Raw genomic sequence first — 72,089 nt, 5'->3', positions numbered from 1 at the left:
GTGACTGTTTCATTCGTCTTATAAGAAGAAACAACGTAAATTCTTTATTTATATTATTAATTTTATATCTCATATCTTTGGAATAAAATCGTAAATGGATGATACATTATACGAATCAGTTCATGAATCCATGTTGTAGACTAAATATTACATTCCAGAGTTACGAAATGACCTCAAATACATGTTATAAGTCAATGTTTCCAGGGCAAGATTTATGAGTGTGTTCTACATGCATTTATTTGTAGGAAACTGGTAGGAAAAGGAGCAAATGAACGCATGGTATTTACAGGAGGATGTATATTTTATCACAAGAAGGTTCAATGTCTCCACATCGATAGTTCTCCCTCAAGGCCTCGCGTCCTCAGCGCAGCTGACATATTGATCGACTAAGCCTCGATATAGAGCACGCCCATGCAGAACCTTCCTTTGCAAATAGTTCCTGATATTCAAGCAAACACCATCAGGAGATTTGTCCAATTCTAACAAACAATATACATGTATTTATTAACACATCTTGAATGAATTCTTTAGTGTAATGAATAAAGTTTTTGGTCAAGTACAATGGTGAATGGTATTGAACTCACAGATGTCCATATTTTGCTTCGTATAAAGTGTCTGAAGTAGACCCTAAAGCAACCCCTATTAAATGCTTTATAGTTCAGGTTATTGGATTATGGTAATGAATAATAAATTCACATATAAAAGACGAATGGGAAATGTTCCCCCATATGCTTGGTCTTAGAAATATTGTATGAATGTATTCTTGTGTTACATGTCATTCTAATGCCTTGAAGCCTTTTTTCGTCGTAGTAATCGAAAGGTTCAATCATATTACCCGTAGCTGAATTATTTCATGTTTGATGTTCAATTTTATTCTTTCATTTTTCTGAATTCTCTTCCTTTATTTGTTTCTTTCCTTTGTGCCTTCACCGTTAAACTCATCGTTTCTTTTGAACAATTGAACTGATATAAAACCATCAAAAATCAAGCAAAGGAAGGTTCCTCTATTCGATAAAGAAAAATACATCATCGAGCGCAACCCATTCTTCTCTTGTTCTCTGTTGCCCTTGGTTTATTTTTATCACTTCCTATTGGCCACAAATAACCCCAAGCCTGTGATTGCAAACAAATTGAACGTGTAACATGTGCCGATAAAACTATCGAATGTGTTCTTCCTCTGTTATGTTAGGTTTGCATTTGAGCGCAGGTAATTATAGGTATGAAATCTTAAGAAGTTATTAAGCTTATACTTGTAAATTGATCTTGCCCTGTAGACAACACCTATCTGTGATGAAAAAACCCCATATCCATCGCTTTGTATTCTATTTTTTATGTTAAACCTTTTGGCGCCGTTATCAACTTGTTGAAGAAACGATGAATTCATTCAATGTGCTCAGAATTGTATGTACATTTTATCGACGCTTTGTGTGTCTAAGGGGGAAAAGCGACATTTAAGGAGAAATAGATGCCTCTGGATATTATGAGTCTATGACCGCGTACAGCTAACTACTGATTAAAGAAATATAAGAAAGGGATTTGTATCGCCATTAAACATCAGGTAGACAAGCAAATAAAATACATCAGGAACAATGAATTGAAACAGCAAATTTCGATAACAATAAAACAGAAAAAGCGCCATAATAATTATTTGAGCTTGCTACTTCCATCCAATTCATAAAGTGTTACACAAGCTCTGCATTTTATGGCATAACATAATCCATGATCATAATAAAAGTGTCCAACTCGCCGAGGTCATGACCATCCAAAAGAACATTGTGATATGTAAGGACAGTGGTATTTAGTTCCTGCACATATTAAACCTGCCAGTTGACCATGCAGGCCAACAAGTTTGGACCTTTAACGTTTTTGATGCACCTTGCGTTTTAATAAAGCAACAACAGTGTCACCTGAGTGAAGTTTATAATTTGGTATCGTCTGCATTTATGTGATATTTTACTACGTCCTCACGCTCACGGACACAACCCCTCATAAAATGTCTTCAAACTTTGCCAGGTGATGGACCTTTAACCAGGATGTAAGAAACATATTAAGAAAATCAGCAATAGTCCTTTGTTCTTTTGATGGTTGAAGGCAAAAGAAATCACTCTAAATATGCCATTTTCCACACTAAAGGATGTATTTTTTCTGGCTAAATGACTTTATCAATGAATAGACCAATCTTTTGACCAGATGAGACAGAATTGTCATAGACCAGTGTGGCGGTTTGGTAGCTTGTTGCCACGTTAAAAAGTGACAATTTCGGAAAGTACAAAAATTCCTTCAAATTATATGCCGAAGTTTTAACTAATCAACATCAATAGGTCTGTTGCATGTTGTTATAGTGTACTTTAATTGAAATCCTCATGGCACCTATTTTGGACGCCATTCTGAAAATGTGCTTCTTCTAAGTTTCTTGTCTAAACTTGGCATATATAACATGAAAATACAAAGTAACTATGTAAAGAGTCTTGTATACCTGTATACCAGTACCTGTATAAAGCGTTATTATGTAGCTGGGATAAAAAGCCGTCCATCATTCGAAAAGTTTGACCTTTCGTATTGAAGATATACATTTTTGTCCCCAAAGATCTAAGATCTAAAAATGTGTAGGTTTTTTGGGGAAAATGCATATCTCATGCCCCCACAAACACACTGTGGTGACCGACCCCTTAATGTGGCAACAAGCTAAATAAACACCTATCCATGACAATTCTGCACATCTGGCCAAAAGTTCTATGTATTGATATTCATTTGGCCAGAAATATTGCACCCTTTATGTACATTGCCCGAGACACCGTTTGTACTGTTGAAAATGACATATTTAGGGTGAATTTTTGCCTTCAACCACTAAAAAACAACAAAGGAATGTTATTATAGCAACAGTCTGTTGATTTTTTTGATATTTTTTCTTACATACAAAGGTCTATCACCTGATAGATCAAGTTTAAAGAAAATCCATGACGGGTCGTGTCTATGAGTGTGAGGACGAACCAGACACTCAAAGGCCATTTTGATGAATAATTTGGCCGTCTGGGTAAGTCCCGGGGGGTAAGTATACTTTATGAACAGACCTGGACCCATGACTGAACCCTTATGATTATATTACCAACATACATTGTATGCTCATCAGATACATTGTATTCCTAGATATTAGGACACGGTTGGTATGGTCTTATGTCATGTGGTGTCCAATTAAGAACAGTGCTAGTGAATAAAAAATACAGCAAAATCCTTGAGTCATTTTATGAATCTTCAAGATTTATTCTCAATGTATCTAGTGACTTCATATAAAGATTAAAAGATATCCACTGCCAAGGTCTTCGTATACTACATATACGTCGCATGTTGCAGGTTTAGAGGCTATGGCTATTCCATTCGCGCATGTAGCATATACCAAGGAGCCTCAATGGACCCCGCAACTAGTAGTACATCTACGTGTCCATTTGCTTTTGAAATGAAATTTCTATGATAATTTCAATGGGATAAGAGATAGGCTATCTATTTTAAGAAACCTCTTCATGTTTTTTAAAAATAGAAATGACGAACTTTCTACGACCAGACCTTTACCAATTACTATAATGACGATTCATCATGCTGAATGCTAATGCAAACTTATTTACCTTCTCTCCTGAATTAAAAAAACATCAATGATATATTTGTTTACTTGGTTCTTTGTATGTTTGTGTCATATTATCAAAACGCACAGCCGGGAATTTGTATGCAGACAATACATGATGCCATGTTCCAGATGTGAATCGCTTGTTTATGTCTGAAGCGTTCAGTGTTTCGTACTTGCCCACAGCCAAACGAAAACTAGATCTACTATAATTGCAGTTTGTTTACTGACAAATTTCCGATTATAAAATAAATTCTTATCAACCGACTTTGTTCACATTAAACAAGCATTAATAGTTTGAGCAGCGCATTTAACAAGAAGACTTAACCTTACGTCAGAAGTAATTTTGTTACAATATATTGTCCTTTTCTGAGCAAGGTACATTTCTGCCCCCAAAGTTTTTCAATTCTTTATTTAGTTTATTATACCACTCGCATCTTTGAATTTGGTAAACATCGCACACGGATCATACTTTATAGGCACCAGTCCATGACACCATGTTCTAGACTAAACAATACATTCCAGAGTAATGAAATGACTTTTGAGATTTATAAGTGTGTTCTACGTGCATTCATCTATAGTAAACTGGCAAGGAAAGGAGCAAGTGAACGCATGGTATTTACAGGAGGGTGTATATTTTATCATCAGAAGGTTCAATGTCTCCACATCGATAGTTCTAACTCAAGGCCTCGCATCCTCAGCGCAGCTGACATGGGCAATTCCAAGGAAGCGTGCCCAAATTGCCCAAAAAAATGTGAAAAGTCATGTCAAGTATGTGATTTTGGTCTTAATTGTAGCTATTAAAGAGGCTACATTTTCTGAGAGCGTACTTTTTGTATATATAGAAAAACACCCTCATTTGCATAAATTTGCATATTTTTAACTAGTAAAATCAGCAAAACTAAAACACAGCAGTTGCTCTGCACTGTAAAATTTTGGAAAAAATATGCATGTGACCTTGCAACACAAATTACTGATACAAAAAATCGGGGATAAATACCGGATATTTGTCAGCTAACATAATTAGCTAATAAGTATATGAAACACTGCAAAATAGTGTATGCTTTAATTTGTTAGTAATTTTGCTTGTTGCCTAATTTACACTGAATATTTTGGTCTACAATATCATTAATGCTAAAGTAATGGTTTGCGTAATCGAATTCACATGGAGGAAACGAATAGGAACTCCTGGTTCTTAGAAATATAGTAGGAATGCTATATTATATTACAAGTCGTTCTGATGCCTTGAAGCGTATTTGATATAAAACATCCATATTAATAAATCACGTGATTTTTTTCGTCTTAGTAATCGAAATGTTCTTGTTCGCATTACCCGTAGTTGTGTTATTTCCTGTTTGATTTTCACTTTTGTTCTTTCATATTCTCTTCCCCTTTTTTTTCCTACTTTGCTTTCAATGGGAAATTAACTTATCGTTTCTTTTGAACTTATAAGTACATAAACATCATCAAAACGCTCAAGCAAAAAAGGTTCCCCTTTATATAAGGACCAATAGTATAATACCATCGAATAACCCATTCTCCTCTCCTTCTCTATTGTCCTTGGTATATTTTTTTGCCCCTTCCTGTTGGCTACAAATAACCCCAAGCCTGTGATTGCAAACAAATTGAACGTGTAAAATGTGCCGATATCTATCTAATGCTTTCTTCCTCTGTTATCATTGTTATGCCAGGTTTATTACATGTATCAATTCTTAGAAGTTCACACTTGATCTTGCCCCTGCAACACAGACCTTTTTTTCTTTGTTTTTCCTGCATTGGTCCATGCTGTTGTTTTGCACTGGCATGTTGGCCATGTCATGGGCTTTGTGTGTATTAATAAAGTAATAAGAAGAAACATATGCTCAATTGCTCAATTAGTTTGCTGCTTTCCAAATAAGCTGCTCATGATATTTGACCCAGTCTGTTAGTCCATAGTCCTTATTCATGGTACATGTACTTTGGATTATGTTTTTATGCCTCAAATCGCATCCATTAGCCAGCCTGTCGGTTTGAAGGATACTTGGTCAATAACAATTTACTTTCTACAACTCATACCTATCTTTTTGAGGAAGAAGAATGACATTCTTGCTTTTTACGCTCACTTTTTACTGTGAGTGTTTTATACAGTCTACTATTCATGTCATCAACTGACAACAAGTATTAACCGAAATGTTCATAAAATTATATTTAGGTGTAAATAAAATATAAATTGTGTTGTTTAAACAACAAATTTCCTCTCCAGCTAATCAATGACAGTCAAACCATTGACATGTTCAACAGCCTTATTTATTATCGACAAAATATCAAGGTAAATACCATCATATAATTCCTAAAATCAAATTAAAACATAATATGATCAAGTTAAATAAGCGCAGCCATCATGTCGGTATTGAGATAAGTCAATTTGAAACGATTTTGTAGTTTGCTTTAATATGTCGTTCTAACAATCATTACAACATGTACAATATCTTAATGTTGGAATGATATTTTTAGGGTGAGAAGTTACTTTTCAAGAAATTTGCATTTCCCGCCTACTAAGACATAAAGGAGATAGAGTCCAGCAGAAGCTACTTTTTCTGGTTAGAAGATTTTGCCAGTTAACTTTTTTCTTTCCTAATAATTGGTTTGTGAGTGGTTTATACACTGACAATTAGATTATTTTCAAAAACGTCCCCATTTGTTACGAGATCATACACAATGACCAATGCTAGCCATATCACACAGTACATACCAAGTGAGCAAATGAACCATGAAAGTGTTCCGTCTTTCTCAGGAGACGTGTCTATTCCGCGGACAGGGAGCTATGCATAACTATGCATTCAACTACACAGTCAGTTTCTACAAGAGTCGGTATTAGCCTAATTCGTTCAAATTGATATTTAAATGTCAGTGATTTTACACACATGACATGCGATAAGGACTGCTGTACGTGATGACACTGTTAGGATGTGCTTCCTTCTGGCCCGCCTTAAACCAATACCAAAATATACATCTTTATATAATGGTCCGAGTACCGTAGTATGATATTCCTATGATCAACAGTTCCGGCGCTATGAGCAAAGATGCCAAAAGTCGAATTGTCGAACAAATCCATTATATAATGTGTTTTTTAATGGTAAGACAATAAGTACCAGTACCACGTTTCTATATACTATTCTGTAATGTGCCAACATGTTGACCATCGTACATCAACATACTGCGTGGATGAAATAACACTTATCACAACAATCGTGGGACAAAATCAACACTAGACGACACTGATATATTCCTCTACGTATGTAATATACCATGTTATCGCCAGTGTGGTGTCAAATTTTCAAGCTCATGATAACACAAAGAAAGTGAAAAACAAGGAGTCTTGGTTTACAACATTCAAAAGACAGATAACACCAGACTAGACTTGGTGTGACCAAAGGGAAGGGATATCACGTTGCTATGCGACGTGTCCAGTAGCTTGTCTTTGCTATTGCTACAGTATAACACGCAGTTTATAGTTTCGACAAGAGTCGGTATTAGCCTAATTCGTCCAAATAGATATTCAAATGCTAATAATTTTACTGACATGACATGCGGTAAGGACTGCTGCACGTGCAGACACTGACCCGCCTTAAACCCATACCAAAATGTACATCTTTACATACGGTCAGAAGTGTGTGGTATGAACTTCCTATGATCTTTAGTTCCAGAGCTATGAGCAAAGAGGCCAAAGTTAAATGGCAAGATCCCTGAAGTTTCTCATTTTATTTCTCAATATTGTCGAACCGTCCATAATGGTGGTTTTTTATGATGAGACAATAAGAACCGATGTACCAGTTTCAGGATTCTATATACTATTCCATATCTTCCATACAGAATTCAGATGTGCCAACATGTTGACCATCGTCATCAACGTATTGCGTGGACGAAGTAACACTTATCACAATAATTGTGGGACAAAATCAACACTAGACGACACTGATATATTCCTCTACGTATATAATATACCATGTTATCGCCAGTGTGGTGTCAAATTCTCAAGCTCATGATAACACAAAGAAAGTGAAAAACAAGGAGTCTTAGTTTACAACATTCAAAAGACAGATAACATCAGACTAGACTTGGTGTGACCAAAGGGAAGGTATAGATATCACGTTGTTATGCGACGTGTCCACAGTATAGCTTGTCTCAACTATAATTGTCCAGACTTGGGAGAAATCGCGCGAAATTTTCATCTGTTAATTCTTATATTTGGTTCAAATATATGTGTTTATATCTATCTTTTCAAAAACGTCACATGTTTTCACGAGAGCATACACAATTACTATAGCTAGCCATGTCACACGGTACATACCAAGTGCGCAAATGAATCATACAAGTGTTCCGTCTTTCTCATGAGACTTCCGTGGACAGAGAGCTACACATACCTATGCATTCAACGCTCAGTCAGTGTCGAAAATAATATCCCACATAATAACACGCAGTTTCGACAAGAGTCGGTATCTTACTATAATTTGCCTAATGTTGTATGTATGTAGGGGTGTATGTATGTGTGTGTGTGCCAAAAGCTCCGTCAGGTTTCATCCGAGCCTCGACAAATTCGCACAGGCGATAAAGAAAAATACGGGGGTCGGAGGTCGAAGGTCAAAGGTCAAATTATAAACTTGGTCCGATTGGGCTGTAATTCATACAGGAGATCAAGGAAAATACAGGTAGTGTCCTAAGCTACCTTCGGTCGAAATCGGAGGTCGAAGGTCAAAGGTAAAATTTTAAACTTGGTCCGATTGGGCTATAATTCATACAGGAGATCAAGGAAAATACGGGGAATGTCCTAAGCTACCTTCGGTCGAAATCGGAGGTCGAAGGTCAAAGGTCAAATTATAAACTTGGTCCGATTGGGCTGTAATTCATACAGGAGATCAAGGAAAATACAGGTAGTGTCCTAAGCTACCTTCGGTCGATATCGGAGGTCGAAGGTCAAAGGTCAAATTTTAAACTTGGTCCGATTGGGCTGTAATTCATATGGGAGATCAAGGAAAATATGGGGAGTGTCCTACGCTACCTTCGGTCGAAATCGGAGGTCGAAGGTCAAAGGTCAAATTTTAAACTTGGTCCGATTGGGCTGTAATTTATACGGGAGATCAATGAAAATATGGGGAGTGTCTTTAGCTACTTTCGGTCAAAATCGGCGGTCGAAGGTCAAAGGTCAAATTTTAAACTTGGTCCGATTGGGCTGTAATTCATACGGGAGATCAAGCAAAATATGGGGAGTGTCCTAAGCTACCTACGGTTAAAATCGGAGGTCAAAGGTCAAAATTTAAACTTGGTCCGATTGGTCTGTAACTAGGTGGGTGGAATCCTTGATGCGAGGGTAATGCGGAGGTCACATGTGGTCGAGATCGGTAAAGATGTGGATCTTTGTTAAAAATCCAAAATCCATAGTGCCACCCTGTGTGCACTGTCTGTTCATCTATAAATAGCTATGATGCATTCTGTACATGTATGCACTTGCTCTATACAGTGTTTACATGTATATTAACCCTTTAAGTAAGAAAGGGAGTAGTCAGTAAAATAAATACATGCACACATTAATTAAGTTAATTAATTAATAGATTAATTAATTAATGTCATCCAAGATCAAAGGTCATCCGGGGCCAAAGGTCATATGGGGTCAACGGGGTGAAACAGTATCCTATCAGCTGAATTGCGCTTAAGGGGGAATAATACCCTGATTTTCATCAGTACCCCTCTTCTTTTGTTTCTTGCAAATTTATGAAGTACATAAATATGTTCATCACCTCATGTCCTGAACTTATAAAATATATCTACATACCGGGTGTCCCAAAAGTCCCTTAACATTGTGAATTTGCCATAACTTGCGTTGGGTTAATAGTGTTGTTACAAAAATTGCACAGTATGTAGATAATTCTTTTAGAAATGTTATGATACCAAACATGCCTATGTGGTCATGACCCTTTGGCATGAAATTAATGGATATCTACCGTACCGTAAAACCCACTTTTATAAACGCAAAATAAGTCCCGTCATTTGAGACGTGAACACGATATAACATGTTATCATTTTAAAATCTGTTTTGTTTAATTTGGCTGTGTTTGTTTGTTTGATTGTTTGTTTGTTTGTTTTCAATGCATAATCTTCATTTTCTGTTTTATCTGGGTTTTATATGGAAACTACTAAAGATCTTTTCTGAGGATTCGATGAACAGTTGTACGCAGTACGTTGTTCTCCATTGAAAGTCGAAGTACTGATCACCTTGGGCTTTTCGCCACCGCTCTTCGTATGACATCAATGTTTGTAGCCGATCTTCCTGTTCTTCCACGTCCTGCCCGAAGTAGATCATGAACAGATCCAGTTGATAGGAATTTCAGCACTAGTTGCTGGATTGTATTTCGGCTGGGTAGTGCATAATTTACATTAAACCGTTCCCTAAACATCGCTTCAGTGAGTTTGTCCGACTTTGTCTCGGCAAAGAACCATACGACCTGAATCCGTTGATCTATAGGAAATTCATCTTCACTTCAACTGTTTTAAAGTAACGTTTACTATTGTCAATATATCCTAATTATAATCTAAAACAGCAGTCACGCTTACGCTAAGCCATGTAATCCATGAATGTTCATACCTAAATGTAGCGTGCGCAGTGAGTGAACCAACTCTATATTTGTTCAGGGAAGCACATTATTCATGTTCTTGAACAAAGAACACATGAGCTTGCTTTTGTGGGTTTGATACACACATATGTACAGTCGCACAGTAAGGTCAAAGGGTCATCAATAATGCTGTTTTGGGTATCAGAATAATTCTAAAAGATCAATCTATATGAATATGTTCTCCATTTTGGTATGAAGTAGGAAATATTTGAGATATGGCCAATTCACAATGTTAAGTTACTTTTGGGACACGCTGTACAAAGTGTTTTTAAACCATTTTAGTAAGCCATTTTAGCCCTATATATTTTTTGCTTACTGTATCCTAGTAACTCAGATGCGTGTTTCATAACAAACCATAATTTATTCTATTCAACATGTTCAAGTAGGGCACATGAATAGAATACATTAAATTCTTTGTTATACTCTCTATAGAAAATCTAGTGGTGCATGCAAAATATATAACACTGAATAAATTAAATAAACACTTACACAATGGATGCATAGTCATTAGTCAATTTAATACTATAATGTGTTGTTAGGAGAAGAAAAGGCTATTAGGTCACCGTATGTCAGGTTATAGGTCAATTGGTTCAGGTCAAATTTAAGCATCAATTTTGAATACACATGTGAGAGTCTGTGATATCATAATGAGGCATAATTTTGATATTCTGTCTTTAACTGGATATATGTCGAGAAGTGCAAGGTGGATATACTAATATACCTTGGGATGTAAATGGTGAGTACAATTTAGAATGCCTAGTTGAGATGGATTTCACAAATAAATATAAAATAGTTACCAAAATCACAAAAGTTAAGCTTACGGAAAACTACCCAATATGGTGGTATAGGTGACAAGAAATACAATTTTTTTCAATATTGCTGTAGTATGGTTGTGGTAACCTGTTACCTGTGGCTTAATTAAGTTTCAGTGAAATAATGTCGCTAGTTAAAAATACAAAATATAGCTCAACATTGAAAATAGAAGCATTTTAACCAGTTCCTTTTTTGATAGTTGTGGAGCACCAAGTTCATGAAGTCATAAAAGAAATCAGGAACCACTTATTCCCATTTTACATATCAACTTTATTTTCCTAATGTGTTAGCAACACATATCCAAAATTTTAACGAAATCCGTTGATAGTAAGCTTTCCAAAATGAAGTGAATTTAAATCATCAGTGATGTACCACCTTTTGGCTTCTACTTTTAAAAGCATGTAAGCTACGTTGATACCGATGCCACCAATAAAACGAGAAGATTTGCCCCTTCATTTTGCATACCACTTCAAAAATCAATGGGTGTAGTACCCCCTTAAACTTGGTAAAATAAATCGGAGGAATCGGGCTCAATAAAAGTCCCTATGATTAGGCCTATACCAATTTGTGCTGGTGATTGCATTATATTAACCCTTTAAATGAAGAAAGAAACATGGTCAGTTAAATAAATAAATAAATTAATTAATCTCATCCAAGGTCAAAGTTCATCAAACAGAGGTTAAAGGTCATGGGTTTATGCTATGTTGCTGTTATGCATACGGGCATATTGAGCTTAATAATCATTTACGCATACGGGTATAGCTCTTTAACCTAATTCGGCCAAATTGATATTAAAATGTTAATAATTATACAGATATGACATGTGGCAAGGACTGCTGTGAAGAAGATGCATTTATTCTAATATTCAGTAAGAACAGACGACTTTAAATAATGAAATAAATAAAATACCTAGGGTACGACAGCAAGTGGTATTGGTAGTTATTAATACAACTACAGCAAAGTAGTTTGTTGATCAGTCAATAATGGTGATATCCTGTGAGATGCCATGATATTTATGTTTGTCAAGAAAAGTAGGACGCGATACGAAATAACAACGTAAATATAACTAATATGCTTGCTTTTTCGAATAGTATTATATTTAAAGGAGCATGCATTACAATTTATATTGGCTTATGGTGTATATTAGGTAGTCAACATGTTTTTGATTGTTTTACGTATATACTAGTTTTTGTTTTTAGTCCTTAGACTTGTGATGTGCCCTGAGTAATTTGATTTAATTTAATTATTTAACTTTGTTTACAAGCTGAAAGTATTTCATGAGATGGGAAAACCCCTTGTACGTGCAAGATAATGATGTGGAAAGTCGTTTTGAATTCCCCAAATTATTGTAAACAAAGTCAGAGCTATGTTTGGAACTTGGAAAGCCCCAGTTCATTATTGCACCATCAGGAAAACCCCCCAGGAAGTGATGTAATGTGAATGTGTATAATTAATCTTGGGAAATCCCAAGATTGCAGCAATGTTGTGAAAAAGTGATTGAAGTAATGGTTTATTAATAGATGATGGGTTTTTTGCATGAGTACTGATATAAAAAGCTGGAGGCTTTTGTTGGGACTTTACAGAATGTCATTGGAGATTGAAAACTCCACATGTGTGTGATGGTCTTCGTGCTTCAAAAAAAAAAAAAAAATACATTTTAACCAGTTTATATAGCCAATAATTGAGCTAATTTTAATACAGCAACGAAGAAGACAGCGAGCACACAAAAGTGCTCTTCCTCATCAAAGGATTAAAAGTTCTTCTGTCAAATTGCTGGAGTTTGCTGGGTTTGTGAAGGCCACGCATCTGTCAAAAAACAGCGGAGCTGTATTAAAGAAACCTATTCCCTGGAAAAAGAGTGATTGGTGAAAGAAACACCATTTTTGGAGAAAGCAGCGCAAGGAGATATATTTGTGGAGAAAGCAGCGCAAGGAGATATATTTGTGGAGATAACAGCGCAAAGGAGATTGGAGAAAGCATCATCATTTTCGTATGAGGATTTTATACGCAAGGATTTATAAATGCAAGTGTACAATGGACTTCTCTGATTTTCGCAGGACAAGTGAATAAGGATATATTACATCAGTCGTCCAGAACATTGCAAGAACTCTAGGATCACCAACAAGAAGACAGCTGGTTAAGTACTGATATAGTAAAACTGTCATTGTGTGATTTTATTGTATATGCGATATTGTTATTATATGTACCAATCATACTCTGTTTTCAATTAAAGACTTAGATTTTGTTAATTTAAAGAAACAGTGTATTTGTGTTGTGCATTCGTGTGAGTTCGGGAAAAAGGTGATTTTGGCCTTGAGTCAAGTACGACTCGTAACAGACTGTAATTTTTCATGTCAATGTTATTAACAGATCTATTGACATTTTTCACGGACTTGATAGATCTGCTTTGAATCTATTTTTTCTTTATAACTGTAAAAAATGCATTAGAACATACATGATGCAAAAGAAGTATGCATTTCCTCTGCCATGATTATGATACTGTATAACACCCAATCGAATATTTATGATTTTCCTTCAAACCAGAGAGTTTTCTATCTGAAGATGTTAGAAAGTACTTTGATTCCAGAACATCTAACCCGGCATGTAAAAAAATTGTCAACCGATTTATAGCAACGGTATAGAGCGCTTTCGGATCTGGTTTTTGGTTCACGTTTGAACTCGTGAGAACTGAATTGCTCCTGGCGTTGACACCATCCGTCTCAATACTCATGTATTACATAAGCGGGTGACGGAAGCCTTTATTGGGTCTGGATGAATCTAGATTATCTTGTGTGAATCGCTATAATGTCCATTATAGAGCAGCAGTAGACCACACTCGATCTTTTCAGTAATAGTTGCAATAGTTTAACTCGACATCAACTCAAAATGTAACGAAGTAATTCACTGTAAAAGTTCATGTTAACTCGACTCACTTATCACATTAGCACATTTGTCAACTCTGTTCAGCAATTCTCCTTGTCATGTTGGGTGCTTAACATGCTAAGAATAAACATTAAGTAGTTGTGGGTGTTAAATAAGTCGTGCTTGACGTAGCTGCCTTGCATGTCCATTTTGTACTTTAATCGCCTTGAAAGGGGGAAAATCAAATTGGGGCTAGTTTTTTAGCTCAATGCCTAATCAATGCCTGTCACTTACATGTATTTTTATTGTTTGGAATATTTCTAACGCAATAACTGGAACAGTTACACCGAAACCGTCACTGTTGTAGTTATAATACCATGACATCACCTATAATCATACCCAGGCATTACGACTAAAGGTGTCAAAATATTCACAAGCGATACGGAAACGTAAACACAAACACACATCCGCGGAAAACGCGCACATGCAATCGCATACCATTTGAGGTACGTAGCTGTGAATCACTTCAATCTCATAGCAACAGGAGTTTGAGCGTTTTCAATTGCGGTTCTAAAAGCTCGTTAGTTTGAATTCGTCAAATTGCTTGTTTTGTCAATTTCGTCTGCGATTTCTCAGCAGATTTTGAATAATTCAGTATACTCGCAAATTTGTGCTTGATCTTTGAGAGCGATACAATTTCGCGGTATCACAAATGCACCGTTTTAAATATTTCTAACACCACACTGGACCGTTACTGTTACAGTTATGGTTATGATACTTATAGCCATAATTATAATACCCGAATTATGATTAAACTTTCACAAACGAAGCACCAACGTAAACACGTACACACATGCGCGGAATCACATTAAAATTAAACGCGCAAAAGTACGTAGCACATGGAAGTCTACGATACGGTGGTAGCGTTTAAAAAAAAAATACCACAAAGCAGCCATCAGACCCGTGACTTTTCTGATTTGGTAAGAAAACAGACAACACCATCCGATGGTATTTACCAAATGACGCTTACTCAAATGACTTGTGGTCGGAGAGCGTTTTTATTCATTAAATAATGGGTTACCTCTGACGTGTGAAAAATGTAAGTATAAGTTAAAAGTGACAAATGATGCCAAGGGAAGCTTATTCTGCTTTGTAACTTTCAGGTTAAGTATTAGTTCACACAAACCTGAAAATACGATAAGGTAGATGTACTTTTCAAAATGCAATATGTTTTACTTGATACAATATTTGGTTGGTGTAATGCCTTCTGTATAATACATACACAGTACCTAACCCGAAGGGTCTTATTTTTTTAATATATATCTGCTTTTGTATACATACAGGGTGTAACAATAAAATTTGTACAATTTTGAAAATAAAATGACACAAGTATGCTGCTTATTTTTTGGTTTGATATTTATATGTCTATCAAGATCATTTCTTTAGCCACCGGCTAAGCTTTGTTTCAATAAAATCGACGGTATACAAGTGAAGATATGGCCAATTATGCAACCTAGTCTTAAAACCGCTTGGGCCACTTTTGTCTAAGTGTTACAAAAGTGACTGAATAGAGTTGAACCATGGACCAATTGGACGATGCTCTTATGATAGGTAGTTTTAAACAATGGGGTATTCGAAGTGGTAGAAATGATTGCATAATAGAATATCTCCTTGAGTTTTTAAAAGTCACGACTAAGCACTGACATAACAACCTCATTTACTAGAAATCGTGGCTGCAGCTCAACAACTTCAACCCCAATTCACGTTGGAAGAGCGTATTTTTATGGTTGTGACATTCGGTAGCACATGGAGTCAAGCAGAAACCATAAGATTGTTTATAGCTCATTTTCCAAACTCATATCTTCCATCAAGGCATACAATTACATATAACAATGAGAAGTATGTAGAATTTGTTAACAGAAATGCTGGCAATAGTGGTCGCCCCAGAACAGCTAGAAGCCCAGCTGAACTAAATTTCAAAATATTATTCTTTTGTACTTATTGATGCAAAAGCTGTTCTTAGTTTTACCAATGATATCTCAGGGATATGAGAAATTACTTTATTTATAAGATAATTTGAAAGAAATTTCATGACTTCATTTAAATAGATTTTAAAGAAATATCATATTATTAATAAGTTCATGTTAATTATATGAAGAAACGCCACTTATAATTCCTTTGTGCCAGTTCTTTGATGTTTAATGCACGATAAGCATATACGCGGTTCAAACTTGATATGCGTAAACAGGGCAAAAGTGGCCCAACACGTTTTCCGGACGATTTAATTAATCGGACATAACTTTTGAAGCCAAGCTAGTAAAGAAACCAACTAAACGTCTTCTTTTAGCCAAGATATTACTGATTGTATTGCATATAACATTTGTGCCATAACTGTAATTGTATAAATTTTATTGTTACACCCGGTATTGCTAGATTAGTTCACACCGTTGTGCAATGAACTATTTGTTGGACACTCTTTGATAGCGAGAACCAATCAGAGCAAGCGTTAGAAAAATACGAAGCATTCATTGATTGTGCATATTGTGCACTCCGCGTACTACGCGCAGTGTTTCTCGCGCGTTCGCGTCGCGTAGGACTGAATCATTTTTCGGGCGGGTTGATGCATTTATATTTCTTTCTATTATCCAACATATTTAGTGATAATTCGTTATAAAAACAGAAAAATCACGCATTTTTCTTTCTTCTCGTGTATGAAATAAGTCAATGAATGCGTATTACTTGTTGCTCGAGGAATTAGACAAAATAATGTACTTGCGCTGATGTTGATGCGTCTAATGCACGAGCCCCGAAGCGCGCGTGCATTATTTTGTCTAATTTCTCTCCCAACAGTAATACGCCCTCATTAACCTATAATTAGCACGCCATAGACCCTAGAATCTGTGGCCTAACTTGCATTGGACAAAAGTAATACGTACACATAGGATGAAACAGAAGGGCGTTTAGTATAATTAGGGAACTCCAAGGTCAATCAAGTTGTGTTCTTGTTACCGGCTGGATCGAGACCATGCTTATGGGAAATTGCAACATTTACTAGTTTTAGGGAGCACGGTTTGAGAGGAACATGAAATTAAAATTAAAACACCTTAGAATACGAACCCTTAAAGGAAATGAGTTCATGTATTGCCTTTAAAAATATATGTACAAATGTGATATGAAACTGCAATGCTAATAGATTTCAAGGTTTGACTCGCACATTACAAATAATGAAAATTTGAAACTGTGATATACGGCATTGATGGTTAGATGCCCCGATAAGAAATCTTATGCAAGTGATTTACTTGATCTCGGGAAATAAATTTTCGGCAAGACTTTAGAATAAGTATGGCCACCCACAGATTTTAGCGTTAGGGTTAGGCTTTAATGTTAAGGTATGGATTATCGACAGGATAAAAGAGCTAGAACAATATGAGTATAGATAAAGGTAAGATATGGTTACAAATTTTTGATATATAACAGTCCTCGAAATAAAATTTTATAAATCTAATGATATATTCTTAAAGTGTATGTAGCTGGGAGGAAAAGCCGACGATCAATTTTTTTTTGGTGTTTTGGGAAAAACAAACCAATACTTCAACACGAAAGGTCAACATTTTCAATTGATCGTCGGCTTTTCATCCCACCTACATACACTTTAAGTATAAATCATCAGATTTATAAAGTTTACTTCAAGTACTGTTAAATATCAAAAATATCAATTTTAATGATTTGCCATAAAATGTGTATTACATTGCGAATTTCAAAAAATCAAAATTATTTGATATCAGAAGGACATTCTTCGTATTCAGAATGCAATTCGATATGTCTGATGTGCTCTAATGTCCCACAATAAATACTGTCCAAACGTTCATACCCCTTCCCTTAATTGGGTAGCGTTTATTAGTGAGAAAATACGACAACCAGAACATGCAGGAGTCCATGATTCTGTTAGTAAGCCGTTGTAACAGTACACAAGGTCGTTGGCTAACACATTGAGGAAGCGATACCTTACAAGATTGTTTTTATCGGACACATGCCCACACAATGTGAGCTTACGACCAGTGAACAACACTTCTAACCTGGCCTTTTCTAAACGGAAATGATATTTGAATGACCTAGGAATAGAAGTGATGAAAGCTGGAGGGAAGATGACCTGTAGAAAACACGTAATGCACCACATGTGGATATAATAATTACTTTTAGTATACGAAGGGTACTCTAATCTGAGGATGTTTCCAAATTAGAAGGAGCCGATGAATGAAAAGCTGAGACAGCGATTGGTTGGATTTTGACAACTTTAAAGTTAAGTAAAATTCTAATGCGGCTGTAACGGATTAAATTCATTGGAAGTAAACAGCCCTATGCATGGTGTACGCGATATCACACGAAAAGGTTTAAATGATGTCAAATGCCTATAGCAATTATTACGAGACAACTATGTGGACCGCTAATGTAATTTAGATTACATTTCTCAATATATTATCTGTTGATTCTGGACTGGCCAATGAAATCGGATAGTTCAGTCACCCGGAGCTTATGTAAACTACCTCGATAGGCATGAAAGTAGGTTACATGTTTGCGCCATTTTAAAATTGATTTGCAGCGGGATATGGAAACAAGAAAAAAAAAAAGATTTCAGATCTAAGATATATTTTCACTATACAGCGGGTCATCAGACCTTGGTATGGAAGAACCTTAGCATTATTTCATTTAGTTGGTAGTTGCTGACAAACAGTAAACATTTTGGGAGTTTGTGCATTCCAAAGAGGCAAACCAAATCCTGGTGGAAAAGGCTTCTGAGCAAAACGTATAAAATGTATCTCCATCGAGATTGTACAAACTTACCGAGCAATTGAATAGTTTTATGATGTTAGCATACAATGGAGCCTCCTCCATTTTATTAGGACCTCAATTACTTCCCTAAAATTACGAGGTATAATTTAAACTAAAATTACAAACTCTTTATCATATTTATACAAATAGAATGTTGGTCATAATACAATAACAGTTAAGCTTGGTGAGACTTTTATGTATCAAATATATAATATGCAATAATTATACATATTTATGATGATGTAGTTAGAAGAAGAAAAAAACCCATTTTAATTCCCAGTAATTTGATTTGTACCTTGCGTGGTGATTTCGATGCAATTTAAATTGTAAACATACAGCCAATAATTTACAAGCTATTCATCTGTGTGAACCCGGGATCTGGAAAAACAACGTAGCACAGCCATTTTATCTCTAAAAAATAAACATGCCGTTTGTTTTACAAAGATTTGCTCATATTTATATCACAAGCATATGATTTATATTCTTCAATTTCATCGGCAGATATTATGCCGATGACTAACAACAACAGAATTAAGTATAATATCAATATCAGTAGAATACTACGCATGCTCATACGAAACTGCAAGCAACAAGTAGCATTGACCGTATTTTGACCAAGTATAGTCTGGAGGGTATCATTGGGTACGATAACAGCTCGCTCATGGCTATGTATCGATGTGTTTGTCGCTTTAAATTGACGTGCCTAGCTGGATCATCTAGGAAAATCACCTCGTGGCCAAAATAATCCTGGACAAAGACCACAGCTCTGGCTAAATATCTTTGGGCCAAAGAAGGCCCCGGAAGCTTATTTCATAATCTATACTCTGTATCCAAATTAAGCCTTGATAGTGTAAAAATACATTTGGATTTCGTTTCACATTATACATTTGTTCCTCTAAAGAGTGTATCCTTGTCTTTGAGCACAGGTGGGAGATGTCGGTACCAGTAAAGTGTTTCGAGTGTAAAATTATCCGCGTTACATAGTTTCCTATAATTTCTATATTTAAAACATGTTGTGCCGTAGGGTTACGTGCCAGATGTCGGGTAATGAGCGTATGTCGCCAACCACAGTTGTTATTTTGTCCCACTTTTCAACTGCTACAAGATATTTGTTCTTTGGCAAAGCATTTTAATCATGGCTTTACTATTACCATTGTATAATTTTGTTTTTCAAAATGTCCTAAAGTAATGGTTTTAATAAAAGTGAGCTTAGTTTTACTGCCACATAATTACTTTGAAATGGTTATTTCGGCTTATGTAGGCCGGATATAGACCAGTTTGCTCAAGATATATTATACATAATGGTATTATAAAGCGGTAAGACCTACTTCGAATCAGCCACATGCACGTCTTTCAAAACAAGCTTCCCATGATTTATTAAACTGCCTGTCTGGGCGTTTCAGAATGAAAGCTGCATGTTTCGGAAAAACACTTCCTATCCAACAACTGAAAAAATAAGTTAACATACATCTGTAGGCTAGAATATGACCAAATTTATATGTGACGCAGCATCGCCTTGTCTTGTTTTTATATCTTGTGGATAAATAAATAATAAAATAAATGTAGGCTTGTATATAGCGCCTTAGATCCGCAATTAAAGGGAAACGGGTATTAAATATATATGCTGCTGCCACTAGGATATATCACACCACTTGGCAGCCACAAATGACGGCGCTAGTATGACTATAACCATAACAAATCCCCATTTTACACCTGGGAGGAGTGGGACAAGCGCGATAAAGTTTCCTGCCCACGGATCCAACCCGCTGGCCCTGACGGGTTCGAACCCACAACCTTGCGGTCATGGGCCGAACCGTAGGCCACCATGCTCTTAATACAGGCTATTATGTTGATTTGTTGATTCATGGTCCTTCACTATTATATGGTTGAATGCATTTTGTCTCTCCAAAGATAGCCAAAGATAGTGAAGTCACCATCCATGGTCTCTCCGTTCCACCTGTTTCAGGAATATAATTGCTCTGTTAGGGGATGGAGTGCAGAATCTTCCTTGGCAAATTATCATACTGATGAGTCTGCCCAAGGGACATGAATGGATGATAAGCATCTGTCGTGTGCACAAAACCCGGGAGTGACCTTCAAAGTATGTAATACGTTACTATAATGAAATAATATAAATACAATTTTCTGCACTGTACTCAATGGTCAATTTTCAAAAGATAGTAAAGATATCGTTATTGTATGTAATATAATATCAAATGTTTTTTCAATACATAAGCATATACATACAAGCTGAGATGAATAAAAAATAACATCTTTCATGAAGTGAAATGAAGAATATTATCTTCATATGTAGCAACTTATATCGATTTATAATTCCCAAATAAAAACACATTGACTTAGCTAGCTATATATATTTTTGGTAACGTCAAAGTGCTAATCAAATATAATATTAGACTTTATATGCATATTTTTCACATTCTTTTGTCATGTTTTATTTCCATTAAAATCATTACATTAAACAAAATACAAAAAAAGAAAAGAAAAGAAAACAACAACAACAACAACAAAAACAACAACAACAACAACAAACCCAGAAATTGTGTTTGCTGTATTCTTTCTAAAGTTGTATGATCTAGTGTGATTTACAGGTCCTGATTTATCGATATCATTTTGGGTGTGCCTAGTATCATCTAATTTGTTTTGGTGACCAACTACTTCCTTTAATTCTTCATTAACAATGTTTGTCTGGCGTTAACGTTTTTATGCGAGTACAAAATGTTGGTATCGTCTGCAAGGAGGACAAAATATAGTACTTTGATGTGTTAGTAACAAAAATTATAAATAGAAGTGGCCCCGGGATTGATCCTTGCAGATCACCGCATATAATCTCTTTTTATTCTGAGTTATAAAAAATTATAATAAACATATTGTTTTCGGTTGCTTAGATCGTTTCTGAACTATTTTAACACAATACCATGAAAGCTATAGTGTTATGTACGAGTATATTATGATCGAGTGTATCAAAGGCTTTTGACAAGTCCAGAAATATTCCAATTGTCGTTTTATTTATTTTCACTGCTGCAGTAACTACGATGTCTACCATACTATATAGCCCTAAAGATAGAATGCTTTGACCGAAAACCGAATTGCTTGGTGTTAAGAATTTTATGACTAAAATGAGCGCAAAGGATGGATCTACGATTAGCTTAGGTCGTTTGGGCGTAAACGCGTGCGGTTTTTATGACGGATAAAAAATCTTGGGGGGGGGGGGGTACAACTCTCCTCGTAGTGTGCTGGTGTGTTTCACCATCCGTCCTTAACGTCGTCTAATGTGTTGCATGTTGCGATTGGTCCCGGCGATTGGTATCTGAAATATTTAGGTCGAAATTCCGAATGTGGGTCAATAGTCAAGGGAGCTAAGAGAACACCGGCTTCTGAGAATATAATAATAGATCCAGACTGGCCACGATAATTTGTCAATGACAGATGCAGTCTTCCGGTTGCTATCAGTGTAGCGTCATGTCGTTAATTAATCACATTACGTAATGAGACGCGAACCGTGGACCTACTTTCAATGTAAACAATACAACATCATCTTTTGAGATCCAAAATTGTGGCTAAATTGCCCATGGAAATTCATATCTGTTTAATTTTTTGAACAGTATAATTCATATACTTTTTGGGGTATGAACAATATTGAAATCGTCTCACAAACGGTAAATAAATCTTTGAATATTACTCATGTACTATCTTAGAAGTTGTACTTAAAAATGTCACTAAAGAGTCACTTGCTGGATAAATCTGACAACTTGAAATTCTTCCTGGAGCTTCCATTTTGAAGTGCATGCAAAGTTACAGCAAAAATGTATTTTGAAAACGGATTTTCCGCGTTGCTATGGTAAAATACATTTAATATAGTCAGTTTCCTCTTGTAGCGAGCAATCATTCCCCATTGTGTTTATTTGTTCTTGTGCAGGATGCGTATCCCCATTACATACTTTACTTACATCATATTGGCCAAACGATTAAGCATCGGTATTGATTTCCTTCACTTGTGTACTTTCGTAATATTTGTTTGTGTGTATTGTATATATACTTCGACTGCTTACATTAGACCCAGTTTTAACCACCGTTTATCAGCTGGTAGCCTAATGGATAGGGCGTCCGTCTAGAAATCTGAAGGTCGCGGGTTCGATTCCCATGCCGGCACATTCCCTTGGTTTCTTTTTCAAGTTGGGTTGTGTGCCGGTCGGGATTTGTATTTATTTGTTGTCATGTTTAATTGTAACACTTTGGGTTGGTAAACTGTTCATTCTTTCTTATTTAATATACTTTAGTATTCAGTTTCCTCTCGTAGCGAGCAATCGTTCCCCATTGTGTTTATTTGTTCTTGTGCAGGATGCGTATCTCCTTTACGTAAAATACATTGTCAAAAATACATTCATTTCTATGTAGTGGACAGACCACATGACGTGTTGGTCAATCTATTCATGGAAGAAAGAGATGCATACCTTGCGTAGTATTGCAATGTGTGAGAACAATAATGATGATGCCCTATATTACATCATAACATGGAAGAAAGAGATTTCTTTCTTGACCATAACCGACGATGCTTAACCGGGGGTTACACATTTTTGCAAGTAAATATGGAGGAAGACAAATATTTGCCCAAACCAGTATATTGCATTCTTATCAGAACTGACATTATATTCTTATCAGAATGCATCTTTTGTCTAATACAAGGTTTATTACACCTGACTTTGGCATTTGAATATTGGCATGTTTAGAAATAAGACGAGTTACCAGACCACAGAATAATTTAACTGTAACAATACCATAATATATGTGTCAAACCGTCCATCCTAACATTTTACGCGACTGAAATGGTGACATTTTATGATATTCACGAGAAATATGAATCCTGATGCTCAATACAAACGCTAGTGTTGCATGTTTGAAAACCTTATGTTTTTTGCCATGTTTATGTACTTTATTCAAAATGTCCTCAATCGATGAAAACCAAACCAACGCATAATAATACAGAAGCATAAGACGATACCAACCTATAAGTTTGAATGAAATATTTTTCTTTATTAATTAAAATACGAAACCTAATAAAATCACCATATCATCACCCGGCTGTTGTATGCAGTGGTACTGATTTTATTCAAAATGAATGGTCTCGCCTTTCAGATGGGGCTTAGCAACTGTAAAACTGGATGGGCTATCTAAATTCCATCTGTCAGATGATTGATTATAATGCTCATAAAATATTTAGTATTTGTTTATTACATCTCATACATAATGAGAGAATGACACCAATTCATACATTAACGTAAGAAATATGAAGTTACTTATCCTCCGCATGGTTGTTGTTATTTAAAATAAAACGAACGGAGATTGGAAACAGTTATACATTAGCAGCAAATTTTGGGTACCAAGCGTACCTTCTTCAGGCTTTATTATAAAATGACACAAGAAAACAATCTAAAAACAAACAAGAAAATTAATATGCGTAACGCGTATAAAAACAAGCATGAAAAAATCGCGACTTAAAAACGTCGCAGCGTGAAGGCGCAAGTTGTTGTTATTTGTTATGGATGTTTTATCACGGGAATCCATGATACAACGTGTCAAGTTCAACCTTTGGCGGTTCGAAAATTATGTTTACGAAAAATGAATATGAATTGTTGTCTCTAGGAATGGTTAAAGTGATAGGGAGTACTCTATATACAGTAAGATACATGTAGCTCATAGGTCAATCTACTTAGTAGCGTCAAACGATCAATTAATTAGTACAATTTTCTTATATATGTGTAAGATGTAATAGTATATAATTGCTACGCGGTTTAGGGAAATATGGCTAACCTTTTTCCCGCTTTTTCCCCAGGTACATCATGTACATGGCTTCTGAGGTTGATAATCCCGTGGCCAGTAGCCTACTAAAGGGGAAAAAGCCCTATTTGTCCAATATAAACCATGAAGTGTTTGTTTTATTGACAATAAGATGAAGTAGGGAGTGAAATAGGAAAACCGTCGCCGTACGTGGAAATAGGCTTTGTCGTTTGCACTTAACCATGAGATGAAGTGGCATGATTTCCTCAAATTATCTGTCCCATTAAAGATATGTTTTTATTCCTAGCATGCATCATACAACATGTACAAATCTGTTAAGGCATATGTTACAACGATGAACGTGTGGCTAATATGTTCATGTCACGTAGAGTCCAGATGATGCCCTTGGGCATCAATGCCGTTGAACTTGGTGCTATTGCTGATCGGGTCAAGAAATTAGAGGCTATTTGTATTGGACATATATACTAAATTAGGCTTGTGTGACCTTTCATTTTACAATGATAATTATGATTTGATAATTTCCCGATGTCTAATATGATATGAATAGGCACACTAGAGCCAAGGCAGTTAATATAGAGTCCCGTGTCATTACCAGACATCGCCCACGGTTGTTTGATGGCATGTAAAACTGAGTAATTTTTAACAAAAGTTGAACAATGATGGCGCTATTTATCTAAAATCTTGTTTGCATCTTTGTATGGGATAGAAACTTGTAAAACGGTATTAGAACATCACCAAACAGACTAACAAATGGCAAGGGAATTTTCAAAAAACTTTTTATCATGAAATGTAAGGTATAGCTCATATTATTTGGCTAATTTGAATTTAAAATATATGTAAATAGCGCCCTCAATTTGTACAGTTTATAGTGTTAAAATTACCACAAAAAGCAGAAAAGGGTGAATATTTTGATATAGAAACGAAAATCTATGATAAAAAATTCCTATGTATGTATAGGCCTATATACAGTTTATTAGTGTAATAACTGTTGGTATTATTCAGGTCTAGAATTGAACATTATAATAATGGTTTGTAAAAAAAACAATAAATGATCACGTCAAAAACCATGCACGCCGAACCACTGAACCATAAGAACACTAGTGCTGTATTTATTCGAAGGTGTTCTATTCTACTTGAAGAATTATGAAGGCAACAGTTTTGAGTTCAATTCAGTTGTAGGAGCATGTATTTTTGACTGTAGATTCCTTTAATGTGGCTAAGCAAGCTTTCTAACAAACATTTGTAAAAATACGCTTAAATAAATCTGTGGGCAGCAGATATCCCTATGATTAACCATTGTTTTTATACTGAGCTATATTGGCACAGAGTGCCAATCAAATAGTATTATACTTCATACACAGCAAGTGTTGTTATCTACGGTTAACATTCACCAGAGACACATATATATATATATACATTAGTTATGGCCTTCAGTCAGGCGGAGGCGGATTAAAGGACAAAAATCCTGTCAGCAAAGTACCACGCGGGCCCTCCAGAGGCGGAACTAGGATTTCAAGCAGGTGTGAGATCCTCGATTTAAAAAAAATTGTATAAAAACGAGAATGTGCCACGCAGATTTAAGGAAAACCAGTGGTTTGGGGTCCAGAGGCGGATCCATAATTCAAGTGTAAGAAGCACGCAAAAATGTTCAAACTATCCTTGCTCTTTATCATTGGTGAGAACTAAATTAATAGCTAATATTAACAGATCGTTAAATCTCACGTTGTTATGTGTTATAGCGGCAATAATTAAATTTGCTAACTGAACATGCGTGCTTCACCGTCGTCTGCAAAGAGCTCTTCACAATCGTCCAATGTGTAACATGTTGTGATTGGCATCTGAAACATCTAGATCGAAGGTCCGAATTTGGGTCAATAGGTCATAGAAGATAAGCGAACCAACGCTTCAAAGAAACAGATAATAATATGTCAAGACTGGTTGCGATCAGTTTCAATGATAGATAAGCTCTCTAAACTAGAGATCAGTCAGTTGACAGCTTTTCACGCTCTTGTGGATTTCTAACGTGATGATAAACATGTTGTTTAGTAGTTATTATTTTCGATTGAAAACCATTTCTTATTCTGATTTTTTTTAATTCCCTGTACTTGGGATTGGGGGGGGGGGGGTGGAGACACACGACAGAGATGTAAGCTACGAAAAAAACCAGTCCTGTGAAATGCATGAAAATGCCCCGAAAACCAAAACAAACACAGGGAATTTCCCGAAAACCTACATCTCTGGTACAAAGATAATAACTACCAGCCCCTGCTCTAAATCAACTACTGTTCATACAATCAAATCACACATCATGAAAGTTATTTAAAATTAAAATACATGCAGATGATCTGTGTCCAGAAGAAATTGAATGTTCTTATTCTGAATTTTAACATACGGTAGATGATCCACGATTCTGAAAGCTACATACTTCAGATATTTTAATGCATTATATAACATCTAAAATTCTTTAATGGTACATGTTACAACGATAAACTTGTGGCTAATATGTTCATGTCACGTAGAGTCCAGATGATGCCCTTGGGCATTAATGCCGTTGAACTTGATGATATTGCTACTCTGGTCAAGAAATTAGAGATTATTTGTGTTTGCCATACATAGTCGTGTATAACCTTATGCAACCTGCAATTATACAATAATGATATGATAAATTCCCAGTGTCCGTTGTGGTACGTGGTGATGAATAAGCCATCTTCATGCAGATAGTTTCTCGTATAGATTATGTTTGTTAATTTCAAATCGAGATGATAAAAAACTAACAAGGCAAATCCAAAAGAACATAATCATTATCATTCAGGTAATGATATAATGCAGATGCAGAGGATGATGATGATGATGATGATGACGATGATGGTGATGATGATGATGATGATGATGATGATAATGATGATGATGATGAGGATGATGATGATGATCATGATGACGATGACTACGACGACGACGATGATGATGATGATGATGATGATGGTGATGATGATGATGATGATGATGATGATAATGATGACGACGACGATCGATGGAAAAAGCAAAATCAATTTATACGTATTTTATTTTACTATAGCTGGAATTTCTTTAATGCAGTCTCGTGTGTGTGTGTCGAAAAGGCATAAATCAAATTCGATAGATAAAAAAGGTTCTATTTTTAGGAGGAACTAGTTTCTTGTCTATCTCTGATCATGTTCACCGTGCTTATTACAGGTTTAACTTTCTTACCAAACAGGATCAGTGACAACACCTTTCCCTTCCGACATGAATGATTGATTACATTTAATCCTTCTTGTTCAAGTTGTAGCACATCAGATGTCTGCTGACCACTTAACCACCAGTATCAATTTATTCAGGGCCGGATCCAGGAATTTTCAATAGAGGGGGCGCCGAGCCACCGTCGCTGCCGCTGCGGCTCGGCGCCCACACAAAGTCAGGCGCCGCTCTGCAAAAATACATTAAGTCGGGCGCCGCTTTGCAAAAAATAGAGGGGGCGCGCGCCGGGTGCGCCCCCTCTCTAAATCCGCCCCTGTTATTCAAAGTTGTGTCTATTCTTTATTCTTTTGTAGAAGTAGCTCATTTCATTAATGCATTACATCATTAATGCAACACTCCTTCAAATGGAGAAATAATAAAACCGTTCCGTGATATTTGTCATATAATTATGCTGACCTCTTTCCACAAGGGCAATAATTTATTATATTTCTGCCTCAATATAATAATACATTTGATTTGATCATCATAAATGGTTTACAAATCTGTCATATGCCCCGGGCTTTTTCAAGACTATTGGCAAATAGGTTACACATAATTCTCAAATTTGACGATAATCCAATGACAGGTACCAAATATATGTACCAATTTCAACATCGTGAGCTTCTTTACGGAATTTTCCAAATAGTAAATATAGTTTCCAAGTCTTTTGCCAGACTTTCAATTTTTCCGTTAAACAACTTTGTAAAATTCCGAAGTGTTAACCTATTCGTGTTATCAATCATCGTAGGAAAAAATACCTTAGCTTTATTCATAGCTCTTCCTTATCCTAGGTATAGCTTAATCGTCAAGAAAGACTTTTGAACAGGCCTTTACTAAGACTACCACATGTGCCACACATGCCAACCTCTGCTTCATGAGGCTGTATCCTCCTGTCTTATCCAATTGGCCATAACTTGTGTCATATTAAAACGACGGCCGTTATTTCAATTTACCATTCCACGTCGTTCCACATGAAGACAATATGGGGAATAAAATATATTGAATAAGCATATTCTCTTATTCAATCGTTTTGATTACATTATTGAAAAAATGGAAGGTCTATTGTAATTCAAACGCTCATCGTAAAATTGGTAAACAAATCAATTAAACTTTATTTTGTTAAATGTCAGAAAGATAAATTATGTGTCCATAATATCATTGGTTTATAAGTAGCGCAGCAATGGCATTCTTTTCAAAATACAAGATCTCTCAAATACTATACGCCCAATACTAGGCATGCGTGTACAGTATTCATATCTAATGGTCATGACAATATTATTCTTGATTATTTGACCATTTTTGGGACATTATTTCATTCAACCTGTCATGTCGTCTATTCCTAACTATCACACACGACGGTAATGGCTTAAAAAAGAAAGCTTATCGTAGTAAGCCCCACAGTTTAGCAGCTCGTGAGGAAAACTTTGAAGACACTTAGAACGAAGTTTTTCGAAAGTTATTATATCAGTAAGTGTGATCAGTGTTGTTCTAACGGGGTGGGCGGTTGATGTATCCCGAATTGTTCCCTTATTGCCTTAAAAAGCTCAAACAAACCGCCAACTGCTTCATGTAATTGTCGGACCATTACTCTCATTTTAGGCGGCGTTATGATAGACCATCCAATTTTGAGGGTAAGGCTCAGATACACATTTGTGTCAAATTTTCTTAACATTATGGGTATGAAACTTCCTATATATGTGATGCGATCAAGCAAAATCAGTCGGAACTCGGAAATATTGATTTTGAGATAAAGCCAAACAAATGCAATATTTCCTTTTGTTTCCTGTTGTTTCAGAAACTCTTTAATTGCTCATATCTTTGGAACTGTTTGTTCAATTTTAATGGGGTTTTCTGCAAACTGCAGCTTTGCAAATGCTATTTCTTATACTATAAGATAACAATAACAGTAGCTCTCTATATTTTCCATGTGATAGATCGTCGATTGGCTTCCTAACAAATATACAGATGGGTTGCAAACCCCGTCGTTAGACGTGTTACAAATATGCCTCAGTTAGACGAAAGTTAACGCATTGCGGTATTCTAAGTCCTTAATCTTCGACACAGACGATGTAGATTTCAAATGGAGTCACCAATTCTGGTAACCCCATTCGAAATTAACACTCCCTGGCTGGAAGATTAATGTCATGTCTTCTTTAGGGGTGTATTACAACTGGGATAACCCATTATATGGAATTTAAATACCAACAACTAAACACAAGAGGAGGTGAGTAAGTGAGTAAGAATAGTGATATACCATGTACTAAATTCAAGTTAACAATAGATCATAGTTTAAACAAAGGTGAAGTGATTTTTATAGATCGTTTTCAAATTTTAATAGGCAACAAAAATAACATGTTTTATGAACGAATTGTTATCATAGCAATCGTAGCAGCAAATCACTACTCTCACTGCTATTAAACGTAAAAGAGCAGACGCTTTAATATAGTTGTGTATCTCTAATTATTGCTTTGGATTATGCAATTATATGAATTGCGTAAACCAAATTAGAAATATAATATTTCCGGAAATAATGTTTCCGATTTGGTTTACACAATGAATACATTGCATAATTTGCATCATAATGATAGATTTCGCGCATGTGACTTATTATGATCTCTTATACTTTTACTTTGAGATTAAGTAGGTGGGTTTTGTATTAATGTGGGGGAAACTTTACAAAGATGTCTTTTAAAATAATATTTTAAAATAATAATTTGATGAACAAAAAATAAAGCTTAAATATTTAAACAGGGAAGAAGCTTAATTATAAAAGACATTTTTAACTGACTCGAGATTGTATAAACTGAAAACAAGAACTGTTTTTCTGTGATGAAATTAGGCAGCTCGAATCAGAGAACCCCAAAAATGATGAATGGTGATTTTATGCAACCGAGATTTCCACAATATCAGTTACGCCCTTAAACTTATTACGTTCTAACGACGAGAGGTCAAGATGAATGATTCAATCGTATCGTAATTTCTCTCTGGTGTCTACTTGCACCTTTGTTAAGATATAGAATTACAACGGCGACGTATTGCATGACTAAAATGTTATTCATTTAATATTATCGCGATACGCTTGTTATATAATGTCTCTATCATTACATTCATTTTGTATCCAAATAAGTGATACTACCCATGTGCTAAGGGTTGTAAAACGCATTATTGCGCAGGTGTTATTGCAGTGTACCCTAGATTTTTCCATTTAAGAGTCTTATTCTTGAAAAAGTTAAATAAGATACATTTATAGTGATACAATAATGTATTTTTTTAATTTATATACGCTCTAGTATTGAATACTAGAGATTTAATGAACAATCTCTAGTATCACTTCAAAATTTATTTAATCATGGGCACCTTGTATAGCGGGAAGTATGCAGATGGTCAATGAAGACTGCGTTGAAAATAACCGAAGTTCACCTCAAAACTAAAACAACGTTCTTGACGTATATTTTTTTGTCTGATTTGAAAATAATTCCTATTGTGTTAGTTGACCCATTGTCAAGAACTCGTTTTGCGTGTCCTTGCGATTTCCAGATGTCGCAACACTTTGTGGTCCTACACTTAGTTTTATTTTCTGTCATTGAACTATTTTTGCCAATAGATATTCATGCTGATGATTTGACAAATATTGACTGAATTATAGTAAGATACAATAATTGAAGCTTTTGTAACCCGTACGAAACTCGGGGAGCTGATTCTGGCTGCGAAGGGAGGGTGTGTATGGTTCACGTGGGCCGAAGTGGTCAGCGACAACCTGTAAAGTGTGCTGAGGCTTGTGGATCAACGTTTTGCCTGTGCGTAACGCAATATCAAATCATTGTGATTTTTTCTAGTATCACTAAATGAATTATATCATTTCCTTTACGAATAACCCTTGAAATCGTAATACGTAAATCCGTATCCAACTTTATCCACTCAATATAATTGCCACCCTTATCCAAAGGTTATTCTAACCTTTGTATAATTATTCTAACCCCTTTTACTCTTATTCTTACCCTAATCCTGATTCTATTTACCCTCTGAATGTTACCCTATTTGACAAGGTGGCAGTAGTTTTCAAATAGGTCTGTACTAATTAAACCATAGCCTAATTATACCACACAAAGCATCGCAGTATCCACTTTCCATTCTGTATTGAATGCATCCATTTTAAATGTCACTGACCAAGAATGTTACAGAAACCATAGTAGAAGAAAGTAATAGGTAAGTAATTGATTCCATAATACTTCTGATTGCCGTGCATTCTTCTTCTCTAGAGTACTTTTTTCCGGTCTCCGCTTACACAAGTATGTGAAACCGCACTATCCATGTATAAGAGTATTTGAATCTCTCTGGGTTTTATATTTTTGAGAACCACTTCTTTCCACACATGTGTAAAAGACTTTTTTCGTTTATGTGGAATTTATTATCCTTTTGAATTAAAGTGAGGCAATAACAAAATAGATTTGGCATGTGAACAATGCGCTTCACATTTCGGTGTCATAATACTCGACTATGACATGCCGTTCTTTCTGTCTCCAAAGGCTCGGAAAAGAATCTACAAAATGTGTCATTTGATGTTTTTCCGTATTCCGTAACATAGATGGCGTAGATGGCGTTAAATTTCAATAACGTCCTCAATTGATATAGTAGTTCACAAATTGAACTTAAATGTAAAACTAGCTTGAGGTAAAGATACCCTGTAACCCTTTGTTCGAACAATTACTGGAATTTACTACATCCAGTTGTCAGTTATTGTCTCTGTCCGCTTAAAATAACCATTGGAATAATATTAGACTCGACATTGCAGCATTTAGTGAGCAAACCCGAGATGGCGGTGACATGATGTACAGCAGCAACTGCATTCAACAATGACCTCTAAGCAGTTGAACCAGAAATATACTGACAATGACGGGAAATTTATTTTGCATGTAAGCTTACTATATTGTTAAAACAAGACAACCGTCTTAGACTTCGCGTGTTTACAGACACTATGGCTAGTTGGTTTTGCTGGCTTTGTATCTATGTTATGTCAAATCTAATATGATGGTTATGACCAAGACAGAATAAATGATTTAAATTAAGCAATTCATTTCCATCAAGTCGATTTATAGAAGCATATTACAGCCAAAGTTAATTGAATTACTGATTTACTTTTACAACATTCCACAATTCGGAACATTCAATGCATTTAGTCTTGAAACCTATTTTTTATTTAATGAAAAAACATAATTCCATATGTTAGCATTAATTACGTGGATAGAAACGTATAACAATATAAAAATAGAAACGAATGACAATTAAGGGTCATGTGAATATGCAATGTCAATCGGTTAGTTAAAATCAAATTAGACCGAGTTTAATGAGACTTCCAACACATTAATTATAACAAGAGACTTTAATACAAGACATCGTCATTGGATATGAGAGGAGAGTCGTGAAGTACATATGGGAAAATAGGCCTACACTTGAAATAATCATCTTAATAGGGAAAATGTTGACCCTAATGGAGGAAATATCTTATTAATCGACAGGAAATAACCTTTCCCCGAGCAATTCCGCGACTGACTCAACTAGTAATCTGTCTATTCTGAGCGGTAATTGTCCAAAATGTGTTGACTACTATTAAAAGTGTGATGATCAGATTTCAAATCGACTCATCTTGTCTACAACGCACTGATTCATCTTCATCTAAGGGCCTTTTATTGAAAGCTTTTTGAAAACGGTAGTAAAATGTCTGTGTGATCGTAATAGATGCTTACATGTCACCAAAAGGCAATAGTTAACGCCTATATAAAATGAGAGAGATTTTCGTTAATGGTTTGACCAGCGGCAGGTATTTTATCTGATACAATTTATTAATAATTAAGATGCGCAAAGCATTTTCATCGTACCAAAGTATTCTTGATCGTACCATCCTCATCAAAAAGTCAGCTGCTTTTATGCTTCCTCAAACAGAGTTATTAATAATAATATGTTTTGAATATTGCTGAACTACAAATAGAAACTTTCATTAATACCGTTACTGCAAAAAGGTCATTTAAATGCACGTAGTGTGTAGAATTCTGAAAGCTTTTTTGGCTTACATGTATTTTGCATATTCACATTACGGCAGCAAGGAAATTCTCTTAGGCTAAATGAAACATGCTGAAGGACACAGATCAGTCATCGGCCTATGCATATTTACATAGATATGCCACTTTAGCAAAAGACAGCTAATAGTATACTACACATACTTATTGGTCCCACTTGACATTATGTTTATACATTACAATATATACCCAAACAAGTTCAAAGGAGGATATATTACTGACGAGGAAGAAGCTCATCGTGGTTCTTGACATAGACTATTGCGAGTACACTGAAGGCAATTGTATAAAGAGATTGTGTTTTTGTTGTAGTGCACGAGGAATCTATTTGATCAAAAATCATGTTGTGGAAATAATAGCATTAAGAGGATTGTAAACATTTTGTTTTAGACAAAACAAATAAATGACCTTGAAATAAAAATGTATGTCTCTTTTGCCAACTTTTTTGTATAAAGATGTAAAGTAGTGTAGCCTGTACATACTTCAAACGTTAGTTTTAGAAATTCCTTCAAAGACTAAGGTTGTAGATTGCCAGGAACCCAATGGGTACTAAATACATGCTTCCAAAATGTGATAATTTGCATTTTGTGAATGTTATGCCTCTGTCACACTAGAACGGACTGGGTCAACGTACATCGCCGTATACAAAAATATTTTATCCGGTGGCAAATTCACCAGTCCGGCAGAAGATTCGGTGGGATTTGGGGCCGATTTCCGTTGGTTTCTCTATGCGTTTTGGCCGATAATAACCCTGCAGGCGTCTTATGTCCGATCGTTCAACGTCCGACAAATGACCGGCGAATCCGTCCAATGTGGCGCCAGCACGGACATCGAGCATATAGAAAAGTAGGGACTATTGTGGCTTGCACTATTATTGGGTACACTTTTAGTTTTTAAAAACCGAAAAATGGTGAAATGAAAGTGAAATTATTGTATATATAATTGTTTTAAACATAACCACATAATCGCCGAACCACTGAACCACAACAACACTAGTGCTGTTTATTCGAGGGTGCTCTATTTCACTTAAAGAATTATGAAGGCAACAGTTTTGAGTTGAATTCAGTAGTAGAGACAGGTATTATTGACTGCAGATTCCTTTAATGTGGCTAAGCAAGCTTTCTAACAAACAGTTGTAAAAAATAAGGTTAAATAAATCTGTGGGCAGCCGGGGTGGGCAGCAGATATCCCTATGATTAACCATTGTTTTTATACTGAGTTATATTGGTACAGAGTGCCAATCAAATAGTATTATACTTCATACACAGCAAGTGTTTTTATCTACGGTTAACATTCACCAGAAACACACACAATAGTTATGGTCATCATCAGCCAGGCGGAGGCGGATTAAAGGACAAAAACCCTGTCAGCAAAGTACCATGGGGGCCCTGCAGAGGCGGAACTAGGATTTCAAGCAGGTGTGGGATCTTTCGAATAAAAAAAATTGTACGGGGATATGCCAACTGAACTTGCGTGCTTCAACGTCGTCTGCAAAGAGCTCTTCACAATCGTCCAATGTGTAACATGTTGTGATTGGCATCTGAAACATCTAGATCGAAGGTCCGAATGTGAGTCAATAAGTCATAGAAGATAAGCGAACCAACGCATCAAAGAAACAGATAATAATATGTCAAGATTGGTTGCGATCAGTTTCAATGATAGATAAGCTTTCTAAACTAGATGAGTGACAGCTTTTTACGCTCTTGTGGATGTCTAACGTGATGATAAACATGTTTGTTAGTAGTAATTATTTTCGATTAAAAACACTTTCTTATTCGGAATTTTAACATACGGTAGATGATCCATGATTCTGAAAGCTACATACTTCAGATATTTTAATGCATTATGTAACATCTAAAATTTTTTAATGGTACATATTACAACGATAAACTTGTGGCTAATATGTTCATGTCACGTAGAGTCCAGATGACGCCCTTGGGCATCAATGTCGTTGAACTTGATGCTATTGCTACGCTGGTCAAGAAATTAGAGGTTATTTGTGTTTGCCATACATAGTCGTGTATAACCTTATGCAACCTGCAATTATACAATAATGATATGATATTCTGCTATGAATATAATATAGGTACGTGGTGACGAAAAAACTATCTTCATGCAGATAGTTTCTCGTAAAGATTATGTTTGTTAATTTCAAATCGAGATGATAAAAAAACTAACAAGGCAAATTGAACGTCAAAAAAATATCATTATCATGATGATGACAATGATGATGATGATGATGATGATGATGATGATGATGATGATGATGATGATGACGGCGATCGATGGAGAAAGCTAAATCAATTTATACGTATTTTACTATAGCTGGAATTTCTTTAATGTAGTTTCGTGTGTGTGTGTCGAAAAGGCATAAATCAAATTCGATAGATAAAAAGGGTTCTATTTTTAGGAGGAACTAGTTTCTTGTCTATCTCTGATCATGTTCGCCGTGCTTATTACAGGTTTAACTTTCTTACCAAACAGGATCAGTGACAACACCTTTCCCTTCCGACATGAATGATTGATTACATTTAATCCTTCTTGTTCAAGTTGTAGCACATCAGATGTCTGCTGACCACTTAACCACCAGTATCAATTTATTCAAAGTTGTGTCTATTCTTTATTCTTTTTAGAAGTATAGCTCATTTCATTAATGCATTGCATCATTAATGCAACACTCCTTCAAATGGAGAAAGAATAAAACCGTTCCGTGATATTTGTCATATAATTATGCTGACCTCTTTCCACAAAAGCATTAATTTATTATATTTCTGCCACAAAATAATAATACATTTGATTTGATCATCATAAATGGTTTACAAATCTGTCATATGCCTCGGGCTTTTTCAAGACTATTGCCAAATAGGTTACACATAATTTTCAAATTTGACGATAATCCAATGACAGGTACCAAATATATGTACAAATTTCAACATCGTGAGCTTCTTTACGGAATTGTCCAAATAGTAAATATAGTCTCCAAGTCTTTTGCCAGACTTTCAGTTTTCCGTTAAACAACTTTGTAAAATTCCGAAGTGTTAACCTATTCGTGTTATCAATCATCGTAGAAAAAATACCTTAGCTTTATTCATAGCTCTTCTGTATCATAGGTATAGCTTAATCGTCGTGAAAGAATTTTGAACAGGCCTTTACTAAGACTACCACGTGTGCCACACATGCCAACCTTTGCTTCCTGAGGCTGTATCCTCCTGTCTTATCCAATTGGCCATAACTTGTGTCATATTAAAACGACGACCGTTATTTCAATTTACCATTCCACGTCGTTCCACATGAAGACAATATGGGGAATAAAATATATTGAATGAGCATATTCTCTTATTCAATTGTTTTAATTACATTATTGAAAAAAAATTGAAGGTCTATTGTAATACAAACGCTGATCGTAAAATTGGTACGCAAATCAATTAAACTTTATTTCATTAAATGCCAGAAAGATAAATAATTATTTGGCCATAACATCATTGGTTTTATATACAAGTACTATACGCCCAATACTAGGCATGCTTGTAAAGTATTCATATCTAATGGTCATGACAATATTATTCTTGATTATTTGACCATTTTTGGGACATTATTTCATTCAACCTGTCATGTCGTCTATTCCTAACTATCACACACGACGGTAATGGCTTAAAAGAGAAAGCTTATCGTAGTAAGTCCCACAGTTTAGCAGCTCGTGAGGAAAACTTTGAAGACACTTAGAACGAAATTTTTCGAAAGTGTGCAGAGCATTGAAAATGCAAAGGTACTATATGCATGAAAGGAGGAGCGACGCTTTTTCCAAATCATCCACTTAGCCATAGATAATATCTTCACTGAGGCGATTATGTTATTAAATAAATGGTATCATAAGGCCTGGGCCGGTTTCAAACCTATGTTTCTACAAGGGTCACTTCTTTACTAATAACATCTTAGTAAGTTTTATTTATCATCGTAGCACCGTACGGAAAAAACATTTTTCAATATGCTTTCTGTTCACTCATCGTTCAAAGCACATTTCAAAAGATTAAAAAAAATCTACATTTGGTACTTCATCTAATTTGCATAATAGCCAAAATAAATGCATTATCATATCAGTAAGTGTGATCAGTGTTGTTCTAACGGGGTGGGGCGGTTGATGCATCCCGAATTGTTCCCTTATTGCCTTAAAAAGCTCAAACAAACCGCCAAACGGCTTCATGTAATAGTCGGACCATTACTCTCATTTTAGCCGGCGTTATGATAGACCATCCAATTTTGAGGGTAAGGCTCAGCTACACATTTGTGTCAATTTTTCTTCACATTATGGGTATGAAACTTCCTATTATGTGATGCGATCAAGCAAAATCAGTAGGAACTCGGAAATATTGATTTTGAGATAAAGCCAAACAAATGCAATATTTCCTTTTGTTTCCTTTTGTTTCAGAAACTCTTTAATTGCTCATATCTTTGGAACTGTTTGTTCAATTTTAATGGGGTTTTCTGCAAACTGCAGCTTTGCAAATGCTATTTCTTATACTATAAGATAACAATAATAGTAGCTCTCTATATTTTCCATGTGATAGATCGTCGATTGGCTTCCTAACAAATATACAGAGGGGTTGGAAACCCCGTCGTTAGACGTGTTACAAATATGCCTCAGACGAAAGTTAACGCATTGCGGTATTCTTTTAGTCCTTAATCTTCGACACAGACGATGTAGATTTCAAATGGAGTCACCAATTCTGGTAACCCCATTCGAAATTAACACTCCCTGGCTGGAATATTAATGTCATGTATTTTTTAGGGGTGTATTACAACTGGGATAACCCATTATATGGAATTTAAATACCAACAACTAAACACAAGAGGAGGTGAGTAAGTGAGTAAGAATAGTGATATACCATGTACTTAATTCAAGTTATCATAGTTTAAACAAAGGTGAAGTGATTTTTATAGATCGTTTTCAAATTGTAATAGGCAACAAAAATAACATGTTTTATGAACGAATTGTTATCATAGCAGCAAATCAGTACTCTCACTGCTATTAAACGTAAGAAAGCAGACGCTTTAATATAGTTGTGTATCTCTAATTATTGCTTTGGATTATGCAATTATATGAATTGTGTAAACCAAATTAGAAATATAATATTTCCGGATATAATGTTTCCGATTTGGTTTACACAATGAATACATTGCATAATTTGCATCATAACGATAGGTTTCGCGCGTGTGACTTATTATGATCTCATTATACTTTTACTTTGAGATTAAGTAGGTGGGTTTTGTATTAATGTGGGGGAAACTGTACAAAGATGTCTTTTAAAATAATAATTTGAAATAATAATTTGATGAACAAAAAATAAAGCTTAAATATTTAAACAGGGAAGAAGCTTAATTATGAAAAACATTTTTAACTGACTCGAGATTGTATAAACTGAAGACTGAATTACTGTGATGAAATTAGGCAGCTCGAATCAGAGAACCCCAAAAAGGATGAATGGTGATTTTATGAAACCGAGATTTCCACATATCAGTTACACCCTTAAACCTATTACGTTCTAACGACGAGAGGTCAAGATGAATGATTCAATCGTATCGTAATTTCTCTCTGGTGTCTACTTGCACCTTTGTTAAGATATAGAATTACAACGGCGACGTATTGCATGACTAAAATGTTCAAAATCTTTATTCATTTAATATTATCGCGATAAGTTTGTTATATAATGCCTCTACCATTACATTCATTTTGCATTCAAATAAGTGATACTACCCACGTAGTAAGCAAGGGCTGTAAAAACGCATTAGGCGTTATTGTAGTATAGTTTTTTCCATTAAAGATCCTTATTCTCAAAAAACTTAACATTTATAGTGATACAATAATGTATAATCAGATATTCATGCTGATGATTTGACAAATATTGACTGAAGTTATAGTAAGATACAATTGAAGCTTTTGTAACCCGTACGAAACTCGGGTAGCTGATCCTGGCTGCGAAGGTAGGGTATGCGCTTCTAAGCTGTAAAATCCCTGAGTTGTTATTTGGTTTACGTGGGCCTAAGTGGTCAGCGACAACTTGTAAAGTGTGCTGAGGCTTGTGGATTAACGTTTATGCGTTGTGTCTGTGCTTAGCGCAGTATAAATCATTGCGATATTCTTTCTAGTATCACTAAATGAATTGTATCATTTCCCGAATCATTTCCTTTACGACTATAACCCTTGAAATCGTAATACGTAAATCCGTATTCAACTTTATGCACTCAATATAATTGCCACCCTTATCCAAAGGTTATTCTATCCCCTTTTTACTCTTATTCTTACCCTAATCCTGATTCTATTTAAATGTTACCCTCTGAATGTTACTCTGTTTGACAAGGTGGCAGTAGTTTTCAAATATGTCTGTACCAATTAACCCGTGGCCCAGCTATACCACACAAAGCATCGCAGTATCCACTTTCCATTTCTGTATTGAATGAATCCATTTTAAATGTCACTGACCAAGAATGTTACAGGAACCATAGTAGAAGAAAGTAATAGGTAAGTAATTGATTCCATAATACTTCTGATTACCTTACCTTCTTCTTCTCTAGAGTACCTTTTCCGGTCTCCGGTTACACAAGTATGTGAAACCGCACTATCCATATATAAGAGTATTTGAATCTCTCTGGCTTTTATAATTTGAGAACCACTTCTTTCCACACATGTGTAAAAGACTGTTTTTCATTCACGTGGAATTTATTAACCTTTTGAATTAAAGTGAAGCAATAACAACATGGATTTGGCATGTGAACATTGCGCTTCACATCTCGGTGTCATAATACTCGACTAAGACATGCCGTTCTTTTTGTCTCCAAAAGCTCGGATAAGAATCAGCAGTAAGAAAAACCCGTACTTTGCCTTACACTTATATCGACACATTCGAAATCAATGTTGAACAAAGTACGAAAAAGTTAGACACCTATATTGTAAAAAAACTAAATTTTGTTGAAACGAATGACATTTTTACTGAGTAAAGCACACTTGTTCCAAAAATGTGTCATTCGATGTTTTTCCGTATTCCGAAACATTGATGGCGCTGTTTCTATAACGTCCTCAATTGGTATAGTGGTTCACAAATTAAACGTAAATGTAAAACTGGCTTGAGGTAAAGAAATTCTGTAACCCTTTGTTCGAACAATTACTGGAATTTACTACATCCAGTTGTCAGTTATTGTCTCTTTCCGCTTAAAATAACCACTGGAATAAGATTAGACTCGACATTGCAGCATTTAGTGAACAAACCCGAGATGGCGGTGACATGATGTACAGCAGCAACTGCATTCAACAATGACCTCCAAGCAGTTGAGTTAGAATTATACTGACAAAGACGGGAAATTGATCTTGCATGTGAGCTTACAATATTGTTAAAACAAGACAACCGTCTTAGACTTCGCGTGTTTACAGACACTATGGCTAGTTGGTTTTGTTGGCTTTGTATCTATGTTATGTCAAATCTAATATGATGGTTATGACCAAGACATAATAAAATGATTTAAATTAAGCAATTCCATCAAGTCGATTTATAGAAGCATATTACAGCCAAAGTAATTAAATTACTGATTTACTTTTACAACATTCCACAATTAGAAACATTCAATGAATTTAAACCTATTTTTTATTTAATGAAAAAACATAATTCCATATGTTAGCATTAAATATGGTGACTATATATAATCGTATAACAATATAAAAATAGAAACGAATCACATGTGAGTACGCAATGTCAATCGGCTATAGTTAAGATGAAATTAGATCGAGTTTCATGAGGCTTCCAACACAATGATTATATAACAAGAGGCGTTAATACAAGACATCGTCATTGGATATGAGAAGAGAGTCGTGAAGTACATATAGGAAAAATACACCTGAAATAATCATCTTTCTCAGGGAAAATGTTGACCCTAATAGAGGAAATATCTTATTAATCGACAGGAAATAACCTTTCCCCGAGCAATTCCGCGACTGACTCAACTAGTAATTTGTCCATTCTGACCGGTAATTGTCCAAAATGTTGACTACTATTAAAAGTGTGATGATCAGATTTCAAATCGACTCATCTTGTCTATAACGCAGTGATTCATCTTCATCTAAGGGCCTTTTATTAAAAGCTTTTTGAAAACGGTAACAAAATGCCTGTGTGGTCGCAATAGATACTTACATGTCACCAAAAGTGTTGCTAGTCCTAGAAGAAACGCTATAGTTAACACCTATAATAATGAGAGGGATTTTCGTTAATGGTTTGACCAGCGGCAGGCGGTTTAGGTATTCTATCTGATACAATTTATTAATAATTAAGATGCGCAAAGCATTTTCATCGTACCAAAGTACTCTTGATCGTACCGTCTTCATCAAAATGCCAGCTGCTTTTATGCTTCCTTAAACAGAGTTAATAATAATAATATGTTTTGAATAGAAATTTTCATTACCGTCACAGCAAAAAAAGTCATTTAAATGTACGTTGTGTAGAATTCTGAAAGCTTTTTTGGCATATTTGCATATTCACATTACGGCAGCAAGGAAATTCTCTAAGGCTAACTGAAACATGCTGAAGGACACGGATCAGTCACCGGCTTATGCATATTTACTTGGATATATGCCTCTTAGCAAAAGACAGCTAATAGTATACTGTACATATTTATTGGTCCCACTTGACGGGTTACTAGCTGTGGTACCATACGACTTATACCCAAATAAGTTCAAAGGAGGATATAATACTGACGGGGAAGAAGCTCAGTCGTGGTTCTTGACACAGACTATTGCGAGTACACTGAAGGCAATCGTATAATGGGATTATTCAGTGATTATAACCTGTTTTTGTAGTTTCTTGGTTTTTTGTTTGTTTGTTGTTTGTACATGTAGGAAGAGAGTGCACGAGGCATCTATTTGATCAAAATACTACGTATAAAATCATGTTGTGCAAATAATAGCATTAGCAGGATTGTAAACATTTTGTTTTAGACAAAACAAATAAATGACCTTGAAATAAAAATGTATGTCTCTTTTGCCAACTTTTTGCCTAAAGATTTAAGAACATGACATTCAAGTAAACGTACGTTAGTTTTAAAAATTCCTTCCCAGACTAACGTTGTAGATTGCTAGGAACCCAATGGGTACTAAATACATGCTTCCAAAATGTGATAACTTGCATTTTGTGATTATTAGTCTTTTGCTTATCACTTAAGTGACCATAGTTAAGATGGTTGCCAAAATTTACGATGGCTTAAGTTACAATAAATGCAAAAAACAAACCGGTCCAGAAAACACGAAATTGTTATAATCTGGCCGTGTAATTGAACTGACATGGCGATTTCTTCTCCAGTCAGTTAGCAGCGATGTTCTATTCTCAAGAACTTTTATTAAATTGGAACAAAATTTTTCCTTTTTTTGTATGTTAGACTGCGTTTTTGATGTTCCAAAAAGTGGTCGATGTCATTCTTGGTATTTCAATGTGGTGGTCGTCACGTAACAGCGTTAAACCTTAAGCTGTAAACAAGCGAATTTAAAGTCTGATACCAAATGTTATGCGTTCAATAAACTGGAATATAAAGTTTGAAAAATAAAATACAAATAAGAAATAAAATAAAATAAAATAAAATAAAATAAAATAAAATAAAATAAAATAAAATAAAATAAAATAAAATAAAATAAAATAAAATATAATAAAATAAGATAAAACAAATAAAAATAAAATATAATAAAATAAAATAAGATAAAATAAAATAAAATAAAATAAAATAAAATAAAATAAAATAAAATAAAATAAAATAAAATAAAATAAAATGGAAATATTTGTGAAGGTCCACGAATCGGTAAAAATTAGATTAGTCAAAGTTTTAAAAAAATCGAATTTCATTAATCCATGTTGGCAATTTTGCAATCTTAAGTGTTAGAGAAACTACACCATATCATCAAAATACATTTTAAAGGTGTAACAGATAGTGTGTCGGCTCAAGACTGAAACATTTCTCTTCGTAACATGTGTTAAATATCACGCTGTCTCTATTAACCTACCACGAAGGTATGGTATAAGTCACCATGTAAATTATAGCCATTGTAATCGTATGGCCATCTACACTGGCTGAACAAATAACACCATGGGATATGTCAATAATTTGATATTAAAAAATTATTTGAATTAGAGGGCCGGCTTCATGTTTCTAAGTTTACTAGATTTAGAGGGGCACCATAAGTTGGAGGTGACGAGGAAGGTGGAACACACGTAAATATAGTGTCACATTACTAAGCACTAAGCTTAATTCTGAAGCTTATTTTGGCTATAATAATATAACACTGTTTATAATCTACCCTGACAGATGAATGATTTTGAAAAACAAATGTTTAACAATTTTAAGAGACAAGGATGTTGTTGTTTTAAGAACGAGGGTATAATGACTGTTTTTCATGATTACGACATTGTTATCAGAAGTAAAGTAATGTATGGATGATGGACAGCCCAAGGATGAAATTTTGTTTAGTTAATCTTGAGGCTAGATTTTGACGAACTATCTTTTATTTGAAGATGGCTATGTTTATGCAGACATGTAGTAAGGGGTCAATAACCCCACAACACTTTCATACAATAAAAAACTACTTTAAAAGACCCTTTTCGGGGAAAAAATGTATACCTTCAATACGAAATGTTAAATTGTTAAAAAGATGGACGGCCTTTCCTCCCAGCTACATACACTTTAAATACATACCATTAGATTTATAAAGTTTACTTCGAGGACTGTTAAATATTGAAAATATAAAAAATATCAATTTCAAAAAATCAAAATTATTTAATATCAGAAGGACATTCCTCGTATTCAGAATTTGGTGCGTCTAATGTGCTCTCAGGTCCCAAAATTTTTTTTGAAGCTACAATAATAATACTCCGTCAGAAAACACCACATTTTTGGGTTATGTGGTTAAATGTGGCTGTTAAATTGTTGAAATTGATTGCTCTCTAGATAGTACAAATTAGGATTTGGGTGGGTGTAAATTGTCACCCTTAGGCGATTTGAGAATGCGATGGTCAAAGTTTACCAACGGGCAACATTTTCCCTAGTCTCGCAGATTCAGAAAATACGAAACAATAGAAATCGGACGGAACCGGCGTTCAACTTCCGGTCAAGTTTTGATTTCAACGACTTAATATCTTATGAGTAGTTATGAGTAAACAGTTCAAAAATTAAATTTGTGGCCCGGATTTGTGGCTCTACGTGGGACGAAGTGCTCTGAATTTGTTAATTGTTTTACATAATATCACAAATCAAGAATGGTTTGCACTTCCTAAAGCATGCTGCATAGAAAATATATACACAAAAGGGCAACATCAAATAGCACACAATGGGTAACAACATATCTTTTTGTGTTACCATGGTAACGAGTCATTCGAATTAGTATAAACTAATCTTTATCTAAATCAAGACAAACAATTTGAGATTATTTTCAGTTAAATCAGATCATTATCCCCATTCGGTTGATCAGATTGATCAATGTGAAATACTTAATTTGAATGGATGGATATAGTGTCAAAGAAAATCTAATACATGCGTCCGTCTCGACTATCAAATAAAAACACCGTCAAAGAGAGATGTCAACAGTGCAGCGTACATAAGATGTTATGCTTAGTTCTTAACAAAATAACCCTAAAAGACTACTGCCCTGACTGTGCTTTAAAGCTAAAATTCTAGAAGCAATAAGTGCAACCGTAAGCCCTTTGAAAGCTTCATTGAACTCTTTATATTCATATCTGGCATTAATGCACCACTAAATCGTATACACCACTTCCAACAACATCATCAACTTGGTTTTAAATTTATTTGCCAGCTGAATTCGCTACTTGCACGGTTCCGCCATTATGCACTATGTGCGGGGAGAGCCTCGAACTGGCAGCATACATGAAAGGAAGAATTATGTAACCTTACACAGAACGTTATGACTAGTTCAATTCCCATTCATGTATGCTGCCAGTTCGAGGCTCTCCCGCACATAGTGCATAATGGCGGAACCGTGCAAGTAGCGAATAGCCTGCTATTTAAATCTCCGCCACCACTTGTATTGGTAAGAGTAATGTCTACATTAGATGAACCCTGTACGGTTTCAATAAATTAGATAGCTAAATACCCACATACATTACTTTAAGGTAATTTATACAAAGAAACATTTGGCAGTGTTTACATTCAATCAGTTCATTCATGCGTACGGCTTGGGTTGTCTGTTTTCTTAACATGTATCAGACTAAGTTTACTAATCTATCAAACCGCTTCGTCCGTTGTGTCTGACCACTGCACTGTCCATTCCGTCTATCAACCATTACACACCCACCTATTCTTAGAATCGTTCGCTATATTTATTTTTGTTAGCTGTATTTATCAATCTACATACTCAAGTCTCGAGTCAAATTTGTTCTAACAAATATTGAAGTAAACTACACACACAATGTGCTAAGATAGCTTACTGTAAAAGCAGATCTTTGTAAACAAGTTTGATCAAGATAGATCTAAACGCGATTTACAACAGAAATTTACTTAACGCACAGAAAAAAAGATACGTACTGAATATCTTAAAAGCAGTTATAAGTATAGATGGTGACGATAATACAAGTATACAATTTGATTGTTTTTATACATACAGTCAAATAGTATACTTACTTGAAAAGGGAAAACAAATAAATACAAGTTGGTAATCAATAACATATCAATTGAAAAATCAAACTATTAAATGATTAATTGGATGAAATTGCGTAATGTTGCCCGAATGTTGATGATTATGTAGACTGGGTGAACAACTGCGATAGTACATGAATAGGTTAGTAAAATATTCTACCAAATTAGATACTTGCTGATCCTGTATAAGATAGATATATATAAGGTGACTTCAGGCATCATAAATTAATTATACAAATCACTTTACTGGTACTTCACAAGTTGAAATATCCAGCCATAATTCAATTATGGATCTCATTCATTTTCAATAACTGTTTACAAGATAAACCTGTTATAGAGCTCGTGTCATTCATTTCTTCCCTTTCAATTTTTACATGCGAATATCTGGAGCAAGCAATCATTGTATAAAGACTCCAATTCATGGATGAAATATCTCATAATGGGGGAATATGGCTTAATTGAACTAGAATACATCAAAAAGTGCAAGATCAAATCCCGGGTAATGAACTGAAAATCAAGACGGCGAGGCTGCATTGACTTACTTTGACAACAATGTTATATTGTGCCCTTTTGAAACATTTGGCAAACACAAAATAGTCCTTTTTTACCAAATGTTTTAGGAATAGAAAATTTGTAAATGTACATTTACGCCAAATCAAATTTAACCATTTCAAATTTTAATACGTATGTGCTTTATCACACGTTTTTAGATCACAATAGTATATTTTATACAATATGTTTAATGTTGTTTTAGATACACAGGCACACTTTTTTAATTTGTCTCATTCAAAAAAGTAACACTTTATGAGATATTTCACTGTAGCCTGAAGTCTTGTATGCATTAAATATTATAACTGACAAAAGTATAATATGCTGTCCGAAAAAAAAGTTATCATATTTATCATATACCAATTAATGATGCTTTGCATGGCTTTTAAGTTTGATAACTCAGGAAATGGAATCGAGTAAAAGTCAAATATATATAAACAACACTAATAATCAAGAAGCTTCTTAAACTTGATACCACGTGTCTTTTATAGCACGTGTCTTTATCATTGTTTATGAGCACATGCGCATGGCATTCTGTCATGGTAATGTACTTAGCTACTACTTACCAAGAAAGATATCAAACAGTAAACAAAATTGAATTCCACAATGCAACATATCAATCGCCTTGAGGCTTGTCAGCGTTTCGCCGCCAGGGTTATCTTGCAGTCCTGGAATCTCAGCCACGAGGACCTTCTCCTGAAGTCTGACCTTCCCTTGCTCTCCAAACGCACGGACTTTGCTACTCTCTGTCACCTGTATAAGATCCTCCATCATCTTTCCTCCTCTCCTAACCCTTACAACCCTCACCCCCGGCCTTCACTCCGTAACCTGAACTCTCAAGCCATCGTTCCTCCTTTCCGTCGTCTGACCTTGTGCCAAAAATCCTTTTACCCTTATGCTCCGACACTCTGGAACTACCTCCCTGAGAACATTATCCAATGTAAATCGCTGTATTCCTTCAAGTCAGCCCTTCGTGCCCATCTTGGCTAGCCAGTTCCGTTTGGTGTTTGTTTATTCTGTGTTTTTGGTTTAAGTTATCTTTTTATTTTTGTTGTTTTGATGTTTTGGCCTCCCTTTAATTTATTGCTTTTGCAATATTGGGCTGTGCCAGGCCCACGGGCCGAATGGTATAAATAAAATAAAAAAATAAAATTTACTAAGTCTTGAAACCGTGACTGATTGAAAAAAACATTGTGATCACATCAGTTTAGCATCCATAAAATATTCATTCTGGTGAGGGAACAATATTAAAAATATAAACAAATTGCCATTTACATTCGTGCGAATATACAGCTCAAGTAGCTGGTTAAAATTAAATTAGAACACTGTTGTAACAGATTAACAGTGTAGCAAGCGGTTTTAATACAAAACATTGCCATTGGATATGAGGAGAGACGTGGCATACAGCTGTGAAACTGCAGACACAATAACCATCTTTCTCAAATCTAAAAGAAATAATCGATCACCGAGTAATTACGCTACTGACTCAAATAGTATTTTATAAAAGTGTATATAAAAGTGTGATGATCAGATTTCAAGCCGGGTCATCTTGTCTACAACTCACTGATTCATCGTCATCTAAACGGCTTTTATTGAAAGCTTTTGGAAAAAGGTAACAAAATGCCTGCGTTATTGTAGCAGATGTCACCAAAAGTGTTTTAGTGAGTTTTTATTTAATTGTTTGACGAGCGGCAGCTGGTGTAAGTATTTGGTACAATTTATTAATACTTAGGATGCACGAATCATGTTCATCATATCAGTCATCGTCATCGGCAGCTGCTTTTATGTTTCCTTATGCCTCTGTCACACATAGACGGACTGGGTTAACGTACATCGCCGAATACAAAAAATATTTTATCCGGTGGCGAAATCACCAGTCCGGTAGAAAATTTGGGGTCGGTGCCTCCCAGGAACGTATTTGCAACGAACATGACCGTTTCGTCCTATTTCGTTCCTCTATGTGTTGTGGCTGGTAATAATCCTGCAGGCGTCCTATGTAGACCTATGTCCGATTCGTACAACGTCCGGCAAATGACCCGGGGCAAGTGGCCCGGGGCAAATGACCGGAGAATCCGTCCCATGTTCACCAGTAATGCATTCGTCACCAGTACCAGCGAACCCTAAACGGAAGAATAAGGAACAAACTCAGAAAATATACACTGCAAGACAATACAAACACACATGGGACAACTACCGAAAATGTGTATTCGGCACACTCCGACGAACATCACCTCACACGAAACACATTTGGCGGATGATAGCAGGACATAAAAGAATATAAGAACATTGACGAACAACAACGGATTACTAAAATACGACCGACGATGTTTGACAGAGGAAATAAAAAATTAGAATATTACTGAGCCATGTTAAAACAGAAGCTTTCGTACCCATTAAATTAAATGGTCTTAAAAACAAATCAATAAACAAGATCCAAATATCATGCGTAAACACGTGATATGTGCAGTGCATATTTTGAGGTAGTGTGTGTCCTGATCTGTAATTCTCAACACAGATTATGTATTGCATAAGCGCTCTCCAAATCAAGGTAGATTCAAACGTCTGTGTGAACAACATAATGCCACTATACATCCTCTATTATATATTACATATACATGATATATCGATTCCAAAATCACTAAAAACACCTCTGTATGTGCTCTTGTGTGTTTGATTATATTAAAGAACAACCAACGAATACTACATGGCCACTTTTAAAAGGGCAACACATCAACGAAACTAATTTAAGAGACACGGGTATTGATGTTATAGCAACGAGGGTATTATGGTTGTTTTTCATGATTACGAATTTGTTATCTAGAGTATAGTAATGTATAAATGATTGCCAGCCCAAGGATAAAATGATGCCTTAACGCAATTTTGTTTAGTTAATCTTGAGGCTAGATTATTTTATTGACGAACTGAGACCTTATTTGAAGGTGACTATGTTTATACAGACATAATACTTGTATTTGAGGGGAGAATAACACCACATCACTTGCAAACAGGAAAGAAGACTTCAATTCAACAACTGCTTATTCTATCTCCATGTCCGGCAAGCTCAATTTTTTTCTGCAACCATAACGGGACGCAAACATTTTATAACCCATAGGAACGCATAGGAAATGTTTAGGGTTAGGGTTAGGGTTAGGGTATGGGTAAGTGTTAGGGTTAGGGTAAGTGTTAGGGTTATGTTTAGGGTTAGGATTTAATTAAAAAAATTGCGTCCCGTTATGGTTGCAGAAAAAAATTACGCGTCCGGCAAGGCCCGCAGAGCTGGCATAGTGATTGTTCGCGGGCAATCCAACCCAAACCTCCACGTGGTGTCGGATGGGTAACGCTAACTGGGGCAATGTGGAACAGGCGTGGAAGCGAAGATTTCGGAATAGTCGAAGACCATGTATAGTTTTGGCCACGGTCTAGCTACTTCTTCTGCTGATTCGGCCTGTTGTGGCTCTGAGAAGACTCCGTTTGGTTTTTGAAATAAGTGCAAGGAAGTGCAGAGAATTAACGCACAAGCATCCGAGAGGAATTAACGTAAAAGCAACCGTTTGGGAATCATGTACAGCATAGCATAACCAAGGTGCAGTGAAGCATATAAAGTATTCATGGTATTGTATGGAAACAAAGGTATTGTTAACAAGAGAATTGTACAGCTGGTGGTACACATAGCCGTAGCAGCTGAAAGCACCAACCCTCTTCAAATAAACGCAAACGCAAATTCTATCTTCACTTATTTTTCATCAACACTTCGTATTGCTGGTTAAGTTTGAAATTGAAAATAATGGTCTCTATAAAATGTATAAAGTTATTTCAATTTATTAACTTTATGTGATACGAAAGGGTTACGTTGTAAAAAATGTGCATAGTATTTACTTGCTAACCCAAAGTTGATGTTATTGTTAGTGTTGCGAAGAGATGTACTTTGTTTTTACCTGAATAAGAATGTGAGCATTTTCTTACAAATGGATTTTCAAACAGACAATTGCTATTATAACTCACGCAAATTTGACAAATCATCAGCATGAATATCTATTGCAAAAACAGTTGTATGACAGAAAATAAAACTAAGACAAAAACCATGAAAACTTGTGTCAAATAATTCTTCATGTAGGACCATCTGGAACATCTGGAAATCGCAAGAACATACAAAATGAGTTCTAAACAGTAGGGCAAGTAACAAAATCGGATTTAGTTTCTTACTTTAGACACTGAGAAGTTGAGACGAGTCTACCGGGGGTCCAACTTATCCGAGTTCCAACTTTTAGTTCGAGGAAATGTACTAATCCCGGACTCAAGTTCGGGTCTCACTAGTCATGCTATTCAATCAATTAACTTCTTCTCACCACATTAAAATGACGTAAATTGCCATACATTTCGCCAATAATTGGCTTATTTTTGTGTGTATTTGCCAAACAAAGTACATCAGGAACCTTAATCAGAGCCAAACGGCCCTACATGTCCATGTCATGCAGTGATAAAGAAACAAGGAGGTATGTTTGCAAGCTACATTACAATGTGTTACATAAATGCCAGCATTTAATGTCAGCAGTAATGAAGTTAAAGATGACTTTAAAGGTTAGTTGACTGCGTGGTGATCCTCCTACCGTGAAAATTATATTATATTCCTTCAATATATCTATTCTTCACAAAAATATCGAATATCACTACTTTCCTGAAGGCAGTTTTATAATTCATAGCCGGCGCAATTGATGCAACGCAATTGATGCAATGATCCAATGAGGACTAGAGCTGAAACCTGTATTCGTCAAGGACAGTAAACTCACTTCAAAAGAACCAAGGACAAACTAAACAGCCCGTTTATTCCAAAAAGAAAAATGACTTATGTTGTCAATAAAAAGAAGTCCCTTCCCACATCAATATCGCCCAAATTAATGACACTTAACAAAATCCAGAACCCATAAGCCCACCGGTAAAGCCTATTCCCTATAATAAAGTTGTTATTTTATAAAGTTATCATCGAGGAATGTTTTATATTCATGCATGGTATATGCACTTTTCAATCTTTGAAGTAGCCAAACCTCCTCCGTGGACAGAGTGAAAAACGAATACATACCAACATATACTTGATCAACCTTTACGAGAAAAAGAGGGCGCAATGAGGGGCCTCTTATTTTTGGGACACCCTGTACTTCAGCTTCACAGTGGTAAATATTAACCGCCTCCATACACCCACTATATCTTCCGGTCAAAGTGTTACACATATGCCAATTGTAAAATACATGATGTTTGATCATCTTGATCTGTTGGTGTGGTGTACCATAATGTTATCTAAAGTGTACTGAACTCGGTATTAGTATTAGAGACGGATATTTGTTTCAGTTTATTTTCCGAACATATAAAAAAGTAAGTACTATTACTAGTACGTTTGCAGGTAAGAACAGTGTGTATGATCCAATAATAATGTATTGAGAAAGTTCAACCTTTCCTCAACATATTGAGATGAGCCCTATATCATACAATTAGAGAAGCCCCAAAATCATGCAAGAGGGCACTCCCATGAGATAATTATAAATATAAAAATCACCTCTCTTATTTACAACATAAGTTCAAGACTATTTATGTATTGGAGGATTCCCAGATTCAGAATATTGCATCATATACAAACCCCCATGCCCAGGTATTCTCGAATAATGTCAAGCATTGAGCGAAGAGAGATTAACACCCAAAGTGCGCCCCCAAGGATTTCTAGTGGATCTACTTTGACAAGTTGACATCTAGTAAAAATACGTCAGTTTTGTCAAAAGTAGGTGGACCAGAGTGGATGATTGATGATTGGTGAAAGTATCACCATACAAGGATTTTGTATGTAAAGTTGTCAACAAGTTTACAGTGGACTTCGCTGGATAAGATTGAAAGAAAGAAAACACTCAGCACCAATGAGAGTATAATATACTTTGTTGCGAATCACAAACATACCATGTTGTAATGATCATTAATGATTTTTCTTGTTAGTGATTTCATGTTTTAAATGCGAGAGTATTTTAAGGTTAAAGATGCTTCTAACACATTAATTATGTAACTAGAGGTTTAAACACAACACGTCATCATTACTGTCATTCGATGGAAGAAGAGAGTTTGCTTTGAAGTACATAAAATAATAATCTTTAGGAATATCCTTTTAACCTGAAGGAAATAACCGACCACCGAGAAATTCTGTAAAAACCTCAACTAGTATTTGACCATTCTGAGCGGTAATTGTCCAAAGTGTTGACTACTAAAGTGTGATAATCAGATTACAAGCCGGGTCATCTTGTCTACAACGCACTGATTCATCTACATCTAAGCGCCTTTTATTAAAAAAAAAAAAAAAGCTTTTTGAAAACGGTAACAAAATGCTTATGTTATCTTGATAGATGCTTACATGTAACCAATAGTGCTGTGAGTCCTAGAAAAAAACGAAACAGTTAACACCTACAAAGAAGAGACATTTTCTTTCATAGTTTGGCCAGCGGCAGCCGGTTTAATTATTCTATTTGGTACAATATAATTATAAATAATCAATGGCGTAGCCAGTGAGGGGCCAGGATGCCACTTGGATGGACCGATACCGTCAAAAGTCGACAAAGCTACGCGTTCAAAATTCTCCATATAAAGGTTGGAAATGATCGGAGAAATTGGAGAACCCATACTGCAACCATGCGATTGTTTGTAGAATTGACCGCCATAGCTAAAATAAGTGTTATCCAAGCAAATTTGGAGCAAATCACACAACTGATCGGGGGACAAGTCAGTACGTTCATGCAAGCTAGAATCTTGTCTCAATACCAAGTGGTATCGTTAAGTGGATGATACCTGGGTGTTAATCAAAGCCAGTGAACTAGATCGGTTTTTCAACCACATAAATCAAGTCGACCCCAATATCAAGTTCACCCAAGAAGGCTTATCAGACAACAAACTAGCCTTTCTTGATTGTCTCGTCCGCGTAGAGGAAGACCTGTCCCTGTCAGTATTTGTTTATCGAAAACAGACCCATACTGACCAGTATTTGCAGTTCAATTCAAACCATCCTCTTATTATCCAGAAACTAGGTGTTTATTTCATAGAGCGGATACTATTGTTACCAAGGAATCCGAAAAGAAAGCGGAACAAGATCATCTACGCAAAGCTCTACACCACTGTGGTTTTAAGAACTGGGCCATTGATAAAGCCCTGAACTTAGGTGGTAAAGACAGTAAATAACCCGCCAAACACTCCAGCAATAATTCTGGTAGAACTGCAAGTGCTACAATTCCCTACCACGGTGACTTATCAGAAAACCTTAAGCGTATTTTCAGGGAATACAACATCTCAACCCACTTCAAACCAGTCAACACCATCTGCCAGGCCTTAGTCCACCCTAAGGACAAGCAACCCAAAGGCAGGCAGAGTGGGCTGGTATACGGTATACAGTGCGCTGAAAGTTTCAACTGCACGGACTCTTACATAGGAGAAACATCCCAACCACTCAGAAAAAGGCTACAACAACATCAACGCTCCAGTTCGGGTCCCGCGGAATCTGCGGTTTACACACATCTGAAAGCCAGCAAACACGAAGTGGACCTCGAGGACGTGAGTCACGGTGATACGAACGAGGAGTCAAGGAAGCCATTTGGGTTAGAGCAGAACAACCGTCCCTCAACCGTGGTGGAGAACTCAGAAACAATCTCTCACACGCCTGGGACAGAACCATCAGAACTCTACCTCGCCAAATGACGTCACAAAGTGACGTCATCGGGAGTCAAGGTGTTTAACATCACAACCCAGCTGAAGGTCAGTGGTTCTGGCCGCAACGTTAGTTGCTCCAAGGTATGTTTATCTGGTTGACTAGATTTAATCTTATCTCTCGTTTATGATTCCCAGATATTTGAGAGTATTCACAACCCAAACGTGTAATGCTCTGCATTTTTTGTTTTTTTTTTCTTTGGCTACTTAACTTAACCAAATCTCACGGAAAGTTAATATGGTCGCCAAAACTTACGAGGGTTTAAGAAAATGGTTTATTATATAGACGTGTTATTGAGCTGGCACCGCGTCTGCTGCTCCAGATAGCAGCGAATATAAGCGGTGTTCTATGCCCGTCATTAATGTCTAACAAAATGCGTGTTACTTTTGTCTGTTCGACTGTGATTTTGACGTTCCTAAAAGTGTTTCATTTTCGTCATATAACAACGTTATTGCCTTTAGCTGTATAAAACCCAAATTGGAATCTCACAGCACATAAATTCTTTTGGAAGAGACCGCAACCCTCAAAAGGGCTCATCAGAACCATCCATGTCCATGCATTAAAGTTCCGGATTCCATCATATTGATCATGTGACCCAATTTCGACTCATTATAGAAATAAAACAATACAAATTTATGGGCTCTTAGCACCTTTGTCCCGGAAAACTCATTACTTGGAAAAAGCACGTGAAAGATGAGAAGATGAGGTGATTTTTCACTTCATACGCGCAAGTTTGAAGGTATTTCTCGTTCTTGCATTTTGAATCTGTATTTTGAATCTCAATTCAAATTTGTGTTAAAGGAATGTGTTTTAAAAATCTTGCTGTAAATCAACACATTTAGTCTCCTGTGATGATAAGGCAGATCTTTGTAAACGTAAACAAGTCTAATCAAGATAGATCTCCTTAACCCGCAATTTACAACATAAAATCTACAGAAAATTACATTTCTCACAGGAAAAGGAGATAACGAATGATCGTACAATCCGTTATAATTGAAAATGGTGACGGGAATACTTGATGTTTTATGGTTTATATATAGGCTATACAGTCAAATTGTATACTAACCTTTCTTTTGGAAAACAAATAATTGAATGTTGGCAATTTAATTAAGACGTTATCTTTCGATCTATCGTGTCGAGCAAAACATGGATAAACTGGATAAACTACATCCACATGTCTCCCAAACACGGATAAGCTACATCCACAATTATTCTAACTCTAGTAAATCATCAACAATATATTAATTTAAGAAAATCAAATTATTAATAGATTATTTTCAGTAAATTACGTTATTGCATGATCTTGATATTTAGACATACCTTCCTCGGTATCTTGTCTTTCTTTCACACAAAATAATCATCAAAAGGAACTTTGGTTGAACAACTGCAATTGCACATGTTTAGACTGGTGAAATATTCTACAAACTAAATCCTTTCTGATCTTGAATAACATAGGGAAATAAAAAGTGACTCCAGGCATAAACTATACAGAAAACTTTCAAGGTACTTCACGAGTTGAAATATCGAGCCACAATTCAATAATAGATCCCATCCATATGTTCAATTTCGAAGACATACGTGTACTTCTAAACTCGTGTCATTCATCTCTTCCCTTTTAATTTTACATGCGAATATCTGGAGCAAGCAATTATTGTATAAAGACTCCAATTCATGGATGAAATATTTCATAATGTAATAGTTGGGGCTTAATTGAACTAAAAAGCATCCATGGAAAAGTGCAAGATCAAATCACGGGTAATGAACTGAAATTCATATACGACGAGGCTGCATTAATTTACTTCGACAGATATTAGATTATACACTAAAACAATTCTTGTTTATTGTCAGTGATTGTTGTATTAGTTAAAATATGTTCCTATTTAAAACATTTGCCAACAAAAATTCTATAGTTAATCGCACTATTCTGTTTTAAAGTACATGTTCTTTATCACACGGGTTTCAATGACAATCGTATGTTAATTTTATACGATATTGAAACTTATATACCTATACGCTTAATGTTCGGTATACACTTTTTCCTTCATCTCATTGAAAAAGGTAAGATTTTATGAGACATTTCACTGTACACTGCAATCTTGTATGGATGAATTAAAGATGGCAGAATCCGACGAAAATATAATTACTATAGGAAAAGAAGTTTCTTTTATCATGGTCCAGTTAATAATGTTTTTTCTGCCTTTGAAGTTTGATAACTCAGCTCTAGAAAACGTTAATAAATAAAGATAAATAATGCTGAATCTTCTACAACTTGATACTGCGTGTCTATATGAATAAGTGCACATGGCATTCTGCTATGATCATTACTTCGTTACTAGAAAGGATAAAAACAGTAAGACAAAACAGAGTTTCATCACAGAACATGTAATCAGCAGACATCATGCGCGTATTTTTTTTTTTTTGGGGGGGCTTTGGGGCGCCAGGCCCCGGGGTCAAAGCAGGGGCGGCAAAATCGAAGGGGCGGCGGGAAGAAGAAGGGGCGGCAAAAAGAGGGGCGGCAAAAAGAATTAGTAAAGAAAAAAGGGCGGAAAATGTGAAAAAATTGTAATATACATCAAAATGTGTTGCTTTTGGGGCGGTAGCGCCTAGAAACCCTTTTTTTTTTTTTTGCTCTTCACTTTTTCAAACGACCGTAAAAAATTGGGGCAACCTTTTCGGGCTGTTGAGGAAGGGGCGGCAAAATTGGATTTCCTTCTGCCCCCCCCCGGAAGGGCAGCCACGTACGCCACTGGACATACTAAATAAATTGAATATCTTTCGTATGAAATGGGAAGGTTTTGTGTAAGAAAATAATGTAACAACAAAGTAATTATATATAAATATAACATATTAATTATTATTGTCTTTCTCATGTTCCCACGGACAAACAAAGTATTTAAACGAATTTAAAAATATGCATAATATTGTATCGTACTAGTGATATAAGAGATGCTTTTGTATTTGTGTGTGTTGTTTTTATTCTTTCTATCTTTTATTTATCTTTTCTCAAGTTATTTGTCTTTTGTCCTGTTTAATCTAAAAGCAAAATGAAAAAAAAAAAAAAAAACTGTGGCCGGTCATATATAAATTTATGATCCATAAAATATTCACTCTGTTGAAGAAAAACGGAGCAAAATAAAAATAGGAGCAAATCACCAAGCTCAAGTGGCTGCTTAAAATCAAATTAAAGTAAACGTTTTAGAAGCTTCTAACAAATTAATAATGTAACAAGAGGTTGTAATGCAAAACATCGTCATGCATATAAGAAGAAAAATGCTGACCATAGTACATAATTGTAGAAAAATTATCCTTTCAAACTCAAGGAAATCACCGATCACAGAGCAAATCCGTTACTGACTCAACTAGTATTTTGTCAATACGAGCGGTAAATGTCCAAAGTGTTAACCACTCAAGTGTGATGATCAGATTTCAAGCCGGGTCATCTTATCTACAACACAGATTCATCTCCATCTAAGCACCTTTTAATAAAAGCTTCTTGAAAACGGTAATAAAATGCCTGCGTTATTTTAATACATTCTTACATGTCACCAAAAGCGTTGATTTACCACTCCATGCGGATACTAGAAGAAACGCAATAGTTAACACTTCAAGAAGAGGGTGTTTCTTTAACAGTTTGACCAGCGGCAGTAGGTGTAGCTATTTGCTCTGATACAATTTATTAATACCTAAGATGCACGAAGCATGTTCATCATAATCATCAAAAAGTCAGCTGCTTTTACGCATTCTTAAACAGACGTATCAATAATAATATATAAAATAGAACCTTCCTATTGGTATATTTTAGTGCATTATTTTTTGCATTCGTATTACGGCTGCAAGAAAATGTAACAAGCTGCAACATTTGAAGATAATGGATATTGCAGTGTTTTGAGCCCACTAATGCCCGGGCATTAATGACAAGGGTTATCATACAGCTTTATTCACATGGAGGTATAACTCTTGTTATTTATTTTTGGTATAGGAAGAGTGTTCATAAAACAACTATTTAGATCAATATACATGCTCATAATGCCACTGGAATTTAAATTGTTCCCCTAGTTTCTACATCGTTATGAAACATTCAGGTAGTTTTATTTCAGGGTCGTGTGTGAAGTAAGTTCTCCAAAGTAAGTGACCCAATCCTGCAAAAAGTTCCGATGGTTGCCAAAACTTAAGATGGTTAGAAATCGGTTCCGGAAAACACAAACTTGATGTAATATTGCCGTGCTATTAAATCGGCACTTTGTCTGCTGCTCCAGATAGCAGCGATGTTATATTCCCAAGAACCTTTATTAGAGTCTAACAAAGAATTCGTGTTATTCTTGAATGTTGTACTGTGCTTTTGACGTTTCACAAAGTGCCTATGGTAGTCTACATGTAGGCATTTTAATGAGATGGTCGTCACGTAACAACGTCAAACTGTAAACATACGAATTGGAATTCTGATATGAAGTTTTAAACAATCATGAAAAGTGCAACAAATATATGTGTTGGCGTTGAACTTTTACTTCTCTTCGTAACATGTATTAAATATCACATATCACGCTGTCTCTATTAACCTACCACCAAGTTATGGATGAGTTACCTTGTATATTATAGCCATTGCAATCTTATGTCCATCTACACTGGCTGAACAAATAACACCTTTGGTGTCAAGAAATAACACCATGGTGTCCATAGTTTGATATTAAGAACTTATTTGAATTACTGAAGCTTATCTTGGCTATAATGATATAACAGAACACTGTCTATAATGTGCTACTGAGAAATCAATATTTAAAAAATTATAAAGCAGCACGACCCACTGTTGACAGAAACACTATACACAGCTTTCTTTAAAACAATTTATGATAAATATTATTAATTCAAAATTATTACTTAGCAATAGCTACCACGTACATTTCACCCTCCTCGTCATCATCTACATAGTGCCTCTGTAAATTTAGATACATTAAGGCGCTCCTGTAATTCAAATAATTTCTTAGTAATAACTCAAGAAGGGAATGTCACAGACCGGAATAATTTGGAGAGCTTTTTTGAGCAGTTTGAATGTTTGTTGTTGGTTGTCTTGAGAAGCAATATCCATCAAAAACAAAACTATGGACACCAAAACAACGTCATACCCACTGGCAGTCGGACTATGTGAACATCTTAATGCCACGGCACAACCATGTACCATCTACAGATATATAAATGTCGATTCTAAAATCATAAAATCATCGTGTGTTTAGCCAACATATTAAAGAATAACCAACACAATACAAGGCTACCCTTGTTACAAAAGGGTAACACGCGAGCTATAACTAATTTTACTATTTTAAAAACCAAAGGTGTTATTGTTATAGAAACAAGGGAATTAAATAATGAAAGATTTTCATGATCGCGATTTTGTTATCAGGAGTGTAATACTACATTAATGATGTAGTATACTACTACATAAATGATGGACAGCCGAACCATGCTTTAACACTTTTTGTTTAGTTAATCTTGAGGCTAGGGTATTTATTAACGAACTAAGACCTTATTTGAAGGTGGCTATGTTTATACAGACAGATATGGGAGAATAACAACACATCACTCTAAAACAAGTAGAACGACTTAAATTTAACAACTCACTATTCTATATCTCCACTTGTTTTTCTGTCCGCTATTTTCATCAAGAGGGATTATTTATGTGTACACTCAGCACGGTGGTCACCAGCTTCTTTTGTTATGCATAGTCGCGCTAATAGTCGATCGATACATGTTGAAATCAGCACAATTCAGAGATACACCTCTTTGCTATGAAATTAATTTTCTCGGTCAAATATAAAGCAATATTTTTTTCCTTCAGTAATTTCAGTTAAAAACATAGTACTTGAATATACTTTTTTTTATTTAAATCATGGTGTTAAAATTAGGCATGAAATTGTGTATTTTAGTGTAAGATTTTTGATTTTATAGGCCATAACTTTACCCGCGAGCTTTTTTTGGAATTCATATTTTAGCGTTTCAAACTAATATAATTCGCTAAAAAAAGATATTTCCCACCTCTGTAAGGCACATCGTGTGGGTTTCTATATTATAGTTTTGTCAGAATCCGTCTTAATTTCACCTTTTACCACTTGCGACTGCCAACATGTCCAACCATTTCTAATAGGACCAGCAGAAATAATCGAGATTTCTATTGTGGCTTGCAAAATCATCTATCCAAGGGTACATTCACAAGTTGATTTTGACAAAACTGGTAGTCGGAATTGACAGATGGTGCAATCAAAACCGAATGAGTGGGTCTTGTTTAACAAAAGGCATCGACTGACTACCGTTCTGCCTGTGTAAAGCTATATTTATATGTAATTACTAGATTACCTTACAACGGTGGTTTTATCGTTACTTTTGTAGAGATATTGACTTTGTTGGTCGAAGAACAATTGCTATAATATAATCACAACTTCACAATTTATTAACCTGAATATCTGTTAGACAATTTCAGACAAATAGTCGTATGACAGAAAAAAAAAATCTATATACGTGTAAGGCTACCTGATTTTATGCATCAACCACATTTAACCAGAACCAGAACCACCTGGAACATCTGGAAATTGTATAACATGCAAAATGAGTTTCTGGACAATAGGCCAAGTACATGAGTAACTGAAAATCGGATGCTTTCAAATCAGACAAAAAATAGTTCCCATGTCAAGAACGTTGATTTAGGTTTTAGTTTTGAGATTTGCAACATGCAATACGAAGCAACAGACGAGAAAGGCTACAGCATGAAACGTCATTGAGGTATGTCAACATCACCTATTTTGTTTTAGAACCTTGTAAATAATAATCCGTTTTACGTGCAAAACGCTCAATACAAACAAATAAACGCGACCAAAAAACTATCACGGTGCTGCTGAGCCCAAAACGATGGCTAGTTTAGAAATTGAGAATTAAATAAAATTTGATATTTTTATAACAATAATTCACTTTCGAAGCAATCTATAGGATGTGCAAGTAAATGTGACATGTTATTCAGGACATGCAGGTACGCTTTATTAGCAACTTATTATCAGTTGTTGTCAAAATTAGGGATAGCACCATTCTCTGAATCACCGGTAACCAAAGTTACATGAGTAGTATGATTTGATTTTTTGTTGGGGGGGCAACACTAATCGTGTGGGTTTGAATCCCTTGATTTATTATTGTTCTTTCAAGAACCGCAAGACCTTGTTAAATGGTTATACTATAAAATGTGGCTCCTGCTACTTAACATGCCTTAAAATACGGAGCCTTTAAAAACGAGTGCGACCTTAAACCGTTTGAATGCCACTTTGCACTTTTTATTTGTAGCAGATTATGCATTAATGCACTACAATTGTATACCACACTTGCAGACAATAACATCACCATGAGTATTGCCAATAGTGTCTGCTATTGGATGAACTTGTTAGAATATAGTGAAGAAATTAGATATTTAATATTTAGGCATTCTATACATAAGGTTTGTTTGATGAGATTTATTATTATCTTTAACAGAACGTCATATAATTTGCAATTCAAGACCGGGACATTACTACCAGCTTTCACACTTTTATGCGCTTTTTTGTGGCAATTTTTATTATATGAACTGTATGTTTGTATGAAAACTGAGGGCGCTATTTATGTATATTTTAAATATAATTTAGCCAAATGATAATAACGAGTATAAGATATTTCCTTCGTTTCATGATAGTGTTAAAAATGTTTTAATGACAGTATACAAGTGTCAACCGCTTGTAAATATACAAACAAGATTTAAGATAAATATCGCCATCAGTGTTCACATTTAGTTAATAGTGACTATACACTCAGTTTCAGAGAAGACCGACAGTCCGGTGCTCAGCGTCCTGTTAATGAGCGACATACGCAGAGCTTCGTGTTCCCTTCAAGATCGTTACTTCATACCAGAAATGACGCATCATTGACCAATCAGATCGCACCCAAGAACCCACTTCCGTGTTTACGCTGTGCACGCTCTCAAAATATAAATAACTGTAGAGTTCTTCTCTGTCAGAAGCTGTAGTTCTACATGCATCAAACAATCCAAAGGAGCTAGTTAGGTCAAAAACCTCAATTCCGTGACCACTCTCTGGCTAGTAAGGTTTGACGATTGATTCGACTTCTATGGACCATATGGACTTCTATGGACCGACTTCTATGTCCCTCGCGAAAATTCCGGCATTTTTCGCTAGAGGCCAAAATCCAAAATGGCCGCCGCCACCATTTTGAAAATTTAAGTTTTGAACCAGAGCACCTATAATCATGCACAAAGACACGTTTTTGGGTATGTCGAGCATAAGGATTCCGATTCTGACATTAGTTTGACATTACGGCATCATTTTCATCCAGAAATCCAAGACGATGGCAGGCAACATCTTGAAAAATTAAGTTTTGAACCAGAGGACCTAAAATCGTGTACAAAGACACTTTTTTTGGATAAGTCGACCACAATGATTTCAAATCTGACAATACTTTGACATTACGACCTCATTTTTACCCAGAAATCTTGAAAAATTAAGTTTTGAACCGGAGTACATAAAATCGTGTGCAAAGACACTTTTTCAGGTAAGTCGACCCCAAGAAATCCGAATCTGACTTTAATTTGACGTTATAACATAATTTTTGCCCAGAAATCCAAGATGGCCCCCTTTTGGTAGAGCGTAAATGTAATTTTTTTTCTAAATGGTCCATAGAAGTCGAATCAATCGTCAAACCTTACTAGCCAGAGAGTGTCACGGAATTGAGGTTTTTGACCTAACTAAGCATGTGTCATTTAGGTAGTATTTACATCCTGGTCATCATGTGTGTAACTATGGTAGTCTGTTTATAACTGTATCAGAATAAGTTTACCCATCTGTCAAAGCGCTTCGTCCTTTACGTCTGACCACAGCCCATTCCATCAATCAACCCATACACCCACCAATTCTTATGATCATTCTCTTATGCCATTTGTTATTATCAGTCGACATCAGAGCCCCGACTTAACTTTGTGGTTACAAAAAATAAATTACCACAGCAATGTTTAAGTTGGCGATCTATGAAAGGAGACACCAACGTCTTCCTTGATGCTAAAGAAGATATTCGTGATCTAATCTGATCAAGATAGATCTACTCCACCCTTGATTAACAACAGGAAATCTTCAGAAAATTACTTTTTGCACTGAAAAAGGATAAAGGGTTTATAACAATCCGTCATAATTGAAATTGGTGACGATAGTACTGATGTTTTACCGTTTATATATGCTATTCAGTCAAATTTTGCACTTAATTTAACCAAAAAACAAAAATTAGAACAAATAATTGAAAGTAGGCAATTCAATTAACATGTTATCTTCCATGTCTGCAAAACACGTATACACTATATCCACAATACTGACTCAAGTAAATTATCGATAATGTATAAATTTAAAAAATCAAATTGTTTAAAGATTAATTTCAGTAAATTGCGTCATATTGCTATTTAGATATAGTATCTGCGGTATCTTATAATTCACATAAAATATTATCCAAATGAAATATTGAACAACTGCAATACCACATGTTCAGATTGATGTAATATTCTAAAAACTAAATCCTTGCTTATCCTGCATAAAATGGTGAAATAAAAAGTGGCCTCAAGCACATAAAATCTCTTCAAAGGTACTTCACGAGTTGAAATATCTAGCCACAATTCAATTATGGATCCTATTCATATGTTCAATAGTCATTTCAAAGACACACGTGTACTTCTCTTTATGAAAGCTTCTACTCTCAATCTAGAGCTCGTGTCATTTCTTTCTCCTCTTTTAATTTAACATAGGAATATCTGGAGCAAGAAATCGTTGTTTAAAGATTCCAATTCATGGATGAAATGTTCTATAATGTAATAGTTGGGGCTTAATCGAACTAGAAAGCATTCATGGAGAAAGTACAAGATCAAAGCACGTGTTATGAACTGAAAATGAAGACGACGGGTTGGCATTGATTCACTTCGACGTTTGAATATATACTGTATTTAATATTATTCAAAAATATGCAGTTATTCCTTTAAAAACTTTTTACCGCGTTGTTTTCCCCGCAGTATTGCAAAGCTACTATTATGCTAAATTAATTACATTATCATATTAATAATTTTTGTGACTGATAATTATGAAATATATAATAATTATGTGCTTTATTACAATAGTATAATTTAAACAATTTTAGGGAAATATGTTTATTTCATAATCCATACCGCTAGACAAGGTTTCAGCCTTTAAATTAAGAAATGCTAGCCTTTATCATACACTTTTTTATGACTACCTACATCTTGGTCTTTGAAGAAAATGTACATTTGAGGCAACCAGTTGCTTTATAACTGAGAAAATTGCATCTTAATCTTTATTGACTGCATTTCCAAAAATTAAAGTAAAATGTTTTCCTTGCTGCTTGTATTAATTAAAACATAAATGTCGACATTTATACAGCAACTTTCACGTGTATCAAAGCACTTTACATTTATTTCGCTGTCTTTAGAATATGTCAGCTGACATACAATACCCAAGGCAAGCTCATACCTTTTATATTAATAATATTCATAACGGATCCCCATTTCATCCCTGGGTAGAGAGAGGCAAGTGAGGTAAAAGGCCTTGCCCATGTACACAACACGATGGTCCTCCGATTGCGAGGAAAACCCCGTTCCGCTGCGCCACCATGCCCCCAAGTTACTTTAATTATCTTACATAATCTTACTTTTAATATAGACCTAATATTTAAACAAAATACAGATTTTAAAGTATGTTTTTGTTCGATTTCTATTCAAATAATGAATGATAAATATTTACGTAAAATTTTGGAAAATAAACTCCTACCACTTTGCAATGAACACTTCTATGATGTAACGTATTTGATGTTTTGAAATGCAAGAATGCTTGACGTATTCCTTAAACACACGATGACTTCACAGTATATGTTTCACATAATCAAGACAGAGACATGTGTCTGGCAACCTTGAAACTTCAAAAGGGGGAATTGGGGAATAAGGACAAAAAGGATACTCAATTTTTTTGCGCGACGCCAAACATAATTACGACGACGATTCAGTGAAAAAGGTTATGTTAGGTTTTAATAGTGTTCATGTGGTATATCGCTTGAAAAAGAGAATGGAAACCTGTGAAGCTTGTCTATGCCGGAAGTTAAATAAATAACTGAATTAAAGATTGCGGAGTCAGTCGTATGACAGCCAAAAGATGTATAATTGGCTCACTTAATTGTTGTTTAAGTGCCGAATTGGAAACGAAAAGATTAAAGGGACCCCTCCTTAAGTCTAACCTCCATATTTAGACCATGTCTAAGTTAGACCTGGTCTAACTTGTTGTGCATACGGACCTAAGTCGATTGAGTGCTTCATTGCATTCTCCATTGTAGCAAATTTGGCATTAATGCACTACAAATTTATACACCACTTGCAAACAACGAATTGGCATTTAGCTTTTTACCAGCTGAAAAGTCCGCTGTTTACAAATCTCCGCCACCAAGTATATTGCCGATAGTGTAGAGCCTTCTATTGGATGAACTTGTAAGATCAGAATAAATTGACGAAATTAGACAATTAAACACCCACATCCGTTACTTAGGCATTCTATACATAGAAACATGTGTCTATTTGACAATATTTTCATTCAATCAGTTCATTCATGCGTACGGCTAGGGTTGCCTGTTTTCTTAACATGTATCAGACTACAGTTTACCCATCTGTCAATGCGTTTCGTCCTTTGTGTCTGACCACGGTCTATTCCGTCCATCAACCAATATACACCCACATATTCCTATACATTAGAGAATGAATTTGGAGAAAACCTTCTGATAATTACAAACACTCGCTGAGCAGCAAGACCTTCCCTCTAAGCTTTTAATCCGATAAGCTGATTATCTATTTGTTTTCATGAATTCATTGATGTATTACTGAGCTCAATCATCTGAAATTACTGGAGCGTGAGCCACCCAGGCTGGTGGCTCATCATAGTACTTATTTTATTAACAGAAGGTTTTCTCCAAATTCATTTCCTAATGATTATTCGCTATATTTCATTTTGTCGGCTGCATTTTATTAATCGTCATTTTCAACAGTCTCCACTCACAATTTGTCCTAACAAATATTATGTAACTAAAATAGAAAAGCATCGTCTTATAAAAGGAGACACTTGATGCTAACTTTGCAAACAAGAAAGATCTGCTTACTGTTGATTTACAAAAGAAAATCTACAGAAAATTAGATAGATCTGCCCAACCTTTGATTTACAAAAGAAAATCTACAGGAAATTACTTCATTAACTGACAAAAGAGGTAAACGATAGTTATAAATGAAAATGGTGACGGTGATATTTGATGTGTTACCGTCTGTATACGATTGTATACTTATTTTGCCTTTGAAAAACAAAAACAAAACACAGAGAACAAAATTACTGAAAGTGGGCTATTTAATTAAGATGTTATCTGTCAATCTGTCATGTCTGCAAACACGGATAAACTACATCCACAATACTGAATCGAGTAAATCATCAATAACTTACAACTTAAAAAACTAATTATTTAAAGATTAATTCCAGTGAATTGCGTCAAATTGCGCTAATCTTGATATGCATAGCCTCATCGGTATCTTGTTTTTCGCACAAAATAATAATCAAATGAAATAAGGTTGAACAACTGCGATATCGCATGTTTAGATTGGTGAAATATTCTACAAGCTAAATCCTTGTTGATCCTGGAGAAAATAGATGAATAAAAAGTGGCCTCGAGCACAGATCACTTTAAAGGTACTTACGAGTTGAAATATCTAGCTACAAATTATTCAATAATGGGTCCCATTTCAAAGTCGCGCGTGTATTTCTCATTATGAAAGCTTCTACTCTCAATCTACAGCTTCTCTTCTTTTAATTTCACATACATGTATGAAAGATACCAATTCATGGATGAAATATTTCAAAATGCAATAGTTGGGACTTAATTGAACTAGAAAGCATTAATGGAGAAAGTGCAAGATCAAATCAAGACAGACTATATTTTAAAACAATAGTTGTTGTAAGAAAGTTTGGTGTAAAGTATTATTCTATTGTTGTATCAATCTAAATAAGCAGTTATTCTCTTATGGCTAGTGGGATGACTGGAGCCATATTTTTCCAGTTTTAGCCATTCAACTAAACAAACTGCAGTGCACTTCTTAGTAGTAGTAAGAGTATGAGCGGCGTGAGCCGCGAATATTCTTACAAACTAGTAGCACCCACCAAAATGCTCTTATAAGTAGGAGGTGTGCTCTTATAACCAACTGTCCTGGTCTCAAACTTGTCATCAACTCCAATTTGTTTATCTATAAACCTGTCACCAATTCCAATTCCTTTACCTTTGACAAGAGTTGATCTATATGTAGGGACAAGGCAGATAATTGGGGAAATCATTTCATGGGTCTAAACAGGGGCAAGGTAGATGGTCATTGTATGTGTCTGGATTTATAGACTGGTTTTGACAGTTTGTTAATGTGTGATAGCCTTGATTTCTTCCTATACATTCATTTCCCATTTTTGCCTGCTTTCTTGCCTTCTTCCTTTTTCCTTTCTTCATTATTTTTTTTTATATCTTTCTTTCTTACTGTTATTCTTTCATTCCTTCTTCTTATGCATTTCTTTCTTTCTTTCCTTTCATCCTTCCTTTTTGTTTTCATTTTTTTTCTTTTGTTACTTTTTTTTTTTCCTTCCTTTCATTTTTTTTTTCTTTTCTTTCTTTCTTTCTTTCTTTCTTTCTTTCTTTCTTTCTTTCTTTCTTTCTTTCTTTCTTTCTTTCTTTCTTTCTTTCTTTCTTTCTTTCTTTCTTTCTTTCTTTCTTTTTCTTTCTTTCTTTCTTTCTTTCTTTCTTTCTTTCTTTTTCTTTCCTCAGCTTTAACCATAGCATAGGCCTTCATATTGTGATGTTTCAAACATAAGTCGAATATGGTACATGTCTGTTGTCACTACTACTGCGGTAATTGAAGGTGGTTTAGTTTTGTATGTGAGGTGAAGGTCAGAGTAGTTGTCTTTGCAAATCCAAAATATTGGGTATTGGTTTTACACCCACCTAGATGTTTACAATATCAATATGTCTCAAAAATCTGTTATAGGTCAAGTATGTCACATATCTGTTATCACTTACTACTATTTAATTGAAAGTGTTCTCCTATAGAAAGTTCTCTTCCAAAAAGACAATGCACAGTTCATATTGCATTGTACAATTTTGATATGGGAAATTATAGCACTGCTGGAAAAGGGTACGGTGTGCTACTAATATCAATACATAAGGATAATGAACTGAGTGCAATGCATTAGTCAATATAATTACACGCGCCGTGGATTTATTGTCAAGCCTGCTTCTTCATGCAACATTGGATTCTCTGGAAATACCCAGGATTGATAGTTTTAAAATCTTTCATAACATTCATCTACATGACTGTATAAATAAGGTAGCTCCTATGTTGCATTTTTATCTGACAGTATTGTCTATAATCACTGGAAACGGATGGGTACAATCATTTTGATACACCTTGTAGCTCGAGAACCTATAGCTTGAGAGCTAAAAGCAATAACCGCATGGCAAGTGCGATTATCTTAACGAATGCATTTGAACGAAAGCATTGTACATCATATGTCATGTACATTAGTTATAATACAACAATTATATAGATAATATTGATTGCTGTATTGATTATTTCAGTTTGAACATTTATTAAGACATTTATTAGTTCTGTCAAAGTAGTATTTCTAGTAATTGAGGGTAGACTTAGACATGTGTCTGGCTGCTTAAAGAAAATCATAGTACTTTAAGGCGTGGGGTATGGGCGAACTTGAGGTACAGATATCTGGACGAGAGGGGAAGCAACGAGTTACTCCAAATCACAGCGGCAGGTAGTCACTGGGCCGCCGAGTGCGAATATGTATTTATTTTGGAAGATTCGTGTTTGTTTTACATTTTGGGGCGTTTTTCCGAAATTTGATATTTTTGGTGATATTTCAAAAAAGCGACATGCCAAAGACAACTCTTTGGGCATATAGTTTGTTATTGTTATTGCAGTTGTTTTCCACATACCTACGTTACCATTTGCTTTGGTGATTTACTAATATTATGTATTTTGTGACTGCAATTTGGCGTTTTCAGTGCGTTTTAAGCTTATCATGAAATTAACGCGAGTATTTAGTCACACTACTTATAGAATTTTTACCTGATCGTCGGCTTTTGCAGGCAACAGAAACAGAATGGAGATTGGCTCACGATAGATGTCGTATTCCTCTATGTGGGTCACTTGATGATAAAAATTACTTTGAATTCCTTGTAACAACATACAAATTTGCGTCTGGAAACCGGGTCTGGAACTGATTTTGGAATAGCTATATACTTCAGCGCCGTATCAAATCTCATAAAAAGGCCACGACTGGCGAGTATGTTTTTATGTTTCCCGCACTAAAGCTTGCGCTAACATCTATACTATACTTCTTTGGAAACGTTGACCTTTGACCATTCTTTGTAAATGCCCTGCTATGACCTTGATATGTATAGACTTAAGGTTGGTCTGAACCCTGGAATTATGGAAACTTTCGGGCCTCATAACTTCTAAATTGTTGGTGTAATGTATATAAAAGTAAACATATTTAGAATGGCAAAGACTTGATAAGTTCATCTGTGAGGTCAAATTTGGGCCAAAATGCTCATTTTTGGCCCAAAATCCCCAAAAAATGTTTTTTGGCCCACTTCTTTTTTTTTTATTTAATCGTTTTTATTAATTTTTAAAAACTAGATAACAATATCTAGGAGCCGTTTTTTATTTTTTTGTTTTTTGACCAACTTCACCAAAAATATTTGAAATTTGGGCGAAAATCGGCATTCAGCATTTTTTAAACATTTTTGGTGCAAATTTCTCGAAGTTGGTCGAAATTCAAAAAAATGAAAAAACGGCTCCTAAATATTTTTATATAGTTTTTAAAAATTTTGGCCCAAGAATTTTTTTGGTAGGATGTACAAAAAAAAAGTGGTTCAAAAAACAGTATTTTGGGATTTTGGGCCAAATTTGACCTCACAGATGAACTTATCAAGTCTTTGCCATTCTAAATATGTATACTTTTAGATACTTTAGACCAACAATTTAGCAGTTATGAGGCCCGAAAGTTTCCATAATTCCAGGGTTCAGACCAACCTTAATTGGGTACTGTAAAAGCATCCACTTTACGGAGTTGCTTAGCACCTGGTCAATAGATAATCCTACAGTCAGTAGTTTAACATGGTGTGAGCATGGTGAAAGACCCATTATTGATTAGGCGCGAATATTAAAAGCACACGTCCTTTGCGTGCATAGCAGAAAATTATAATAGAATGTTTGGAATTATGTATGTATTTATTTATTTATTTAGGCCTATGCCTATTTATTTATTTACTGATTTATTTATTTATTTGGTAGATTAGTAAGTAATTAGTAATATTCCATGATTCATCGGTTTATTATTGATTGTTGATAACTTGTAAACTTGATTGATTGATCGATTGATAATCATTTCACATTATATTCCTAGTTTATAGGCCCTATGGAACGTCTATTAATTTTGAATTAGATAAATAGGCCAACATTAGATAAATAGGCCAACCAGTATTGACTTATTCTATTCAGCAATATCAAGGATTACTATCAAACTTCTCACAGCTGATGGTCAGTTGGCTTAGTGGTAACGCAATGAGTTTTAAAAATTGGAGGTCCCGGGTTCGATTCCCAGCTCTGCCTATTTTATTCAAGGTTGGGAAAAATGCAATTTCTGAACTGCAAACTTATTTGGCGCGCGATCTGAGCTGTTTTTTTCTGGTGGCTGTGGCTGTTACAGGCACACTCCCTCTGGAATCAAAACCAGGTTCCTGCCCATTACACTTCCCATAAACATTAATGAGAAGGGAGAATGAGATAATAAGGTCAAAAAAGATATTCTAAGATTTGCCAGACACCAAACACAATTACGACGACGGATTAGTGAAATAGGTTATGTTAGGTTTTATTATTATGGCAAATCTCTTTAATAGGGAACGGAAAGTAGTGATGTTTTGTTTAGTCTGCCTGAAAGTACATTAAATAATGCAAACACTCATTTGGGGAATTGGTTGCATGAACTTGTAACTTCACGTCTAGCATTAGAGACAAAGAAGCTTTTAATGTTCAGCCTTCATTTTATATACACTTTATTCCTTCGTCTAGCTGGAAAAGA

Source organism: Amphiura filiformis, chromosome 1 (assembly GCF_039555335.1).
Source record: "Amphiura filiformis chromosome 1, Afil_fr2py, whole genome shotgun sequence".
Taxonomy (NCBI): Eukaryota; Metazoa; Echinodermata; class Ophiuroidea; order Amphilepidida; family Amphiuridae; genus Amphiura; species Amphiura filiformis.
The sequence above is the reverse complement of the archived record's forward strand: the minus strand, read 5'-3'. Positions refer to the sequence as shown.